The 72,089-nt window shown below is 43.0% G+C and overlaps 1 protein-coding gene across 1 annotated transcript; it reads right to left on the minus strand.

Moving 5' to 3' along the window:
• Positions 1-1,628: 1,628 nt before the first annotated feature.
• TRIM71 (tripartite motif containing 71) lies at positions 1,629-56,849 on the minus strand. The gene is made up of 4 exons (XM_062496588.1): positions 55,505-56,849; positions 14,931-15,098; positions 5,344-5,478; positions 1,629-3,177 (listed from the first exon to the last, which is right to left on the minus strand). Exons 1-4 carry the CDS (start codon positions 56,390-56,392, stop codon positions 1,726-1,728), a joined length of 2,643 nt encoding a protein of 880 aa, XP_062352572.1. The 5' UTR covers positions 56,393-56,849; the 3' UTR covers positions 1,629-1,725.
• Positions 56,850-72,089: the final 15,240 nt, after the last annotated feature.

A 72,089-nucleotide genomic window follows, 5' to 3' on the forward strand; every position in this document is an offset into this window, starting at 1 on the left:
TGGCATATGGGTTTTTCCATCAGAGAGAGCCAGAAGAGCCCTCTGTTCCCCACATTAAGCAATTCTTGTTTGCCAACACCACAGGGTGAAGCTACAGGTCTGTAGAGACCATACCTGCATGAACAGCTAAACTAGAATGCAAGAAATAGAAGAATAAAACCAAATCCTTCCAGGGACTCAAAGTCACATTTTGCTAAAAAGATCTCTATTCTCCCCCAAAAGTTTCTGCTTCTCAGAATAACTGCTTCTATATCCCTGAAAGGGCAAACTTCCCCCTGCCTCTAAGTTTTTAAGGATCATGTACATTAATTTGACACAGAATTCTTTGGTACTGCCCTGGGAAAAAAGCAGGAAAGTTTCACCTTGATGCAGTTTGCCTTTAGCTGGTACTGGTAACTCTACACTTGGATCTATAGCCAGAGATCCTGCAGCAGGGAACTACAGGCTCAACCCACCCACCCACCCTAAAAGCTACAGTAGATATTCCCAGAATCTTCAGTCCAGCTCTTTGGGGAAGCCAGAAGATGGAGGGAAAAAAAATCATCACTGATAGAGTTATTGCAATCCTCTTTGAACAAAAAAACCCCAAACAAAGCAAAACAACTGTTGACCTCTCCAAATCACACCCTGAATCTCCAAAGCTGTGCTTATTTCTTACTTTTGGAAAAAGGTACCTCTTCTAACAAATTCAATCGTTATTCCCTTAAAGTTTCTCTATGGGGAGGAGCAAAAAATGCTAAGTCATTTCACAAGAAAGTAAATCAAAAGGGTTTGATTTTCCCTGTTTCAATGCTCCTCCTAACCTCTTCTGTTACCTAGATTAGAGGCACTGATGAAAAAAAACAGTAACTTTTTCAAATTACTTAGCTTTCAGGTGAAAAGGGGTAGAAATTAAATTCTCAATGACAGAATACATTAAAGGAAGCCTTGCTTTTTATCTAAACTTTACAATGACAGCACTAAGCCACTAAAATGAACAATTTGGTTTAAACTTAAAGAATTTTTGTGCATTTTCATCAGCTTCACTTTGTGCTGTTAAATTATTGTGTTTCACTAAAAAAATACACAGAAATGCCAAAAAAGATGCAAACTTGCTCTTCCTGGCAAGTGGATCCCACTCACTTTCATAAAACGTTCAAAATTTTCTGGGAACAAGATGCTGTGCTCGCCAGTAAATCAAACACACTGAGGTATAAAAAGGAGAACAGGAAAAAGTTCTCTGCTGCAGCAGCAATTAAAAAAAAAACAAAACAAAAAAAAAAAAAACCAAAAAAAACCAACAAATGTCCCTCCCATGTCCCCACCCACAGAACTGCAGAATGGTCAAGAACACAAATTCTCTACAAACACCTACTACCATTTTCTCTATTTAAAAAGTTACATAGCGCCTTTCTTGGCTTAAGTCTAACAGAACTCACCACACAAACCACCTAATGTGCACAGCAACTCTTGTTTGTGCATGAAACCCCATCGTGGGGGAAAGAGGTAAAACGTTCTGAACTATGAGTATGTGGGGATGGGGAGAGGGTGAGAAACCGGGGAGGGAAGGGAGGACAATGAGGTAGATAGAATTCAATTTTACAGGCTCACTCCCTGCAGCAAAGGTAAGTACATTCATCTGTAAAAAAAATAAAGATGAGGTAGGTTTGACTTAACGTTGTATTTTTTTCATTTTTCTCTTAGAAGAATTTCCCTGAGACAGTTTCTTCCTAATTCAAACACAGACTAGAAGACGAGAATTCGATTGTTTCCAAAGTCGACCACAACAATCATGCCATCAGGGGTGACAGCTATACCTGAAGGACGGTCCATCTGACCAAAGCCGCTTCCCTGAGTGCCAAACTTGCATAAAAAGCTTCCGTTGGACTCGAATATCTGCACCCGGTGGTTCCTGGAGTCGGCTACGATGATGCGCCCTTCCTGATCCACCGCCACGCCCTGCGGGCGCAGGAACTGGCCGTTGCCGGTGCCCTCGGAGCCCAGGAAGCGCGCTGACTGGCAATCTGGATGGATGACCAGGAGGCGATGGTTGTTGAAGTCCGTCACTACCAAGTGGCCCTCGTGATTGAACGTCACACCTCTGGGGGAATCAAAGTGCTTCCAGAGCGCCCCTTCAAAGCCGTACTTGTTAAGGAACACGCCGTCGGGCCCAAACAGCTGAACGCGATGGTTCCTCGTGTCAGAGACCAGGATCTTGCCCTCTGCGTTGACAGCCACATCCCATGGGTAATTGAATTGCCCGTTCTTTGTTCCTTTCTCCCCAAACTTCAGAATGAACTGCCCCTCAAACGTGAAGATCTGGATGCGATGATTGTCCTTGTCGGCCACGACGATCCTACGTGAAATGTCACAGGCCACGCCGGCGGGGCGATCGAACTGGCCCGGACGGGAGCCCAGCGTGCCAAACTTGTGATGGAAGGTCCCGCACGGCTTGAAAACCTGGATGCGGTTGTTACTACGGTCAGCGACGATGATGAAGCCTTCTTTGTCGACGCTGACGCCCCAGGGACGGCAGAGCTTGCCGTCGCTGTCTCCCTCGCTGCCAAAGGACAGCCCCGGCAGCCCGATGCCGATGTAGCTGCGCCCTGACTTAACCACCACTTTGAAGGGGCTGTTCTCGATGTGTTGGTTGCACATCATCACAGACACCAGGTGCTCTCCCTCCAGCTGGGGACGGTAGCTGACCAGATAGGTCCCGTTCTGCTGATCGCTGACGTCTGCCCCGAAAAGGTTTCCGTCTGGGCCCATGACCACTGCAGAGATCATGTCACCCCCTGAAAGGCGAGGCTCCCCATCGTGGTCGTAGCCGATCACGGTGAAAGAGGCCACCTTGCCCTGCAGTGCACGCTTGAGACCTTCCCCCGTGGCTTTGGTCAAGGGAGCAAAAGCCCCACTGCTGACAAAGCCCATTGATTTAATGGCCATATACAATGCCTGGTCAGGGGGGGTGAACATGATCCTGTCATCTTCTTGTGGCTGCAGAAGGCCTCTGACGTTCTTCAGCTCCTGCACCTGAGCCAGCATGCGGTCCCGAGCCAGAAGAATATCCATGGTACGACCCTCCTCCAGGACCTGCTGAACAGCACTAATGGTGTTATCCAGCTTGTTTAGGTTCTGACGTAACTTTTCAACTTGCAAGTAGAGTGACTTGGCCTTGACTTGGCGAATCTTTTCCACCTGGTGGGAAATGGAGGAGAGAAAAGCACACTTACATCAGGAAAGACAGACCACAACACACATTTCCTTCAGTCTCCTTTTTACATAAAAGCCAGTTGGACACTTGTTACAGCCACCTGACACACAGCTGCAGAACAAACCTCTAAAAGTCTCAATGTAGACAAGAAGAAACAAGGATACCTAATTACTTATCCAAATTTAGGATTATTAGTCTCTCCTGTCCTCCAGGCAAAACTGTACATTCCTACTCTGCAGATCTGCTGCATGGAGTGACATTTGAAAGCATGAATCACTTGCTTACTAGTAATTATTTGCTTCCTCAAATGCTATTCTGTTTTCTAGTTGCACAGTACTTGACAGATCATCCAAAGGCATATCTCATTCAGCCCCCAGGGAGGACAGGAGTTATTACAGACTTTCAAGAAAAGCAGAGGCTGAGGTTTCACTAACCAGAACTGAGACCAATTTCAGAAGGTGGGTGGTTGTCCCACAGAGCTGAGGCTGGGAGTCAGCATCAGCTAATGCATGTGGGGCTCCTGTCATTCCCCTGCCTGCCAGAACTGTTTTCTTGTGACTGGATAATACCAGACATCTAGCCTCAGGGATTTTTAGGGTCCAATTATTTTAATATTTTCTTGTAAATACTGGCAGTCGTGCTGAGCCTGTGCTTTAAAACAGGATGCTTCATAAACATCACTTCAAATAACACAGGTCACTGTCAGTCCCTGCTTGATGGACTGAGGTTGGTGCAAAAATGTCTGTTTTGTAACTCATCATGTAAGTCTGTGTCTACCTTTACTTGTGAAAAATCACTTTGAACCATCTGGCAAAGATACCTGCTTTGTAAAACTAATATAACATGTCTTTGCTTTATTGTAGCAGAAGTACATTTCCTGATGTCTGAATACCTGCTTGTCCACAGAACAATACCTGGAATGCCCTTTAGTGAAGGATGACTCAAGGTCTGAAGACTCCTTGGTTAGACACTGACTAGATCACACATGTACAAACATGCTATCAGTTGAGGTATATAGGTTTTACCAAGCTGTAAAAAAAAATTGGAGATGCTTCTTCCAATAGTTGTCCAAGACAAATTACTGATCTTAGGTGTCAGCTTATTCCTTAGACTCAGTTCTGGTATACAAAATTGTTTATTAGCATGCTTGATACAAGAGCTTTATCGACTGAGTTTGTTTTGCTAAAATCATTTGGCAACACGACGTTTCCTTCTTAAAATAATGACTTCCAACTTGAAGAGAACCTGCTTTCAGAGCAGATATTCCAACAAAGTGCATTTGTACAGCACTGTAGGATAAAAAGATCTTAGGGGCAGCTCCTATTCCTCCTGTACTAGGAATACCTTAAAAGAGAAAGCTGCCAAGCTTCCTGCAGAAAGTTAACAGCAAAAAGTGAACTCATCTCCCTTAATCCAAAACCTCCAAAAAAATCCAAAAAAAACCAGCATTTGAAGTACACTAACTATATATAAAGTGCAATTTTAATCTTGCTATTGACACTTAAAAAGAAAACTTCTCTTGCAGGGGACCATGACCAATGAACCATTTTTCTGGAATAAGAAACTTGTCTGTTACTTCCTTTCCTCCTCTCAAAATACCACACATGCATTGTGGCTGAAATGAGTCCATTAGTTCAGAATTGTGCACATACCCTTGCTGGAGAGTACCCTTTTCTTATACTAGTTTTAACAAAATAATTAGAGGGAGGATGCTACCTTTATTGACAGTAAAGGTTTTAAGGATGGGGACAGTGAAAGTTGATCTCAAAATTTCTACTAGCCTTTCTAAGAACAAGAAAGGACAGGATAGGATATGCAGCTTTGCTCCTGTCCTCTATGAGGAGTGGGTTGGAAAACCAATTATACTATGCACCTAATTCTAGAGCAGCACATTAAAGATATTTTGAAGGCATTGTTTAGAGGGGATCTCCTCTCGGGGCAGCTGCTGAGCCAGCAGGGGGAGTGCCCAGCCTTTGTGTGGGGCTGGGCTGCTCTGAGGATCCTACAGCCCCTGCAAAAACCCCACCAGTGGTTAAGGAAACCTGCAGTTTTCCTTGGATATCAGAATCTGGCTGTGTAGTAGTTTGAGTATTTTTTCCATTTGAAAAGCACTTGTCAGCAGCACAAACCACAAATGTGAGGGTGCATACCTTCCAGAGCAGCTCACACTCCCGCTCCTCCAAGGCTTTCTTGTGTCTAGTGGTCACTACTTTGACTTCAGACTGTACCACCTTCGCTTTCATCTCGACTTGCTCTGCCACAGCCTGGGCCTGTTCAATACTCAGCTAGGGAGGGAAAAAAAAAAAAAAAAAGAGAAACACACTTAAGGCTCGACCAAACCAATTAAAAATGCATCAGAGGACTGTTGCTTACATTTCACTATGCCTTCAGGTAAAGGCATAAAGTGACAACTCTTAGTTTCACCCATTTCATACACTGCAGCCTAAAAACTGACAGGATTGTTTAAATACATCTATTACATGGAGTTTACACCTTCATTGTGCCTTGCACCAACACCACAGCACAAAATTCCCTGTGCAATTCCAGCAAGCAGCTAATACGGTGAACTACAGACTTGCACAGAAAATCATATTCATGTTTTCTGCCATGTAGAAAACCCAGTTTTTCTACTCCCTCAAAATGTTTCAGACTGTTGTTGTGTGATGGGTCTTCTTCTAGTAAGAATGACACTGTAAGGAACAGACTGTGCTGTCTGTGCATTTGAGCTTCACAGAAGTACCCCCTAAAAGAGTATGGAGATAATCAATTTTAAAAATAAAAACAAAGAACAAATGGTGATCAGTAAAAAGTATTCATATAGTTATTCACACCTTGAGTAGAGATCAAATTATTTCTAGCATGACCTTCAATGCTAGTATTTTAAAAAACATTCTGTAGTAGTATTCTGCAGAATGCACCCAGAAGGAGCATGTCTCTTCCCACCCCCCCCCCACCAGTTAAAAATGGTTACCTCAAAAAATTATTTCCTAAACTACTCACAAATTTCATGAAATATTACAGGAAGAAGTATAAAAACAAAGACCAGGCAAATCTGAAAGATCACAGTTCACAATGAACAAGTTCAATAGCAATGGCTAACAATTTTTTCAACACCTTTATCATACAGCAAATCAGCAGATGAACCTATGAACCTGTGACCCTCAAAGAGGTTAAAAATATAGTAACTTATCAGCTACAAAATTCTATAACAAAAGGATGGCCTGTGAAGGTATTCAGCCTAAAAAAAGAGGGGGATTCTTACAAATATACATACTTGAAGGGAAGGCACTGAGAGGGCAGAACCAGACTCCTTCTAGCAGAGCCGTGTGACAGGACCGAGGCAATGGGCACAAACTGAAACAGAGGTTCCCTCTGAACATTAGGAAACACTTTTTTTTCTTCAGAAATGCAGGTTCATTGGAATCGGCTAAAAATAATTTAAAGGCTTTACTTTACTGTATTCAGAACCTTCAGGAAGATGCCCTCATTTTAATTGTATGTATGAGGATGTACCAATCCAAGAATCACCTGTTGCAACAATCTATGAACTACCCACTGTGATCCAGCATAATCTAGAAAGTCAGACAGTACACTGTAATCTTTCAGCAAATAGCTGTTTGTATTTTTGAACTCTCAGTTCAGCAGCACCTAGTTTATGCCAACAACTGATACTAAACCATAAAAACTCGACTATAGCGTTACTTGGACATTTTCATTGCAGGTAAGCTCTTTAAAGACAACTAGTCTGAACTAGACTTATTCTTCCAGGTCTCATAGGAGATCCTTTTCTGAAAGAAAATGGAAGACTAACTTGTCCAGGTGATTGCTCTCTGAACACAAGTTGAAGACAACCCTAACAAAAAATCAGACAAGACAACATATTAAGTTTTACTCCAAAGAACTCTCCTGCAAACTGTCAGGGGAAATCAGGAATTGCTACTTGACAACCAGCCTGCAGCCCAGGGCTCACTAAGAGGAATGGGTCTTTCAGCTGCTCTTCCTCCTTCACGAACTCCCAGAGCCACCTTCACTACAATTTTAACAGGGAATGTCTTCAGACTCACAGACAGCCTGTATATATCCCACTCCCAATGGAGGCTGACCTGCCCTGCTCTCTCACAAAGCTTCTGGCAGACAAATTTGACAAAAAATTAAAATTTCATTACAACATTTAGCAAAGTAAAGTAGACATGAAGACACAGCTGGCCATGGATCAAGACTTCATAAAAGCCAGTAGGCCTCAGACCCAGCTAGGAGAGGCCACATGTAAGAATACTGTACCTCTGTCACCTCTTCTTTGCCATTCAAATACAGAAGCTGACCTACTGCAGAGGAAAAGAGTGCATTTCTTCCAAAACAGACCTGGATTCCCATCAAGTACAGCAACACCTTCCTTCTCTTGCAAAGAGAAAGAGGTATCACCTTGGGAAGTGTCAGGGAAACTATCCACTCATATTCCAATTTTAATGATGTCTGTGGAATCATAAAAACCCCTTGATTTACTTAATTTTGCTTTTGGTACTCAGTACCCATTTAGAACCATGATCTATATGTATGCATCTCTTATTATACCTTAGTGATAAGAGCAATCCCAACTTCCCTCATTAATCTCCACTAAAACCAGATTCCACCTTCCAAGAACTTCATCATAGCAGGAGAGGGAGTAACTCCCAGTGGATGCTATGATCTTTCAGTATAGGAACCAGTTATACTTAACTCATCTTATACTCATCTATCTCATCATCTGGATTTATTTTTACTTGCCCAAGTATGAACAGCTCCGATCAGTGGGGGATATCCAAAATGCTAAGATTCTAATATCATCCAGGATATTGGTGAAGTTTTTGGTAAAATTTAGGGGGTCCTGCACTCAGCCCAAATAAGCTAGAACAGTCTAGGAAGGCTGACCAGCATCAAACATGCAGAGGGGTATGATGGGGGGGAATAGCAACAGCAAACTATCTATATGTGAAGCAAAAGCCAAGAGCATTAAGTACAACTTTTAGGAGTCTTCTTCACATGGAAATCCTTTGTTCACTTTGATTACTGTAAGATGTCAGAGTTCTGCTGTGAAAACTCACTCCTGCTGTTCTGCAGGCATTTTCTGTGCAGAACTTTTCTTGGAGAGGTCAACTTTTAAGGAAGCAAGTTAAGCAGCAGTTCTTCTTGTTCTGGTCAAACGCTACACAATCTTTTTAACAACAAATGGTTGTAAAGAAAAATAGCTTTTTATAATGCTCTCTCTTCATGGTATGTCATAATTTTTCCAGTGCTAATGAATTAGATGGTCAGCCAGTTCACACAATAGGGAGACAGAAGAAGAGGTCTGTGTTTATCCAAGAATTGTGCTGGGTGAGAGGGATGTGCAATGGAGAATAATTTTTGTTTTCTGTTTTTGGCCAAATAAGTAAATAATCTATTTGCAGCTGTACCTCTCCACCTGTGGCTTCTCAGGGCTCTAAAAATTGCCAATACCACTCCCTATTTTATTAGGAATGTCACCAGTGCCTTGTGTTTGTTAAGTAAAAACAAGTAAAACACTACTACTTTGCAGTGTATCTTGTAAACTTTAGGGCTGAAACTGGTACTTCCAATTCCTCAAGAGCAAAACTGAAGTAGCAACAGTCCTTGCACAGGTGAGATGTTCCAGATGGGCCACCACACAAGGAAACTGCACACAGAGCTTCCATTGAGGCAGACAAACATGTTTGCACGAAGGAAAGCGATGCAGACATCCACCACTAGCCATTGCTACCAGCATATTTCAGTTTCAAGTAAAAGGTGAAGGGCAAAGCTGTATCATAACCTGGGTGTTCTTTGCAAGCTCCCTTCACATGGACACCCCTGTGACCTCCCCTTTATCTATATTTCACCACCTGAGGGGAAAAAACTAGTGATGATCTTGGTCCAGTGGCTATGGCAACTGACAGTACAACACGAACCTATGAAGAAACCAGCTGCAAAGGTCAGAAGTAGCAGGGTGGCATTACAGAACTCAGCCATACTTCTAGATATCCATGCTGATCACAGACATGCCCATATCAGGACTTGCCATTTTATAGAATGGCAGCATTCAGAAATTTTTTGTATTTCCTGCCTTCAGTTGAACAGTAGGAACAAGAGGCTCAATTTATAATAAAAATTGTATGACTTCATGTTTACCTATATATTCCTAGGGAATATTTAATATTCTAGACTCCCAAGTTTTCACTGGTGCCGCTTTTTTAAATGAAAAAATAAAAATATATGATCAGAAGCATAAAATGGTCCAGGAGAAAGAAAAACCTGTTACAAATTTTGTGTTCTGAAGACCTATGACAGAGGTGCTGATGCCCTCACTGTGTGGTTTCTGCTGTCTGATACTCAAATTAAGTCAGTACATCCACAGTTATGTCCACACAGCACACAGTTATTTGAAGAGGCTCACTCAGGACTCTGAAACAACAGGGCATGTTAATTCAGATGCTGAGCCATGATCACACCAATTTAGACCAGGATTTTATCCAATTGAACTAAACTGCAGCACAACACACCACAGTGGCAGCACCATGAGATACATAAAGACTGCTTATGGTAACTGTACAAGTCATCAATGCTGCCTTGCATTAACATTAAAGCCCCTACAATTTTTTTATTCCATCCCTCCAAAGATGGAAGGGAGGTATAATTCTTCGGACATTAATTCCAACATATACGTATCTCAATCTCAAGTTTTTCAATGAAGGTGCAGACCTCTGGAGAGAAAATTCTAATTCAAAAGGAAATTTTGGTTCTACTGAGGCATTTTTTAGTATTTGAGGGGTGAATGGACCTCAGATATTTGATGAAAAATATTAAATATACACTTTCCTACCTTAGTATGGAGGATTTGCAGTTTAACCATTAAGGAATTTAAGACCAGGTTGACCCTACTCAGAGGGGAAGAAACAGCTGAGATGCTGCTCTCTGATAAACTCCTTTCTGGATTTTAAGAGCACATTAAATACAAAAAAATCTTAAAGGAAACTTTCTATATGTCTCAAGTTAGCCCTCTTCCACGAAATGGAAGATGTTCCAGCCACAAGTTGTTTGTTTTCAGTTCCTTAAAGCACAAAAAGATACAGGAGGCTTGTTTCACTGAACTTTTCCAGTTACTTATCACTATGTCAAAACGGGATAAAACAACCAGGAGATAACAGTGGCTTTCTCCAGCATCAAGAAGTGGATACAAACTTCCTAATGTTCTCACACTAGAAAAATGAACTGGAAGATCCTACATAATTGCAATGAAAGGTACCAGGATTAATAAGCTTAGCAGTGAATTTGCAGTAATACTGGTGCAGCTATAGTACAAGTCACAGTAGCTGGATCAATTTAAAGGTTTCAGTCTAATGCGTGTAATACTCTAAAACATCCTCACTTGAAGTTCCTCACAAAGATAATTTTAAAAGAAACATTGATGGAGGGAGGGCTAGAGGCGAGTTTAACTCATGCCAGATACAACTAAATAATTATTTTGGTTTGTACTGCAAGAACATAGTTTTTGCCTGCAGTTTTAGGCAGAACAGCAGTTTGGACAGTGACACATGTCAAACCCATCTTCCCCAATAACCATCTGCTCATACGCTGCACTGAGGAACTTACTGAAATAGCACACAAAATAATGACTAAAAGTATGAAGAAAACTTAGCCTCTTGATATAAATCCCAGCTTTAGAAAAGCACAATAGACTCCATTTTGTTGACAAAGCTTCATTTCAGATTCTCAAACCTGCAAGCCTGACTTCAAAGCCATACACAAGACTGCCTGAGCTAACTCAATGTGACAACCCCAAAACGATCCCTTGCAGCACAGCAATGCCATCCTTCTCAGGTATCGACCTCCCAGCAGCACAGATCCATATGGCAACCCACAGGGAAGCTCCCACCCAAGGGCAGAGGCTCAGGGCAACAGATCAGCTTCCTCCTCTGGCCAGCTGAGTTTCTTACAGACACCCCTCACCCCCTGAAAGGTGTTAATCTATTTCATACCACAAATTTGGGAGGGAAGCTCCTAAACCTTTCATGATAAGAGACCAGCTCCCACTATGTTCAGCACATGACCAGTCTCACCAGGCAGTGAGGAGTTTGCATGGTCAAGCACCTCAGCAAAACCAATTATAGGCTCAGCTAAGAAAGAATTTGCTTTTCAATAAACCCACTTTTTTAAGACATCTGAGATGAACAAATTAAAATGTTCACCAGGAAACTGACCCTAAATGAGCATGAGCACTCAGCGCTTTACTGTTATGCAAGTGCATTAGATTACATGCATACAACCATACATATATACAGTTACACACGTATAGATGTATTTTAAGAAGGTGACATTTTGAAGAAGCCATCCATCTCTCACCATATAAGATTTACGTTCAGTTTGTGACCTAGTCCTTGGAAAAAATGCTGAAAGAAGACAGCTAAGTGTGCACTCTCATGAGGTAAAACAAGGCAGCGGGACACACTCCCCATATAGAAAGGCAGCAGTCCTGATTCCTTCCACACCATTTATCCAGGGTCAACTCTGGCTTTCATATCACCTTGTGAACCAATCTGAGTTTCTGAAAAGGCTAGAAAAGTATTCCAGCTAGGAGTATAGCTTTCTGCTGAAATAAGAAAGAGTCCTACCAGCAACCCAGTTGGATGCTGCTGTTTCATTCCCTGGCACCATCAACAGTCCTCGTAGCACTGCAGTGAACCAGCCAGGGAGCTGACCCAGCCAGAAAATAAACCCACAGAAAGGCTACCCTTTCAGCTGGATCAGTTCACCACCACACAGGCACAAGTTCTCATGTTAGAGACAGGCTTAGGAATGCAGGCCAGGACCATCATAGCACAAGGAAGCATGGAAGGCTTTCCATTGCTCCAGAAATTTCACTGAGGGAAAAAAAAAAAAAAAAAAAGCAAAAAAAAAAAGCAATGCTTCTTGCTCTCAGGCTTGCTCTTTCTTACAGAGGACTTAAACTTCCTTAAAAAGTGAGGTTTGCACTCTTCTGGAGTGACAGACTACATCAGGCTTCAGTGGATCAAGAGGTTGAAATGTATCCCAACTCACAGCATTTTTTTTTAAGTCTGAAAAACAATCTTTCCTCCAAAGCTACAGGAAGAGCTTAAATAAACATTTCTTCCTAAAAGCCTTCAACTTTGGTTAACCAGATACTCTCCAGCCAATTGACTCATGGCTTGATTTCCTCTCTCCTGCAACGCCCTTCAAATTCCACCTTTTCCCATTTACTCTCAACTACCCCTCTTCATCCATCCTCAACATCTCCTGTCAGGGGAGGTCTCACTTTCAGAGCCTATTAAGAAAGAGCTCATGGCACAGCAGTATGTATCAGTCCCACTAAGAAGTGTTACTATAATGTATTACTTTTCAAGCCTCACAGAGCTCCAGTCTTGAGTTCCTCATACTAGAGCTTGTACTGGCATTTAATTCTCTCTTGGCTATTTCCATACTTTCAAAAAATCACTCACACCAATTTATTTTAATTTAGAAACTACTTATTTCAGAGTTTATTTTGAATTCATGCTGACACATGCTGTCTCCTCCTTAGGAAAAACATGTAGCCTCACAGCCATATTGTCCCAAGAACAAGGAAAGCTCAGCTCCACGAAAACTTTGAGTTGAGCACCTCTGCTTCTAACAGCATCATATGCTCTTCTGGTTGCTGATGATGTTGCTTCAGGAGTAGCTGGCTTGGGCTGGACGATTTTCCCATTCCTGCACACGCACACACAGATTTCCACTCTATTAATTTTATCACTGCTCTGTTTGCTCTCTACTCTTCTTCTGTACAGTGGTCCAGATTAAAAACCCCACTAAACTAACAAAATAACTCAGTTCTTGAAAACATGGTTCATTTTACAGATCTTTACTCAAGCTGCCCAGCTAATACTTCCAAGACGGCCTCTTAACCTGGCTGGGCTGTGCCAGTCCAGGGCAAAGCTGCACAAGCTAACTCCAGTAGAGTTGCTTGTTCAAGTTACATGAGCATAGCCAGTACCACAAAACTTTTACCTGCACCATCAAGCAAAAATCAGCTCACCACAACGGCAGGAGCCTTCTGCATAAAAGCCAGAAAAAGATAAGGGATGAATGAGCAAAGTAAACTCCATGGGAAGAAAGGCACAAGAGCATTTATGCAATAGTAGCAGAGTGGTGCTCCATGATCTCCTGCTAGTTTCTACTCCAGCAAAAGTCTTAGATGATTTAGCTGTACCAGTTAGATGATTGAGAGCCCTGGAGGTCAAAAGCAGTAACTTAATTACTAACATGCAAAGCCTTTGTCTAGGACATCCTAGAGAAATTCAGAACACTGCACCACTGATGGTCTTTAAACCAGTATAATTCCTTCCTTCTTGTCATTTTCGGGATGTGTGAAACATTTCAGTATGGATACTGCTGAAGAGCTTTATAACTAAGTTTAAAAAAAAAAAATCTTGGAAGATGCTGTGATTTCCAAGATTCTGCCTGGAGCTGGAGTTTAAAATTAGCCATCCAGCTTCAAAAACTTGTTGTTTATTGTGCTGGTGTAACAAGTTAACATCAGAAGCTGAAGGAAAACGTCAAAAACTGATTACTATCTATACCAACATAAACAATTATCATTCCACTGGTGCAGAGACTTAATCAGAGACTAATTAGTTGACCTTGTCTCACAGAACAAGCTTAATTCCCTCATTTACTAGAAACACACTGCAAAGGGAAGACAATGAGCTTTGGGTTATTTTAATTGTTGTTTGTACCTTGCATGTGCCAGGAAAGCCCACAGAATTCAGAAAGTAAGTTAACTCCCTATGCATTCTACACTGCACTCCCTAAACTTTCTACAAAGGTTTACTAAAAAAATTTAAATCTTAGTAGTTAAGGCATATAATGTTGAGTTTTATAATACCCAACTCAAATTTAGAACATGATGCTAACAAAACTTCATAGCAGCAAGTGTGGTGTGAAGCTTCCCACTCTGGTCTCCCCACCAAAAGTCTCCCTATAGACAAAACTACTATTAATATAATATCAAACCTACCATTAGCTATAACTCAGCAAAAGTAACTACCTACATGTCACTGCAGTTTAATTCCCTATGAAAATTTATTCTCCAGTTTATGCTTCCTTCTTTCCAGCCCTTGCCAGGTATTTATATTTAACCTATAAAACACTGCTGAGGTAGAACACAGTAACAGGCAGAGTGTGCATCTGTGTGTGTGCAGAGCAATCCTCACATGAAGGCACCTCTAGATCCTCATGAAGGTTAAGGAATTTCACACTAATTCAGCAGCTGATTAGTACTTTGTATTTGGTGGCAATACTGAAGGCATAACAAGAGTCAAAGGTAGGCAGAGTGCTAGAAGCTATACAGGCAGGAAGACACCCAAAGAAAGTCTCAGTTGTAAAAACTAAACCAGGTTTGGCACTGCCACACAAGATCTGAACTTTCTTGAAATGCTTCACACTCGAGTGCATTTGTACAGAGCTTCATATATATTGTGATTTGCATGACAGGATTATGCTGAAAGAATGCAAAACTCATATAACAGCACTTTATTTTCAGCTCCACCACCACTTCTGTCAGAGATCTGAGAAAACAGAAGGGATGTGAAGACTGACAGCAGAAGCAGAGAGCTTTTTGCCTTGACACCTTGCCCTGTAACAGACAAGCTGGGGGGAGAGCGGGGGGGAAGAAGGAGAGGGAAATAAAATACTCAGTTTGGGAGTATCTTACTTGAATAGCCTGTCGTCCTTGCTGAGCATCTGCTAGGAGCTGAATGGTGAGAGTCCTGGAGTCCTGTAGGGCATCTTGGAGGTAGATAAAGCTGTGACCCACATGTCGTCCCATGGTACATTCCCGACATATGGGGACAGAACAGGTATCACAGTAGAAATGCAGTACCTGGAAAAAGGGAAAAAAAAAAACTGCACTACATGAAGAACTGAAAAGAGGCAGGATGTGTTAAAAAAAGAAAAAAAAAATCCAAAAGCTCAACTATAAAGGAGATGGTTAGAGGCAGTAGCAATAGCAACGACTTCACAATAGTTTCTCCACAGAGGAAGAGCTATCCTTCCCAGTAAACTCCAAATCATGCCCTAACAGTTAGATGGAAGTGTTATTGTTTTCTTTGCAATACAATACTAGGAAGAGTGTCCACATCAGCTCCTCTTAAGAGCGGAAACCATCTGCCAACACTTACAGATTGGAGATGGCATCTATGGCAAGTTTCAGGTGAAGGCTTTTCCTGCAAATACAAACACCAAATTCTCTTAAGAGGGCAATTCAATAATCAATTCACTGGAAAGCTGCAACAGAGCACACCCACGGCTCACAAGGGGAAAACCAGCCATGCATGCCAAGAACCATCCTCTCTTTTCAAAATATGCAAATTCCTTACATTCAGGTCAGTGGCAATATTAGCCAAAACTCCCCCCTGCCACTTCCATCAACAAAGCAAAAAAAATCTTTGCTATGATAGTGTTTTTTACGCTAGCAACACTTTGAGGTGCTCAAGTTGGAAAACAAGACTGGAACTTTATCATGACCATCAGAGCATTTGAGTGCTACAGTGACATGTGGAAAACCACTAAATCCCTGTTCTGTTCACAAAGCACTTCCAAATCCTATATTGAAATCACGACCAAGATGTTAGCCTAGAAAGCTGGATCCATTCATCAGCCTAGCCACTCCCATTCCATCCAGTAGAGGGAAGTAACACACAGAAATAGCAACTTCCATGGAAGCCTGCTTTCTTAGAGGGAAGCAGAAATCAGTACTCTCAAGTTTTTGTTTCCAAACATATAAATGAAGGAGCACAACACTCCAGCACAAGAAAGCTCTATATTCAAGTCTTGCTCTTAACTACACACAATATTTTTTCTTAGAGTGTAATAATAGAAAATCTTTATTACCATGCAACAGTACAATGGCACAAGGTTTCATACTACAAACAACTTTTTCATCACCAGATATTTGAAGCCTACCTCACAGAAAGGAGCAAGAGCAGAACAAAGATTGGACAAGTGTCCGATATGCCTGTCTTCTCCCAGCTGTCATCCAGCCACTCCCGACTCCAGCTAACAGCTCGTGATATGGTGCATAACATCCCCCTTTCCCTTCTCCCTCAAAAGCAAGGGGAAGGACAGGACAGGTGATTCCTTTGGATTGCCTGGGCTGCATAAAGTGACATTTTAAGCTCCTATAAGCACAACAGCTGAAGTGGTATATGGATTAATTTCTCAAAGGGGTATGTGTGTATTCATATGCACATGTCAGATTTCACTAAAACTTGCCCCTTTTTTTCCTGAAATCAAGTTTTGCTACAGGGAAACTGGAGCAGACTTATGCTTGCTTCTGTTCAAACACTAAATCCTCAAGCAGTGTCTCAGATTCCCATTTTTCCAATTAAAAAATGCCTCAGGTATGAAATGAATTGTTCGATCACTTAATCTTTCTCAACTAGAGGGATACTTGTCCTTACACTGTGGTTTTCTAAATATGCATATAATGTTCACTTGCACACAAAGTTCTGTAATTTTTCTGTTGAAATTACAGGGAATGTTTATTACACATTGCTAAATAATGCCACTTAAACAACTGAGAAGTTGAGAGAGAATGAAAACCAAGACACAGTATCAAGTTAAGGCATATGAATCTGATATACTTTAAAAACATACATCAGGGATTTGGGGCCTCAGTCAAGCAGAGCAGCTGAAAAGAAAATGGTGACCATATGAACAGAAGACCAGAAGCAAGTTAAATCTATTACTAGTCCTCCATAATAAGTCAATGCCAGAAGCAAAAGCTCCGTTCACTCCTGCTGCAAGGCAACAGCATCCACTGGGTAAAAGAGTCACCCAGCTGTTAAAGCCAAAGAAGAAAAAACCAAGCTTAAACTGTTCAGTTGCCTCTTACCACCCAGCAAAATGTGGTGGGAAACATCACTCCTGAATTTAGAATGAACAGTGACAAGAGCCATATTCTCAGTTAGGAAATGGGCAGATTACACAGGACATGGCCAGGGAAGGTCTTAAGTTCTGTAGAGCCATTGATAAGGCTTGATTTCTTAGTCAAACAAATAAAACAAAAAAGGTAAAAACAGCCTAGATTTAAAACAGAGAGCAAGAGAGTTAGTAAGCTTGGGCAAAAAGAAGGGGGTACGCTGGTCTGATCCCCATCACTACACTTTACCTTAAGTACACAGAGGGGAAAAATCACAAATGAACAAACCCTACGTGCTCTCTGTGGGGAGGGGAGCCAGCCACCAGAAGAGCACTGAAGGAGCCAGCTTCAAGGTAAACTAGCAACTCCCCAGAAATTCCTTTCTAGGCACAAAGACTACAAGAGAACCCCAAACTTGGTAGGGTTACGAGGGCAGTTCTCCTCCTGTGGTCAGAGTCACAGGCACTAGTCAGGAGCATCCAAGCAGGCTGTACATCAGCTCTACCCAGCAAAGGGGGCATGCTCCCAGAGAATAATGCTGGGAAGCCCCTGGCTGTGCAGGGCACAACACTGAAGGGGGGTTGTGCTTGTGCCACCTGGGCTGATGGAGCTGGGGCACAGCATCCAACTTGCCTGTGCTTGTAGGCATGGCCAGGAGTTTATTGTTAAACTCAAGCCTGCTCACATCCCAGTCCCTAGGTCATGGCTACAAAGGTCACATACGGCTAGATTAAGTTTCTGTGCCTGGTTCTAAATAGAGGGGGGTGGGGGGAGCCAGAGCTCCTCTTTCCCCTCATCCTCCAAACAAGAAACTCCCTGGGAAAAAAAAAAAAAAGATAATCATAGCGAGGATAGGTGTAGGACAATGCACAGCTGTGCTCTCAATTCAAAACTGATGCACACACAGTGAGCACACCCAAAGCACTGGCAGAGCCCCCCTTCTTCCAGTTTCAGCAATGTGAAACAGCCACCCCACATTTCAGTTCACTGTTACTGCAGCATTGCAATGCTCCTTCCCTGCTCCTTACAGGAGGAGCAAATAACAAGACTGGTCTTGGAAGTGTGGATGGACAAGGAGTAGTAGGAGAGAAGGGAAAAGTAAGACTAAGTCTTTCTTAGTTGACATCAGCTTACACTTAGTTGGAAAACAAATTCCACAGGACTGCAAAACAAACAAACAAAAAAAACCCACCAAAAAAATCAAACAGAAAAATCCCCACACCAACCCAAAACAAAACCAAACCAAACACAACAAAAAAGAAACCAACAAAAAAAACCCCAAAACCAACCCAACAACCCCAAAACAAAAAACTCCCCACCTAAAAACCCCCCTCAAAACAGTACCTATAAGAAAGTCCTAAAAATTCCACCCCCCATCTGAAGGGGCAGAGATGATGCAGCCAAAAGACCCATCAAGCTGTAATTTAACTATTATCCTGTTAATTTCACTATTTACCCAAACATAAGAAAATCTGGTTTATAAGCAAACACCTTCAAACATTGCTGGTTTTTCTAAATCACATGAATGCTCTGATGGGCAGCAAGGAAAGAAGCATGAAAGCAGAGACAAATTTGTCCTTCCAAAGAAATGTATAATCTATATAAATTGCATTTAATTAATTGCTTCTCTTTGTAGTAATTATTAAGTAATTAACTAAAAATACCATTTTTAAGATAAAAACTAATGCCCTACAATACCCTATCCAGTAAAGGGAAAAAATTTAATAAACTAGTCTAGGAGCTTTTATTTCTTTTTAGGAACTGTTTTACTACATTAGTTAGTATTTTAGAATTTCCACCAGAATTAAGTGAAGAAAGAAATCAGAAGGAAGAGGGGACTAGTTTTAGAGATAGTTAAAAGTGATTTATTTTAAAATAAATCAGCTACGGGTTGATTATTTCCCAAACAGGAAATATTTCCTGAATTGGTGGCATACAATTTTAGACACAAAACAATAAAGGGAGCCTACTTCAATTTAAACAGAATCAGTGAACCATGTTACAGGGCTATTCATCTTTTACAGCCACAGCAGCCCAAGAAATACAACAGCAAGGCCATAAATGTGATTGCTTCAGGAAAGGCTGTACAGTGCACCGTAAAAACATTTTACAACAGCAGGAATTCCTGGGTGTCGCTCTCCCCATTTTTTGGTCCATCTGCTTTCAAAGGGGGCAGGGGGATGGGCGGAGATGTTGTTAAACGTCCCCCGGGACTGCACAGCAATCAATCATCATCTGATGAATGGCCACTAAAGTTAAACCCTGACCCCACTCCACAATTCCCACACCAGCCCTTCTCTCCTTACTGCTGACCAGCTTCTAGCGTGCCCCCCCCACCCCCAACCTTCCAGCCCTAACCAAAAATTACCCAAATACCAAGCCCAGACAAAAGCAATGGAATGTAGTAGGCATCATGACAGAGGAGAATTCAGCAGAAACAGCATCTGAGGAGGCTTATCCTTACACTGTGTTTAAATAAATATCCTTTCAGCAATACTCACGCTGCCCTTTTCCTCCCAGCTTGCAAATAACACTTTTCTCTCGTTTTCAGAGCACATGTGCATGCAAATGGACAATAAAGCACGGGGAATCTATCATGTTAAAAATCTGTTTTCTGTCATGACATTTCAGTATCTTGCAAGGAGTTTTTGGTAAGCCTACAGAGTTAGTTTTTACAAGGCAGCAACACATTTTTAAAATGCAAGTCTGAAAAAAAAGAGACCCTATCATCTTAACCAACAATAAAAGAAATCTACAGACAAAACAGTAGCCTCTTGGTTTCTACTTTAAGAAAAGTTTCAGTGTGGTATTTGTAACTTAGGTTGATTTTATTATTAGAACAAAAAAAAAAAATTCTTACCGTAGTCAGTTTAAAGTTTTCCATTACTAAAGGTGTTTTATTATCAAGTTCCCTTGACAGTAACTCAAACACCAGTGGCTTTGTTAGGTAGTGTGTAAGGCTTAGATGACCAAGCTTAGTATAAAGCAATTTTCCAAGGAATTTTAGTCCTACTTCCTCAGCACTGTGAGGTTTTTGTTTGTTTGTTTTGCTTCCCTCCCTTCTGAAAAAGCTGGTTCCATCCGTGCATCAATTATTATTAAAAAAACAAAAACAAACAAACAAACCCCAAAACAAAACAACAAAACAAAAAAAAACACAAACAAACAAAAAAAAACAGCATACAAATGAGCTAGAACTCCCGAGTTGTGTTCAGTTTGGTACAGATGGTTGTTGCAGGTTTAAGCAAAAATAGGTAATAGTTTTACTCTGTAGGAAACTGGTCCTTCGTTTCCACGACAATTTGTGACAATTAACTTGATTCACACCATGATGAAATGAAAGTAGTATTTGAGGAATCTGAAATTCTAGTGCTAAGTGTAAAGACTGAAGACATGGGCAAGTCACATGATACACATCAGAACTACAGAAAATTTCCCAGTATACCTTAAACATTTGGCATTCAGAGACACCAGTTAATGAACAAATTGTTCCTAGAACTTGTGTTTTAACTTGATGCTCTGGTATAGAAAAGACTGGCTTAACACCAATCTCCCTCTCTGCATAGAGTAATAGCAATGGGAAATTGCACACCAACTCCAGCAGACAAGAGAGTTAGTTACTTGAACTTGGCTCAATATTCTAATAACAATTCCTACAAAAGCATGGGCACTTTGAAGAGTTAGAGCCCTGTCCTACACAGGACAGGATGCACATGCAGCATGCACAGGTAACTGCACCAAGTGGCAAGAGTGAAGTTAGTTTACTATTACCTTCCTTTGCCACTTCTGGATCAACAGAAGTGAGTTTTGGTCCACTTAGAAATTCATCAAGTGCAAGAGGGCCATTCAGCCCTTCTCTTAAATTCACCTTGATTTCCTTAGCCCACCTGGAATAATAAAAGCCCAGCTAACAGATGACTTAGCTCATGCAAGTCTGTTTATAGGAAATAGAACTGTAATTCCACACTCTTTTTTCCAGCACTAGTGTTAATACACTTCCTTCCCCAGATGCTCCAGTGGGTTCTGTTCCTTGTTTCTCAGCCACACAGGTATCTCTCTTGGCCCAGCACATGAAGGGGAAGGAGGCTCACAAAACCTCAAATGCAAAACCACACACAGCTCAAGGCTGCCATTTCACTCCACAGTTAAAACTGACAGCTACTCTGTGAGGAAGATCTAAATCTCCCCTGCCTTCCTCCTATCTCTCTCCATGTACTGATCCAGACTCGGTGAAAATATTTGGGTATCTTTACAAAAGGCATAAAATTCCATTTTTGAATAAACTGATTTTATCAGCTCAGCCCGGGATCAGAAAATCAGTAGGACCAGCACAAGGAAGGGGGAAGAACACATAATTAAGGGCATAGAGACATTTGATGACAACTATCGGGTACTTCGCCAGCCTCACAGCTGGAAATCAGTGTAAATCTTCTCACTGATAGCATTCTAACTGGAAGTTCTAACTGGAAAACAATCTAACTGGAGTTGAGTTGAACAGGCTGGTAAATCAAACAGACTACTATACTCTTAAAATTCCTAATGTTTGCCTTCTTCAATCCTCCTGTGATGTCATGAAGCCAGTAAAAACATCTACATATTTTAGAGTGGTGACAGCACTGAGTCAGTCTACCCATACAGGTTAAAAGTAAAGTTTTTGAAAGACTGCATAGCAACATTAATCACTTTTAGAACGCCCAGCAGGTATTAACAGTCAGCTGGGAGTGGAGAAGAGACCATTTCAATTGCCTTTGCCAACACAAACAGCGTTTGCAAATTTGAATGGATTTGGGGTAGAAGTGACAATCAAGTTCCACTTCACATTGAAGGCCACATGATCACTGGAATGGTGACAACAGGCTGCCAACCGGGCCAGGAGACAGGAAGTCACACCTTTGACAAGGCTCTTTTAAGCATCTGCTGGCTCCAAGTCTACTATGAAATTGCATCCTCTGTGTTTTCAGTTAAAAACCTTGTAAATGAATCTTCATGTGATGAGTGCAGCTTCTGGTTCTAGGCACTCACCTGGCACGGCAGCTGTCCAAGCATTCCTCTTGGCAGCACCTCTGCCAGATGCACTACGTCCCCACTGATCCACTCTGATTATGGAGCGAGCACCACTCCAGTCACCGGACTTTGCCCATCTCATCAGCTAACTTGCTAAAAAAGCTCTTGGGTGCAAGGTAATTCAGCTGATCTAACTCACTACCTCAGAGATTCCTGTTATTGATGGATTGGAAAGTCCAACTTAATTCATTGGTCCAATTCTTCCTACTAAATAGAGATAAGCAAGGCTCAATACTATTTTAATGTTATTACTGAGGTGATGCAGGTATAATTATCCCATAGCGGACTACTGTTTAATTATTACATAATAGCAAGTCAACATTCAGCAATTTTCTTTTAAATAAGTTGTTTAGAGTTAAAAAAAAGGCAACCCTATATTTTGTTTTTTAAAAGTAACAACATTTGTTTCAATACTGACACAGGTAAAGGAGTCAGCCTAGGGAAAGATGCAATGGTATCAGTAGCTAGTAGATTACTCAGCCCAAGATAAGTCACAGCTCTTTCACGGATTTCAATAGGGGAGACCAGCCTGTGCTTCAACATGCAACTCATTAGCTGTTTAAATGCAGCTTCTGTGCCAAATCTGCATGACATGAGTAGCAGCAGGGTGGTCTTGGCACAGGGGACAGTGGGTGGATCTAAATATTCAACAGTTCAAGCATGCAAGCTAACAGCCTGCTGTGGTAGCTGGCTGAGTGGGTCAGGACACAGTTCTGCTTTCAGGCCCATCAGTGAGTCCCTGCAAGTCCTCCACTGAGACGACATAAATTCTTCAGCTCCCTGAAAACCAGATTGTCTTAAAAGTTCTGATCCAAAGCTTGGCCATGATTTCAGTGATGCTGTAAACAGCAAGAGGCTGACAACAACTTTGCTATTGCACAAGGAGTTTTGTATTTTAGAGAGAACCAAATGTTAACATCTCTGCAAACTCCTTATGTAACATGTTCTCCCCTTTCCCATACAGCTCGGCATAAGAGCTTTTGAAAATTTTCCTTCTATGCTCAAAAAGGGTTGGACTAAGAGTCAGCGTACACACAAGGCTCCTGTGCCATCTCTGTGACTATCATCAGTACAGGCCTCACCTCTAAAAATCCATATTCCTCAAATCTGTGCTGTTCCCACACCACTCCAGAGAACATTTTCTATGTTCAGGTCCTTGGCAACTGTTGATCTTCACATGGAAATATGACAGCAAGGATCCCATTACTCATCTTGCAAACATGTCTTTTAATATACTGGAGACAAACTGTATTATTTATTTGTTTGTTTGTTTGATGGGGGAAGGGTGTGGGAAGAGAAACAAAAAACCCTAACGTTCCCAGATTTCACTCGAGGGTAGCTAGCTAGTCGTCATGCTGAGGACAAATCTACTGATAAACATGTTAAACAGATGGGTTATGTGCAGTTTGACAGAGAGTCTTCCCTGATTCCCAACACAAACAGGTCTTGAGTAGGATTGATTTTCTTATACAGCTAGTCTCTAGTCAATCCACCACTACCTAACAAAATTCACTTTGATGCAACTGATTCCCATTAATATTGTTAGAGGGAGGGTCAGAAAGCCTATCAGGCTAGACATCTCAACTTCATAATGTTCAACTGCTAGGGAAAAACTGAGTATGAGAAGAAAGAAAACATTTACCCAGATAAACTTCTGCAATAGGTTCTACTTCAGGGGTTTTTCTGGGTTTAAAAAAATAATTATTATAATTATTTCATGTGAGGTGTTTTTTTTTTTTTTTTTTTTTTTTGGAAGGGGGGGGTGTGCTGTTCTCCTTTTGTTGTTGTTGCCCTTTTTTTAAAGCAGTACTAGAAATCTTGCTTCAGAAAAGTATTTCTTCAGAACATGTGTTCGGACTTACCTCTTCACACCATGTAATGCTTCAATCATTTAGTACTCATTTGCTACATGGAAAAAAAAAGATTGAAAGCATGGATTTGAAAACTCTCACAGTTGAAGCACCACACGAATAACCTCTAAGTCAAACTGCAGAAGCTGGAGAATACTGAAAAACTAAGTACTAGAAAACTAAGCAAGCATGAATTCTGAGCCCACTTTGCAGCTTCATTGTCTCCTTGTTCCCCCTTGCTTGTGTCACAATCACAGGGGAAAAGCACAAGAACCCAGAGTCAAAACAATTAGTAAAGAACAGTGCTCAAAAATCTGTACATTTTAGATAAAGCCGTTTTTGACATGAATATAAAATCAGCAGTAGGCAGCTCAACATGTTTAATCTCTAATCTTCAAGTGCATACATTAAGGGGGCTGTCTCTGTACCCCCTCAATTATTCATGTAAAATAATTTTAATAACATTACATCATCTCTACATAATTTTAAAAATGCTTTTCCTTATACTTTTTTTTAAAGGAGTATTTGTGGTAGGAAGAAAAAAAAATGCATCAACTTGTAGACTAACAGATCTCAAAACCCCTTTTCAACAAAGAGGAGTGTTAGCACACAGTCTAACAAAATGAAGCATTTCTGAAGTGTAACACCACCACTACTAGACTCTGGTAACTCCAGTTTGAGTTAAGCACGATCAGTCCACATAACCTGTACAAGACACTGTCCCTCCTCCCCTGCTTTCCAGTATCAGCTCTTCAGAGAGTGACACATGAGTGAATATCCCCACAGAGATAGCACGGCTGCTTACAATGAGAACTAGACTTTTACATATGCAAAACATTAAATACCCCTATCAGGTTTAAATTTAGTTTAAACTTCCATAGGATTGCTAGGGCTCTGTTTTTATGTGGAGTAAAAGCAAATAACAATAAAAGCAATTTACCCATTAGGGCATAAGCCAGACCACCTGGGATACTAGAGGAAGGAATTCCTCCTCTCCACGTTTTTTCTCAGTGGTAAACTATCCAGTTGTGCCAAGTGTTCAAAGCAGAATGGGGAAGGGGTAGAAACTTTTCTCCTCTCCTCCTCACCCCACCCCAGCATTAGACTCTGGGCACTGCTGCAGCCCCATATCTAATGGGAACAGCACAGTTCTGCTGTTCCTCCCACTTCTGCCTTGAATCTCTGTCTTCAGAGAAAAGCTGTAACAGGAACAGCCATGGTACTGAACCCCCACAGCAGGAACTGTTAAATTTTTTCTTCTTTAATTGTGAAACAATCCATTCCTATTAAACAAGTCCAGTTACTACCACTGCCATATGCACATCAAACTCAGGTCAAAGTGAATATGACCAACTATAGCCTTTTATTAGGAAATACAGGCAAGACGGTTGTCTGGGAAAATTGACATATAAACCCATTCCAAGTGTTTTATACTGCAATGTTTTTAGTTACTGTTTATGTGGAACAGCTTTTGTTCCACATAAGAAGGCACAAAGGCAGAACCGAATTGGCCCACTTTGTTCTTTGCCTTAACTCCTTTGCCTTACTCTGTCGCAAACACTATTTTTACAACAACTATATACTCACATATAAAGCCCTTAGAGAATAGGGACTTTAAGGGAACTTCTTTCTTTAGCAAAACAGCCAATATGAACATTTGGAAGGCAACTTCAAAAAAAAAAAAAAAACACTCGAGTTCTACCCCTATATCATCATCCTTTTAAAGACTAACACACCAAAAATATGCAAGTGTAAAATTTTTACTAGCTTTAGTGCCCATGTTTCAGAGCAGGAAAAAAATGTACAACATGTTGAGGTTTCATTTGGGATTCCTCATAAATGAGGAATCTTAATTAAGCAAAAGCAAATTTGGATAGCATTAAAAGAAAAGACAAAATTGGTCTGCTTCAAATCCAGGCAGCAGTTTCTGGAAGTGTATTATTACAGGCTTCCTTAACTAACACCAAATTGTACCATCCATGTCAAAAATAATCATTATCTGCTTCCAGCATAGGGCTTACCACATACACCAGAGTATCTTATTCAGAGAAAATGCTGTCCTTGAGGACCAAAGCAACCCTGCTCGTAGCAAAATGTCAGGCTGCATTTGTCAGATTAATAAGCTTGTTACAACTCCTCTTAATTTAAGGCGGATTATACAAATCACATTTTATGAAAGACTCCTCATGCAAGTGTTATCCTAGGGGTGCAAGTACACTATTACTTCCAACTGAACTCCAGTATTTAATGTTTGTTTTGGAAGACCTGGCTGTCTTAACAGCCACAGGGCATTTCAATAATCATACAACAAACACTACTGCAGGTTACTCTTTAATCCCTCATGAGTGAATGAGTAAATTCTTGTCCATCTATCATATAATTACACAGCTCTGTAGTTACAGCCAAAAAAGGCACTGTAAATCATAAAGGAAAGACATCTAAGAATAAGACTAGCTGCTCCAGGAAGTTAAAAGTGTTTGCACAGAATAATTTTTTTCTCCATCACCATAAATGAACAAGAACACAAAATTTTTGTTAACAAGCCATTAACATAAATTGAGAGAATCTTTACTTATATATGAACATTTAAATTGTTCACCAGGACTTGACTTAAGTGTGTCTTTATTTATTCCCCTTTTACCTCTCTAACAATAGAGCAAAAGCAAAACCTCTCAGCTTCAGAACTCTTGAATGAATTACCTACCCACCACATACTTATTTCCAAGTGGCTAAAATACAGGTACAAACACGTTAAAAGTCCCTCTTTCCCCAACTGGTGTTTGTTGATTGTGAGAGGGTTTTTGTTTTTGGGGTTTTTTTTTAATCCCTGAAAATGTACTTTCAGCATTTCTGTCATAGATTTAAGAGCTGCAGTGTCCTATTCTAATAGCCTTTTTCCTCATGGAGAGGACTTCAGACTGCTTTTCTTCTGAATTTAGGAATGCTGGAAAGTGATAAGCTTTCCAAGATGAATACTCAAATAGGTGGGAACTGACAGCATGGTTACTACTCCTTCAAACTGCAGGACAGATGTGAGGTGCTTACAGATAATAACACTAATAACTACACTTTGTCACTGTGCCATAGATGCCATTATTGAATAGTGGCTTCAGTTTTGGAAGAACGAGGACAATCTTCTATCACAGTCAAGGTTTAAGTTATGATTGATAGGCACTATTTTTAATCCATTCTGTGGTGCTCCCTTGGGGCAAGAAAACAGTGTGGCATTCCTACAAACACCAGAACGATTCTGCCATAGAGCATTACAGCTTTAGTCTAACCAAACTTTAGTGGTTTAATGCCACCTTATCATGGTCCGACCCTATATTTCGAGGACCTTTTTTAAGAATTTAAAAGCATTCTGAATTTTTAAAGTGTTTAAGTACTTTGTCCCTCAGTGAAAGCACCAGCTTTTTCAATAACAGCATCCACCATTTCACATTCCGCTAGCTTTAGATTGCTTCTACATTGTGCAGGCAAGTTAGCCTTATCCTAAACTTTAACTGTAGCCTTGTTTAAGCTTTAAATCAGGATAAATGTAAGTATAGAAAGCTTACTCAATCATCAGTGAAGGAAAGAAAAGCTATCCAGGCTGAACTAGAGGGGAAGATGTGAATAGGATTCATTTTACCAAAGGAAGAAAGAAGAGGGAAAGGTTAAACATTTGCCAGATTCTTGAAAAGAAAAATACACATTAGTCATAGTACAAAACAACAAAAAATTCCCATCTACAATTTCTCGTGATATAAAATTTTAAGAAGAGGGATGACATTCTTACAGTTAAAAGTACACCATTAACACCTAAATCAGTAATAAGCTATTTCTGACAAGGGTCAGCAGGACTCTGGTGCAGTTCAGGTACACGAACTAGCCAAAAGGCTGTGTTAACACAAGGTATGGTCTCATATACTACACACACATTCTGAAGGAGGAAGTGGGTAGGCAAGGCAGAAGAAATTTTATTATCTCTGCACAATCAGCAAGTTGTAATTTTATGAACGCTCTTGTGTACACAAGTCTTACGTGTTATGCCATGATCATTAATTTTTTATGTATTGCCAAACTAGTCCTACATGTCACCTGTTTACTAAGAAGCAAGTATGAGGAGGTCATAGATTAGGTTTATTCTCTCTAAAGATGAAAAAAGCCTTTCTGCAATCCAAGCACAAAACATGCTTAACCACATTTCCAAACACAGGACAATTAAAGTAGAGTCAACCCTGCTTGGTCAAAAGGGTTTTAATTAAGCTACCTGCCTTTCTCCAGAAGATTCTTTAACGCAATATTTTCTCCCAAAGACAAGTTATGTTGAATTAAAAGAATAGGAAGCAGGTCAGATTTTTGGACAGTGCTGTCATGCAGTTCTCTCAGCAACTGCACACAGCATTATGCACCACTCTGGTTTCCTAAATTAGTAGTTGTTAATTTATTTTAAGACACAAACAAGCACTGGGACAGTGCAATTGGTGTGCGTGATTAAGAATGCAAGGGAGAACTTAAACTCCCGAAGCTGACACTATTGCATTTCAGGAGGAGACACATTTCTGCCCTTGTGCTGGACCAGAAGGTTAACTCGGTGCACCACCTTTGCTATCAAAGCAAGGGAGCAGCTTCAAGAACCACACACAGGCAAGGACCTCTGGTAGCTTACTGCCAAGACAGACCCACTGCATCAGGAACATCACTTCCTGTAGCACTGCTTTCAAGTAATAACCAGACCCACTGATTCACTTAAGATTTAATGAGATTACAGCTTGAGGTGATTTGACTGGAAACCATAAAAGTTTTAGGAGCCCATCTGCTCTGCGAAGCTAAGCTCTCACAGGCAGGCCCGGGTATGGGCTGACCTTTGAGAGCTGCAGTGTAGTTAAGGCAGGAATGGAGCCCTCCCTGGTGATGGGCACACAGACCAGGCAAAACAAGAGATTTGCACTTTCAGGCAGAGGAGCTTCCATATGCATCAGTACTCAACAGGGAGCTTCCCAAGCAATCAGCAGTCTTTTCATTAGGAAAAGAAGAGCCACCTTAGGGTGCTTTTCCTCACCATTATCACACCATTAACAGCAAATGCAAACTGTACTGGCAATGGTGGAAAAATTACCGGTATTGCAAAAGCCTAATGCATTATTCACCTTGTGTATTGGCCAAAAATCCATGACAAAATCCTCTCGAGGAGTGCTGGGAATGTTTTTTTTTTTTTTGAGGGGAAAAAAACCTGGAACTTCCCAATCACAATAGAGGGATATGTCACCACTGGTTTCCATCTCACTACACTTCTTTCCATCTCACTACACTTCCTTCAATTCCCTAACACAGGCAAGCACATGCATTTACAACAACCAACTGGTTATTTTTTTCTGTATTTCCCAATACCACAACAAACATTGACTTTTATTACAGTGGGGGAGAAAAAGTACTTATTTTTGAGAGACTGAGGGCAGAACGGAGGGTAAAGAGCTACTGTTTTTCCACTGTTACTTTTTAGAGACATATAAAAAGAGCATTTCAGTAAGACTGCTGGCTAACATGCTTTAGATGTGAATATTGGGACAAATATTCACATTTTGTTATTCTAAACCTGACCTTGGTTAGTTGTGGAAAGCATCAGTGTCATCAGACAGCTGTATTTTGTAGCACAAGAAGTAGGTGCTGTTATTTTTCCTTCCCCTTGTAGGCTGAGATGTTTTGTTGTTTTGTTCTCACTTCAGTAACAGGCCTCAATATGCAGGTTACATCTGGAAACAGACAAAAGCCAACTGCCCAGCAGTATTGGAAAATTAAAACATTGGGTCAGACTCAAACGGACTAGGAAGCCAAAGGTCAAAGCAGCATTAAATCATTAGTTTCCCAGCTGCCACCAAGGCATGGTGTTGACCTTTGATTTTGTAAGAAGTGGTCCAAGCAATTTTCTGGTGGCAATATGGGCAATCTGGCACAGTGGAATATTATCCTTGAAAAGGGTGGGTGGGAAGGAGGAGTTTAAGGTCTTGCACAGGAAAAGATTAAACTAACTTTAATCTCTCTAAACCAAATTTGCACTGTGAATCTACATGCAAATGATGAATATTAAATTATCAAACTTTAAGCTCTAGCATTCGAATCATTCAAGTATCTTTTAATCATATAGCAGTGAGAGCAAGCACAATGTAAGAACATAATGAATTCACTGCAGAAAATACTAGAATGGTGCATTTCTTTCCTGGAAAGAGTTCAGTTTTTAGAAATTACATTTTAAAGCCATTTACTTAGGATTTTTTTTTTTGTAATACATCTGAGATGGAGCTCATACTTCTTCAGATGAAGGACTCAGAACAACACTTTTACACTACCTGTACTCCCGCTACTTTTTTACTGAGGTAGGAAAGACAAAGTAAAAAACTCGCCTCCACACTTCCTTTCTCTAGCTCCCCTGACCTTAAACTTCATCTAGCACTGTCCTCTGTTTCCAACTGCTCCACTGAACGTTGGCACTGTACGTGCAGAGCTCTGGTCTGGCTGCTTACAAGTTCCTAGAAAGGGTTTGGTTTTATTGCTGCTTGGCAAAGGGCAGCAGCACAGGTATCAAAGGGGCTTCCGACCAACCAAGGGACATTTGAAGAGCATGTCTGAGCCTCCACCAGCAGCTGAGCACACGCACACACAGGGAAAACCAGTTTGCATGCAATCAGCTGTTAAGGTATTTCTAGGTGGATTTAAGACATTTCTAGGCATATTTAAGCAACTTGAAGCAATTTCCTTAGTCTAAAGGGGTCACGGAAGTTGTGCTTTATTGCCAGGGCAGTACAATTATAAGCTGTTGTTTTCCTTTGTGACAACAGCACAAGTTTTCCAAATACAACATAGAAACATGCTATGTCAGTGTCCCAGGATTACTCACTGACAGCTCTTCATGTAAGAAACTAAACTATAGCAGAAAATTTAGGCATGGACTGGGCTGTATATTCACAACGTCTGATGAGGAAGGGGGAGGAAGAATTTTTTCAGAGAATTGTAATTCAGCACTAACAACTTCAGTAAAATACTTGTTTGTGCTGTGAGCCACATGGCAAGCTATAAGCCAGTTGGTCAGGGTTCTTTTATATGCAATCAATCACTATTTTTGCCAGCAAGGTAAAAAGAACACCACTTTTAACACCTAACCTTAGTGAATAAGAATGAGGAGAACCATCTCTCTTCCCACATCACTTCTTTTTAGGAAAGGTCTGTGATCACAAAGACAATACAAACATAGCACATTCTGAATATACAGACTGCTACACACAGGCCACTGAGCTAAACCACTCTGTTAAGACTTCTCTCTTCAAAGAGTGTAACAATCTAATGCTCAGACAACTGAAAGAACACTTAAATATGTTTTAACAACAGATATTATTTGAATTTGTGTGACTGCTGAAAGACCACACTGGTAATTGCTTAGAGAAAGCAACCTCAAACTTAATCTACTTGCCAAATCAACACATACAGGTAGCACCAATCTTAATCCTTCCCTGCACTCAATTCAGGTAGCACTGAAGGAGTACAACTAACCAGAAGTCTTCTATTAGAAGACATACATTTCTCATCAAGACCATTCTGAGGAAAATACAACTAATTTCTTTTCTTGGTTAGTGTTCTGATTTTCTCACATTAACTCAAGTTCACTGCTGAGACACCATCTCCCTCACTTCATGCAGTCTGAAAGTGCCCACTGTTTCCTAGACAGAGGATAGGTTCTACCACTGTACATTTTCCTTTCAAAAGAGAAAATCAATGTTTGCATCAGGTCTGCAAGCTACTTCAGTTAACTCACATGGTTGTTGCTGTACTGTCTTCCATGGTTCCAAGAGGAGTATAAGACCATAGAATCACAGAATGGTATGGGTTGGAAGGGACCTTAAAGACCATCCAGCTCCAGCCCCCCCTGCCATGAGCAGGGACACAGCTTTCACTAGGACCATGCTGCTCAGGACACCACCCAACCAGACCTTGGACACTGCCAGGAATAGGACACCCACAACTTCTCTGGGCAACCTGTCTGTCCCTGTGCATCACCAAACTCTGAGTAAAGATGTACAAAGCTTAAAAGATGCCTAGCTAGAAATAGCTATTCCTCACATCTCTAGTTTTAAAAAATAATTCTCCTACAAACAGGCAAGTTACCAAATTACACTGGTTTCAGACTGTGTAATAAGGCTGTTTCTGGAACTGAGATATTCCACTGACAACTTCTGCCACAAAAACTTATGAAATCCATCTACTTGGATACCTCATTTCCTCAAAAGAGAGTTCTGTTTCTTGCTTGAACGAGAAATGAGACTCGGCAATGCCCTAGAGTTCTTCAGGGGCTCAAGTGTACTCCCTGGACCAGAATGAGCAGACAAATGCTGGACGAGCACTGCAGGTAGTCAGTCATGTGCTCTTCAGCAGAAGATGGAATGGAAGTGCTGGGAGTGGAATAAGAAGTGAATCACACAGGTGTGACTGACTGATTGGCCCTAATCCTGCCTCAGCCCTATTCTGACTGCCGTGTGAAACTGAAAAACATCTTCTCCGCTTATACTGGAAAAAAACATTTCTCATGAGATCTCAGTTCTCATCTGTGTAAATGGAATTGGAGGCAGGACTTAGAATTTACAGAGGAAAGGCATCTTGTACCTTGAAACCATTCACAGGAAACTCCTAGAGAATCACCACTGTAAATTTTTTTACAGCCATGTAGTCTCAATGCTGAAAGCAACTGTATATATGCCCACACAGCTGAAGCTTTAGAAACAAGTTAATAGACTTTTTTCCCTGATTGAACAGGCTAATAACTGCCAAGACAGTCCATCAAGATAACACCTGAAAAGAGAAGTGTGTTATGCAACCCTCCCATTCCACACCCCAACTGAAGGGGCCCATTTGGTATCAACCAATGGCACTGAGGGACCCTGTAGCCTTCTACAAGGAAGCTTGGGGCAAAGGAAGACAGACCTTTGGAGCTGGACCAGGGGCAAATAAGAGGCCCCCTTCTGTGGCTGCACATTCCTCCTCATTTTCCCTACTGTGTCCCTTATCACTAGAGCCAGATGCTAGGGGAGTGCAACAGCCAGCAGCAGCCCCCAGGGACAATAGCTTAGATGCTGGGGTGTGGTAGCCACGAGCAGCTAAAAACAACTACTTAATGCAAGGTCTTGGGCATGGCTGAAAGCGCCCCCAAGCCCACAGGATCTTCTGAGAGGAAAAGCAGGAAATATGTACAGCTCACATGCATAGTGCCAGAGCTATCGGCCTGAACCCGACTCCATTGCAGGTGATTTGTTTTGCTTTGTCTATTACCAAGCAGACAGCACTTCCACCTTCACAGAGGTGCTGTTCTTGTGAAAGGCATTGCCTAACAACCACACAACAAAAATTATGCCAGCAAAGACAAACATGGAGCCTTCTCTGCAAGGAAGTATCCTGCATTATCCCAGAATTCTTGCCCCCAGTTTCTTTGTGACAGCAAAATGCTGCTTTCTGATGAGGCCTTTTTGTTTGGTCTTAACACACAGCTGTGGGATGTAAGAAGACATTACAAGCCATTGTCGTTTTCTTACTGGGAGGACAGGACAGTCCCACAACACTACCTCAGGGTGAGAAACAAAATGGAATTTGGAGATTCCTCCAAAACCAGCAGTTCACAAAAGCTGATAATTCCCACAGCTTCAGGAACAAAAGGCTATGGTGTTTCATGCGCAGGTGCCATGGGCTTAGTGGATGGGCTAAGTCAGATCTCTCACACCACAGGGCTATGAATTTATCACCAGATAGAACCTCCAATCTGTTTGCTTTTGATTGGACAACTATACCCAGTTTAGCTTTCCAGCTCGTGGTCTACTTCTAGCTTTGCCATTTCTGCTATTTAGCAATCTGTGCATTGTCAGTCACATGGCTCAGTGCCCTTTGGAGCCATTCCGAGCCTCAACTGGGGTAAAAAGATGAATCCACAGAGTAGCACAAAGTACTCCTGGGAACAGGTACAGCCATCTAGCATTCCTCTGATCTGAGCAAGGCCATTGCACCTAGAACAGCTTATCAGCCAGCATCACTGTTCAGAGATACAAGGCAGGTTAAATGATTTATTTCCAGGAGATAAAATCTTAAGCAAGGGCTAAGAGTGGAAGACTACCTCTGACATGCAGCCTTGCAGAAAGAGGTTCTGTGAGAGCAGGAAACAGACCCCTGCTTTTCTCCCATTGCCTTTCTATATCTTTACTCTCTCCCTTGGAACTGTTGTTAACACCTTAGAAGGGGAAGCTCAACCCGCAGCAGCCTTCTCAAAACCAGACCACACTTGGGCACAAGTGGGCTGGAACAATTAGGTCATGCAGAAGCAAAACCTGAAGTCTAGCGAGGTCTAGACTTCTCCTGTGAAGTCTAGTTCAGCTGCCAGCAACAGGTAATAAGGGAATACAGGGACCCATGGGTGATCTGAGCAGAAGTCCTCCTTTCGGTTACTGATATAATTCGGGACTGGCTAGTAGCAGACCCTTGTACTTTAAAGTCAACAGCTCCCTTAAAGGTGTAAGGAAGATGTAGTCAATAAAGACAAACACGGAGCTTTCTCTGCTAGCAGGTACCCCATGTGATCCCACATAAACACCTTCCCCTCTGCTGGCATTTAAAAAAAAAAAAAAAAAAGAAACCAAAACTAGAGGAAAATTAAGAGTCACATGCAGTATTCTTGATGCTGCCTTATCCATGATGGAAATACTGCAGATAAGATTAAGAAAGCACTCTAACGTTGTAGATCAGTAGCCTGTAAAAGCCCCAGCTAGGTAAAACTTTAAATGTGACCTTTCTAAGCAGAGCTGATCTTGCAGGAAGTTGCATGCTTAAAAAAAGTAATTCCAGTGAAACAGAGGCACTCAAGATGCTTGAGATCTGGAGCTAATACATACCAGGAAGGGATTTCTTTTCTTGGGAGAAGGGAGGAGTCAAGCAGGAAAAAAGGAATAAAGCTTACTAAGAATGTTAACAGCAGACATTATATCTAATTTCTTTGCATTCCTTCCCCCCTCCTTTTCCTCCCGTTCTTTAAAAAACAGGAGCAAACTTGTGAGTTAAGGATTCTGATCAATGCAACATGTTAGGAAAAGAGAGCAGGAGGTCAAGAGGAAATGATTAATCCTGTGCAGAAGACTGGCAGGATGGGTCCTGGAATGGCTTACCAGAACAATGCCCCCACTAATAAGCAGGTCAAAAGACCCTTACAGTGAACAGAAGCCCCAGTTACACTGTACATTAATATTCTTCCCTTTACCCGAAGTTATATTTGTTCATTAAAGGCACATTCAAAAAAACCCCAAGTATTGAATTAGAAGACAGGTGAAAAGTTGTGGTGCCAGACACAAGCAGGAAATCTGAAAGATAAAGGATTCCAACTTAACAAGTCAAAGTGTAAAGAGCTCCACTGTAAGACAGTATTTGCAGAAGGCTTTGGTAAACTGAGGAACAAGGCAAGAACCCTCTATTACAGATTTCACACTGACTTTTGTGATCAACTCATGCAGCAGACCAATGTCTCTTGTGATAAAGACTGCTCTTCTGTTGTGGCACAGTTTAATGTGCTGAAGAGAAAAAAAGAAAAAGAAAAGAAAAAAAAAGAGCAAATTCACTGCAAGCAATTCTTTGGACCTGAAGGTGGCATGTGGTTCAAGGTTTACTGCAAGCTGTTTAGTGCTGTGGTTTCATGATATCAAACAGAAGCTATTCAGTCCCAAGAGGATCCAAGTTTCAGGTAATTATCTCAACCCCACACCACTTCTCTCCTCTAGTTTAGGCAGAATTACAAATCCCCCAGGCTGCATTGTGGATGCTGTCAGGAGCAGTCAGGTCTGTTTCCGAAATGATTCCAAACTTACATGAAGCAATTATGTATTCCATGATGCAGTGCCCAGTACAACCTCAGACGTTCATTCACAAATACACAGCCAAGGTTTCACAAAGGCTTCAAGGCTGAACCCAAGAAAACTCACCTCTTCCAGAGCCACCACCCATTCAAGCACCCTCCCAGTTTGGACAAGCGAGCATCAACACCTTGTGGTACCAGAGACCTGATGTGAAGACTACCCCAAAAATTCATCCAACACAGTCTACAAAGGATGAAGCTGCTCATCAGTTCGCTAACGCAGCCTGTTACACTGGTGATGGGAAAGTGCCAGGAGTACTACTACAGGTGTAAAAGCTGGTGCTGATGTACAAGCCACTGGTGGGAAGGCAGAGCTGGGCAGAGAGGAGAGGGGTCGTCCTGCCCCTCCTCCCCTGCACAGCCCCAGCAGCAGCAGTGCCCTTCTCTCACTGGGGCCACCGCAGAACCAGCCCTGGGGGAGCCAAGTGCTGGGCAGGGAACGCCCTCCGACAACAGCAGCAGCATCCCTGCTTGCCTTTGCATCAGCAAACAGCCTCCATTTTGAGGAGCTGGAGACACTGCGCCCAGGCTGGAGGAGGCCAAACTTCAGCTTCCAATGACAAGGAATAAAGATCGGGAGGTTGGTACTGGCGCTGAAACTGTACAATGTTGTTAATGTCCTCAGTGTTCCCCCCATTTGGACACGACTCCTGTGTAAAGTGGAGGCTTATCCTCCTACCCCACACCAGAGGAATTGCACACAGAGCTAAACATGGGCCAAATGCAGGGTTTTTGCAGTGAGACCAATCCTCACAGCGTAATATGACAAACTCAAAATTCCTCAGCTTTTAGCAAGCTGAAAATTAAAGCAAGGGCTGATCATTAATACATTGATCTCCATCCCTATCCCACAGCCCTGCATTCTTCTGCAGGGGAAAAGGCACAGGCTGTAAAATGGGACATGGGTTTCAAATCAGACAGGTCTTTGGGCATTAGCAGGTCGTTTCAGACAGGCAACTCCACATCTCTCAAGAAAAGTCTGAATAGAAAGACATGGATTACTCGCAAGAGTGTTTGGAATCAGAGAGCTCTGCAGCTCTCTTGGTTGAAGACAAATCTAACTAGTGCATGTCAGCTTGTACCAGCACTGTTAAACCCACCAGTATAGGCACAGCCTGTTCCAGTTTGTGACCTCTCTCAGGTCTGCTGAGAACCAACAGCTGTCAGGCCACTAATTTTTATTAAATCAGTGTATTAAATTGAAATCTACACCTTCAAGCCTGGAAGAAATCGAGTCAGAACTATTAAATTCACTTTTTGCAACTCTGTTTTCCTATTTAATCCAGCTTTTCACAAGCAAACTCATTTTAAAAGTACTCCTTTCATTCTAGGAGTAAGTTATCCATTCTACACCAAATCCTGCAGCATGCATTAGGAGAGACTGTCTTGAAGATGACACTTGTCCTTACAATGCATCTAAGAACCAAACTTGAGAGTCTTTGTTCCAGAACACAAGCTGAAACCACCTCAGAGCTGGGTAAGGTTATTCATCTCTGCACAGAACCGAGTCAGTCTGCAGAAACATAGAAAAATTAAAGTGGAAATTAAAGCTCCAGAGAGCTGACCTGCTCCTTGTGTGCAAATTCACAGGACAACCCCGTGTGGCTGGCTCAACGTGCCAGATAGAAGGATGTTAAAAAGCAAAATAATTGTTATCTGAACCTCAGTGCACATGCTGAGTTTAACAAACATCCATTCTGCTCTGCCTCCCCACACAAAAGCCAGGAAAGCGGATTCCAAAGTTCAAGCGCTCTAACTACAGAGGAAATGCTGAAATGAAACACAGTTTCACTCCAGCAACATTTCCACAAAATTTAAAGGACTAAGTTCTTGGACACACAAGTCGCACCAGCAACATGCCAACTATTACTTATTTTCATGGCTAAAAACATCACAGCTAGCAATAAAATAGAGCTCATACACAGAACTATTCACTGCAGTATAAGCCTATTGAAAGTAAAATGGCTAATAAGTTCCTTAACCAATAAAAGTAGTAGCAACCATTATTTAATCAAGGGATGACAGGAACTCTTAAAAGAGCAATCTTTTCTGATATTTTTTTTCTCCTCTGTTCCCTGCAGTTCATTATAAAAATGTATTTTTCAACGTGGGGGGATGGCAAAGGCACTGCTAACCAAAAGTTAGCACCTCCAACCAGACCAGGTTGTGATGTAAAAACACCAGCGTGTTCTCATGCATTAATACAGTCTCCTCCTATTTTGTGTGTAACAAGATATTGTCACAAGGGCAAATCCATTTTAGCTATGGCTGAATTTTATGAACAGGATCAAGTTGCACAGCTTCCCCCCCACCCAGCTGATGAACCTTTGGAAAACAGAACCACCACCCCACATTTTTGTAACTGCATTCTTGACCGGCAGAGATTGTCATTGTTCCAGCCCTAATCCTGCACTCAAAGTATCAGATGATTCCCCCCAAAATAGGAACTACTCGGTCCTGCATCTGCCCCACATAATTACTCTTTCCCTGACAGTCACCATCTTTTTTACCACAAAACATCAAGCACTGCTAAGGTCCAAAATCAGTTTTTAATGCTGCCCCTTTTAACAGAAGTACAAAAGCCCAGTCTGCCATCAGTGTAAGTATTTATGGACTTGCAAACCTCCAAATTCTACCTGGAGTCAAATTATCTTATTAGAAGCTTTTCCCAATGGCTGTCTCAAAGAGTTTATTTCTTAAAATTGGAAGCTGGATGAGGGGAAACAGGCTTGTGAACAGTACCATATTTAACTCGTTAGACTTTTTTCAAATGTTTTGGATTTTGACCATTTCTGGGAGGGAGTGGATTGAAAACATTTACCAGCAAGAGCCATGATTGATTTAAAAACAGTTTAGAGAAACAGGCAGAAGCAAGTGCAGGGCTTCCTTTCAAATTTGAAAAGAAACATATCTTCTTGTTGGCCCTCCGGTCACATTCAGTGCTGTTTTTTCTTAGGACCATCTAAACAAGACAGATGTAGCCAGTATCCAGGCAGCAGCTGAAGCCTGAGCACTAGAAAGGCTCTCTGGGGTGGGGGATGGAGGGGAAAGAGGCAGAAGAGAAGGAGGAAGCCATTTGGCTATAAAAAGGATCTTTCTTTCCTGTTGAAATGCAATGGTAAAGAGTGTCAAAATGGCTTAAGGGTGGGGAGGTCAAACATGTTTTGAGATGTTAAAAACTCTTAAGCTTTGTCAAAAAGGCTGAAAAAAATCTTTAAGGTAGTTTTTTTGTTCTTCCATGCAAAATACTTAACAATCATAATAGCCATGAGAAGATTTCCATTTTCTGCTCACTTTTTATCACAATTTAACCAAAAATTTTCAGTTAACATTTTATCCTAATGAATATGCCAACTACAGAAACACTTCTGAAAACTACAGTTTTCCAGTGATTTTTAGATACATCATATTTGCCCATCCTTCCTCCCTCCAGCAAGCCTCCATTTTAAAAATCCGTCACTCTGCTTATACAGCGTGACTGACTCTGCACTAACAAGGATGCTCAAAAACAGGCACTAAATAGTATTTTCATTAATGCCACAGCACCAACAAAATACACTTTTAATCTGTATGCCATCAAAACTAAACACAACAGAGGATTTTCTGCTAAACAAAAATATGTTAGTAACATCTGTTTAGTAACTATCAATTTACTTGTCATTTAAATCCAACAGTGAATTTTCAGCAGGTCTAAACCTTGATTCATGAAGCCAGACAAGAAGACTTACAAAGCTTGTGTAGCAACTTTCACCCTTTTCTGTTACTTCACTAAAATCTGCAAGAAGGGAGCCTACAACCTGCACAGTGAAGCCTTATTTCCTATAGCTACAGAAAGTCTTTAAAGCTCTGCAGCTTATAATCTAGTTTGTACTGCAGTAATGCAAGAGTTTGTCTCCTTTTTCTAAAAAAGTAATTTATTTATATTAAATAAGAGCCACTGGAGTACTGACTGGCACCCCAGCCCCTCCTCCTCTCCTACTGATGAGGAAGCCAGGCTCTTCCCTACTGTCCTTCTCAGGCCTGTCACTCTGGCTCTTCTAGAAAAGTCTCTCCCACCTCCAAAACACCATCTCAGAAGGTGTATTTGAAAGTTCATTTACAGGAAATTGGATTTACACCTGCCTCTTTTTTGAGATGTGCATAAAACAGGGATAAAACAGCACTAAGCCTCCTCTCCACCACGACCTCCTGCCCCCACATCTGAAGGGGCTGGGGCAGGGGGTGTAGGAAGGAGACTACCTTTGAGAAAGGGTTTGGAGATGCAACTTCTGAACAGATGCTGGATACCCAGATCCTCTATTACCAGTATGGAGCTTAAGGTACACATAAAGAAATTAACTCCAGTTGCTAATACAGGAGTCAGGATGTTGTTAGCATCCTGACAATCCCACTCAACCACTGAAGTCCTCTCAAGTTCTGTAAGCACCTTGTCTCTCTGTCTCTCAAGTTTCTACATTCCACTAAAAGTCACTGCTTGAGGTGGGGATTGCACTAGCCGGTATTACACCCCTTTGGGCTATGGGTGTCACTACTTTGCACCAGAATTTTCTATGGGAAAAGTCCTCTGAGAAGTGGCAGTCAGGCTTCTCACTCACATGGGCGTGTTTAAGTAGCTCTTCCCAGCACTCATTGTTAGACTAAACACCAGTATTGGGGGTGTTAATCAAGACTCAGTTTGTGGCAGGCTAACTGGCTGAAGAAGTCATCCACTTCTGTAAATACTCTTGAGAATTCAGCTCACTGCACAACCAGACAAACATATGGCCAGCAAGACACTGGATGTTTACAGAAAAAAAAACAAAACAAAAAAACCAAAAAACAACAACAACAAAAAAAACCCAACACAAACAAAGCTGCTTACAGCAAGAAAAGGCTTTTGGATGGAAGCATAGCTTCCCTTCTAACTGGGAAGTGTTCTGGAATTAAGGGCTAACTGTTATAACCCCCCCACAATATAGGGAATCCTGAAACACCAATATTTTAAACTACTCCTCAAGCCAGCTTCACTAAAACTGATATTAGAAACATGGTCAGAACCTAACACCTAACAGCTTTTTTTTTTCCCCCAACTGCAGTATTCAGCATTTGATTAACATAACTTCGACCAAAATCAAATAAAGAGCAGTAGAAAACACTTTGTCAATTCTCTTTTAATGGCATAAAGGCTGAAACCACTTTGTGCCAGACATTACTTGCAGATGCCAGCACTGTTGCCAAAGTGTGTGGTCAGCTAATCTAGCAAGGGCAGAAGTCCCTCTTAACTTATATTTTTAACTTATATTTTTAAGGGATGTATACTACAATGGGTTAGAGTTGAAAGTCACTTGATCAAGTAATACTTCTTTCTTTTGTTCCAGGGTGGAATCCACAATTATTAGGATCCCCACATAAAATCTCAAGTCTACAATATGATATATTAAAGCTTTCACTACACCACCACCTAATTATCCAGAAACACTGCGCCAGAAAGCATCACAAGAAGCAACGAAGTTGTTCACAAAGGTCAGGATGGTGAATAGCCAAGAGGTGGCAGTATTCCTATCTGGTAAACAGGAAAAAGACTAATTGCTAATAGCAATTCTATTTGGGTAGGAAGTCCAGAGGCATCCAAGTGATGGACTGCAAGAGGCACGGTTTTTGAACTGCTTCTCTTGCCCTTTCAGCTGCAGCCCAGTTAAAACTGAATATCCTCTGCAGGCACTACAACCAGCTCCTGGGCAAAGCAATTGCCTTAAGAAGCAGTAGTAGTATACTACTACAAACATTCTAATTAGAGTAAAAGAATGCATCTAGACAAGAGTGACAGTATTTTAGTGCTTTAGCAGACTTCTATGAATGAAAACATTTTAAGAGATTGGCTAAGCAATCATGGAGGTCTTTTTTATTGATAAAGAGTTTTCAGATTTATATTATAGATCTGAATCTTAGACTTAACACACACACAAAAAAAAGAAGAGTAACTGTATAAATCAGTACTTAAATTTCACTTGGCATTTAAACTAGCCTAAGGAAATCCCAAGACTGCCTCACCTCTGAATTTTTAACATGGTTATTGAACACTGGAAGATGAAGTTTCAGTTCACATGTTCAGTGCAAAGGTCACAAGCTCTGCAAGACCATGATCAGAAACATTCCAGGGCAGTGTTGCTTAATTCATGGCAACAGCTTTATTTAACAAAAGCACTCGAGGAATGGTTTCCCTCTGTAACTCCATATGGGATCAAACATGAAACAAGTCAGCTTACTCCAAGTGGCTTCTTTGACCACATGAGATCTGGGTGTTTTGAGAATTTGTTTTGGCTGGTTTTGTTTTTTTGTTTGTTTGTTTGTTTAAGCTTTGATTTACAAAGATCTTTCATTCTGAAAGCATTTCTACCTTTCCAGCTGTAGCAGAAAAAGAGCAATGGCACACATATTTGGCAGGAATGGCTCCCCTGCCTGGAGAAAAACAGACACATGAAATGGGGAAAAACAACCCACACACCATGATAGTCTGACTCTTGCTGATTTAGGAAAGTATCTTCCAACAACAGCCATTTGCTCCTGGTGAATAACTAGCAACAGTTTTCCTGGGCTGGACTGGTTTCTGAAGAGGTCTTTCCTTTCTTAGATAGTAAGTGTAGCATTTCACAGCATGGTGCTCTAAAAGATTGTGCTTCTTTATTAGAACACATGCATCCAAAACAAGTTACAAGTTAGATTTGGAGCTGTGTCAGTCACCTTGAATCATTTCCCCTTGGTACTTCCCTCCTTCAGCAAGGGACTACTTGGCTGTTTGTTAAAGTATCCCTGCCAGGGGAGCCAAATGGAAAACTGCCCATCTACTAAGACAGGTGTCAACTCTTTCTTTACATGCACCCTAAGGAACATTCATACCAGGAAGCTTTGGAGCAAAATCATACACTACTACACATAACAAGAAAATTGTTCACAAAGGGAAGAATTAACTGCAAAAAGCTGACAATTAGGAGAGAGTAATAATGAGGGCAGTTATCATTATCCCAAGTAGTTTGTCTGATTATGATCCCCAGATAAGCCATATATAAATATACCTGAATTCTGCAGTGAGGTTAACACTGTGCTCTCATATGCTGAGGAATAACTGGATGAAACAAAGATTTCCAAGACAGCATACCATGTCAGTGAGTCTCTCACCTGCTGACAGCACATTTGGATAGCATACAGTAATCTCAGGTGGGAGGTATCACTATTCTATATTTTTTATTTTGGTCTTTGATAATGCAACACTTCCTCTTTCCAATCTATCCCCTAGCTGGCGAAAAGTGTTTCCTTTAATGTTTACTCCTGGGATGGTGTTAAAATGCTTTTAAAATTCAAACAAACACACTGATGAAAATACTGTGTTCTCCTGTAGAAAAGATCATATTGAGTTTCATGTATTTTATGGCATTTTCAGTTGAGACCATGATTTTTTTTTCCTGTTACCTATATTAGAAAACTAATATTAAAATAATGTAGGACAGGACACCATCAAGGCTTCCCCACAGTAACTTAAAAATTCAAGCAGAAGGACACACTGTAGGCCAGTTATTCTAAAATACATGCTAAACAGCTTTCCCCTTTTTTTTTTCTGAAACATCTGTATTGAACATTGGTGAAGACAACACAGCAGTTCTGACAGTGTACTGGTTCAATACATTATTCCTAAATTGATTAACTGTCAAGATTTATTCTTTCATTTAGGAGAAAATAAGTTGGTCTTACTATGCTAGCCAAACCCTCATAAATACTGTATAAAAATGATGTTTACATGCATATACTGACAATATATAATGAAGATGGATGGCAACAGAAAACATGCATTATTGAACAACTGAGAGGAATGAACATTTGTTACATGTTTACACAGTGACCTGCACTACCAAAAAACACATTTTAAAAGTGAGATGCTTAGTCACAAGAATGCTTTATAATGAAATGCATAACTATGGCTTTCACAGAATATTTATTTGACGCATCCATGCTGTTCAACTTCCTTCTCAAAGTTTAAGGCAGAGCTGGGGAAGGAAATGAGATGAACAGGTTGGGACAAGAGAAAGCCTTTGGTCCACACCATTGAGGAGTTTCATCAGCTGAAACTCCTTAGCAGCCCATTTCCCACTGACCGGCATAGGCTGGCATTAAGAGCAGGTGTCAGAAGTGATATTGCATGCAGAATAAAAATGCTATGAATTGTATTTACAAGGATGTTAATTGAAAGGCATGACTTCACTCTAAGAAACTAACTCCTCCTCACAAAGTTTCTGAGCTAGACAAGCAAATTTGAAACCAATTAAAATAAAACTAAGTAGTTTAACACCTTAAATAACTGCTACAACTATAAAAATTACAGTACTTTCTGAAGAAAAATATAAGTTAATTGCTTGCATCTAAGGACTGAGATATGAAAATGAAACTATTAACTTAAAAATGCCTCAAGATGGGTTATTTTGTTGCTTACTTTGTGAAAGCAAACTCATGTTAACATCTGCACTTGTAAAATATGATTCTCCTACTTGTTCTCACAATGTATAAAGTTTTTTGGCATCGTTGCCAAGAGACTAAGATAGGAGCACTAGTAAAGACTATCAGTAATCACGTACTACTTGAACTCCCTTCACTGGCTCAGAGGCAGAGGAAAAGAAACGAAAGGACTGACAAGGAAGTATTCCAGTGAAAGAAGAGCCTCTGGATCTAAGCCAAGCCCAAGTATGCCACTACAAGCTCAAGTGGCCAGCCCCAGAATCCAACTACTCCATTCTTTGCAAAGACATGCTGACCTTACCTATATCCAAGTCGATGTCAAAGTCCTACCAGGGGAAATGAAATGCAGACATTATCTTAATTATAATTGCAGTACTTCAGAACTTCCAGCAAAAATCTCTCTTGTAGTTCTCTAGAAGACCTAGCTTCCTAAATCGTAAAGGATTTTCAAGTCTTACTACAATGTACCAACATACACTAAGCAATATGTAATTGCATCAGGGCGTACAACTGCTCCCTGGAAATATTATTTGAAAAAAAAGCCACTTGGAATGAGGGGCCCACATGTACCCCATCAGGTTCAGCAGAACATTGCCTCAGAGGCTTTCCACTTGTTTTGGTAAGAGACAAAGAAATTGGACAAGCTTGACGCAGCTGCTCCTGAGAACAGTTCAGATTCAGAAGCACATAATGAACTACTTTTGACAAGGTGCAAAGGTGGGATAATTCCACCTTCATCAGAAAAGCAATAACATGAAAATAAAGTCGTATTTACTTTGACAAATCACAACTGTCTAAAACTTAAGAAGTTTATCAAATTTGTATGCATTGGGAAGTGCACACAAATGGAAAAAGTACATCTCAGGAGAGGCTGGAGGTTTGGAGTGGACAAGCCTCCAGCAATTTCCAGCTATGCAGTAGAAGTCAGCTCAAGACACTTCAGCTTTGCTTCCACTCAGCCCAGCCTGCTTAGACTGCCCACTATGAAACATCCCACCAACTACACAGGGTAATTCAAGTGAAGGAGCCATGCTTTAGCAACAGAAAGCTCAGGGGCTATACGTTCCTTATCTAGCAACAGGCTCAGAGCCCTTGAAAAAAATTAGTAATGCTAAAAGAACACAGGAGCTACCATGGAATATTGTCAATTAAAATACATGTCTGTAACACAGAAAGAAGATAGCACCTTCACACTAAGAGAGACCTTTTGGAACTCTGTCAACAGCCACCATTTATAACTAATCCAATTCTTAATTCTAATCTTATCAATGCTTTCATGATATTGGGGGAGGCAGGGATTATTACATCCACCTCCTCACTGACAATTGTATTAAGTACAAGAGGGGAAGAAGAAAGAAGAAGAGTATTAAATCTTACCCCCATTACCATTTTAGTACATCCAAGAGCAGCACTAGAAAGACTGGGACCTCTGTGTTCTAGGAATTATTTTGTACTTCATACTTTCCAATTCCCTACTGTTTTGTTATTGTAGCTCGCTTGGTTGTTACTTCTTTCAGAGCAGAATTCACTCCAGACCCACTGCCTGATCTTTCCACTACCAATTTATTTATTATGATAATTTTGGTTTTGTTTTTCTTTTTTTTTTCTTCCATAAATTGTCCCTGTCTTCCCATCCAATATTTGCCCATCCATTTAAAAGCCTTTAACAGAAGCTGACATTAAATACATTCTATTGGGAAACAGCTGCAACACTGTAGGTACTTCTACAGTAACTAGCCAGGGGAAATTATTTTCTATTATTTCAGTCTAGTACCCAGTCAATTAAACTAAATTCCCTCATATCATTATCTGCATAGCAGTGTCCGTGACTTGCAAGCACATCAGTGTGAGAAACAACAACTTTAATTTTCCCCTACAAATAACCACTTCTGAGGGGAGGCTGTTCAGTTCTCACAACTTTAACTAGTTTGCTGAACAGTCAGTCATCAGTTAAAGAAAATCTGGTTTCCAATTTGCTCATCTAGCCACAAAAGCTGTGTTTGGGACACTCAGCCGGCTCATTCAGCAACCAATTTCTTAAGAGAGAAGCCATGCCTTTCTCAAGTAACATCCTTGTATGGATCGAGTATTCTTGAAATTTGAGTGACTTTGTCTAGCAGGCTACAGACCCCCTTCACGCTCCAACTTCAATGTCTTAGATCTCCAGTGCCTTTGGGCACACCGTATATAGCGGTGGGGGCGGGGTGTGCTGCGGGGGGCTGGAATTTAACCCTTTACCGGCACTGCTTTTAAAGGGGAAAAAAATATGGCTTGAAGGCATGCTGCTCCTTCTTTCTCTGCTCTAAGAAAGTTCTTCCTCAAAGCAACAGACCCGCTCTGCCTCACATGACTTATTAGAACACAGAACTATACAGTTGACTTCCAAAGCGCAGCAAGACACAGCAGCAGCAAGACCCCAGGAGCTACCTGATGGCTCTCCCTTACATCCTCCACTGCCTCACACGGCATTATTCAAGGCTGCAGAAGATCAGCAACAGTAACCTCGCCAGGCAACTCAGTCACTAGTGCTTCACACTACCATCCCTGACACAAGACAGCAGCATTTCTCTAGTCCCCGATGCAGCACTAGGTTGGGTTACATAAGCTTATAAGGACCATTCATAATGCAGACAGCTTTCAAGCTTTGCTTGCACTTAACATTTAAGGCTAAGGATTTTTATTTTGTACACTAAACTGTCTGACAGTGTGAGTAGCTGAGTTAAAAGAACCACCGAAGTGAAGGGGGAGGCAAAAGAGAAGGATTTGAAGTTCAATAGCTGACATTTTACCCCAAATAATAGTTTGCCTTTTGTTAACCATGAGCAGCTGAGTAACAAGAGGCTGTGTAACATTAGTTTTTCAGCATATATCAGCCACTCTGGAGAGCAAGTACCTAGACATCCAAACAGAATCCACAAAACCCAAGACACCATGGGACATGGGGAAGTTACAGCAACAAGCTCCAGCACTATCATCGAGAATCACAGTGAAGTTTGATTGCTGAATTTCAGGTCCCTGCTAGCCTTTTAATCCAGTCAAACACAGCATTTGCTAGTTCTGTACATTCATAATACCTCGCCTAGCAAAAGGAAGTATTTACACTAGATGGTAGTTTATAACATGGGCTACCCACAAAATATATGGCATGGGCATGTAATACAAGCAATCAACTGAAAAAGATAAGGTTTAGCAAACTTCACAGAACACCATTAAATATTTTGGTTGTGCATGGAGACTAACCAACATTAGAGGTAAAACGATACAACACAAGTTCAGCTATTACCTTTAGCTCACTAAAGCACCCTTCTCCCCCACAACACAGACTCAAGAGTAAGCATTTGCTATTCTCACATCCCTAGAAAGCACTGGTATGAGAGCAGTCGTGGTGACTGCTTGTGTGATCTTAGGAGAGAACACTGTAGTAACAAACAGGAATAAAACATGGCTGCTGAGGTGACCTTTGGTTGGGTTAATTTGTCTACTTCAGAAATTACTTTAGACAATCCACATGTTTCTTTAGTTGAGGTCATTTTCTCAGTAGCATTCAAGGTGTACCTCACAATCCCCAGAACTTTAGGTACCCAACTCTCTGAAAAGTGACTCGTACCTATTGCCAGTCGAGCTTGCTTCAAGTCTCCTCCCTACTGCTGGGAGGTAATCCATTTTCTCCAAGTCAGCACCAGTGCAGAGTCACACAGCACAAAGCATACAGAACCATACAACAATAAGCATTTGAAGTTTCCAGTTCAAGTCTTAGTCACTTCAAAAATATTTCAACCACATATGAAGGAAACTGCTAACCAGTCATCATCCTATCCAACAAGTTCACCACCTGGGGTTTTAGCAATGCATATTACACTCAAGTGAAATAACAGGAACAGTGCTCTTATTTCTTAGAGCTGAACACATAACTATGAATTAATTCTTGTGTCAGTATTGGACACATATCTGAGATGCCTGAACAACACAGAACAAATTCATGAGCCTCATTCGTGGGTTTTATTCCTTTTCATACTATGCTATACAGCTAGAACATTCAAAGCTGGCCAAAATTTTTAGCTGCTAAAAAAAGATTAGAAGCTACGGACTCTATAAGTGAAAAGAATTTATTTTGTTGAGGGTTGATAGCAGAGGAAGAAACAAGTAGCTGAGAGTCAAAAGAACTTGATAGAAGAAGCACACTACTGTCTTAGCCATATATAATTTCTCTCCTTTAAGATGGTAGAGCAAAGAAGAAAGATAAAATAATGTCAGAGGTGACATTACACAGTAAAGAAGCTTTTGTACTCAAGGTAGAAGTTGGCAGACAGTATTGCTCCAATTCCTTAGCATGTTTTTATTTCATTTCTGTGACTTGATTTGGATGCACAAGCTTAATTTGTTTGGAGGAGCAAACTCATCCCACCCACAGAGCCCTCCTTCAAGCTCAGCCAGGGAAAGGAGAAATCAACCCATGGAAGGAGCTGCAGCTGAGTCCATGAGAACAGCTGAAACAAAGTCAATATGCCCAATATATTTTAGCATCAGGGACATCCATTCATTACATTAACCAATACTTGGATTGCCAAGCAATAGCCAGTACCATTCCCATCCAGTATTTCTACACTTCAATTAAAGACTTGGAATGATAAGTTAAAAGCATTAGTAAAAATCATGCACTACATAATTATGACCCAAGATTATATTTGTAACTGCTCCACTGAAAGTGGATTACATCTGAAGAGAATAAACCCCTTCTGTGAAATCTTATCTATGGTAACATTAGTCTTGCATTCAGTGCATTGTTCGTGCAGCTTAAGATATGCACTCAATACATCATGATTCTTTGTCTGATGGAAAGACACCAACAACTTTGCAGGAAGGAAGGGAGTATGGGAGGAAAACTAGGAAGAGACTGGGTCAAGACAGTAATGAAAGAGCAATGCTACCTCCTTGACTTTAAAACAGAGGAACTAAGTAACCTTCCTTTAAGGAAGCATGGTCTAGCAAGCATGTTTACATGCTCTGAAGATTTAGCTGTAAAGAGAAACTGCTACACATGATGCAAGATTTCATCACCAAATTGAAGCAAAAATTCAGCTACACTTCTCCCAGTTACAAGAGACACTTCAAGGCATCAGTTCTAACAAAACTGTAATTTTAAAAAAATTGTCGGTATAGAGCAATCTAGTTTCATGCCTATTTATTGTATGCACATCTCCAGTTGCATGCTCTCAAGAGAGGTCACTATCAGCCTCAGAGGTCTATACTGCAGCCCACAAGCAAGAATATCCTTACACAGGATAGAATATCCTTACACAAAGCAATATTCTTGGGTTTTCAAAGACATGCTCCAAATAAAAACAGTCCATGAAGGCTGCCTGAACATCCAAGGCATTTCTGCTTCTTCCATTTTTTACTTACTGAAAATTGTCTGAAGTAACGTTTAATTAAGCCTGTAGTGTAACAATATCATATTACCACCAAGAGAAAAACCTGACAACTTTGCTGTATTTACCCTAAAATGGTGAGTGGATTTCAACACCAGCCACTGCAAATCAGGAGGGGTTGGATTCTGTCCAGTATGGTATTAAACCTGTTTAAAACCCCAAAGTTTTAATTCTCTTACTAAAGAGAGGGAGTTAAATAAAATTATTTCTGCATGCAGAGAAGAGCCAGGAGCTAAAGATGTGATGGGGAAGAGGCGTCTAAAGGAAGGTAAGGCAGAGTAATCCCAGAGGTTTAACACCTGATAGCTGAATAGTACATGCAAGTTAAAAAATTTGGAAAAAAAAATATTCCAACCCCCTTATCATCTTAAGGATGTTAACTCCACATTCCATAAATCACATATGAACAAAATAACTCACCCCCCCTGCTTTCTTCATCAGGAAAAAATTTAAAAGGAATACAAACTGTCAGTAACCAAATCTGAAGCACTGGGCAGATGGGCACCTATATATACATTTGATATCAGAAAAGAAACAGTAAGTATGATAAACAAAGGCTGCATGAGTATAAAGAACTATATGCAGTTTCTTACATACACTGGAAGTATTAAGGTCTCTAGCTCATTTTTCTCTAAAGCTGAAGATCTAGCAGTCACAACACCAGCAACACAAAGTATCACATTTTAAAAAGCATTGCCTCCAGATACACTCCTAAAATTCTTAATTTCTTTGTTAGGTGGCAAAAACCATAATCATCATGAAGAGAAACAGCAAGAGCCTGTACCACACACTGCAGTTTTACATAAATAACCTTTGAGCAAGAGATGCAGAACTAGAGCTGGGAACTCAGGCACACTCCCTCTGCATCAGCCAACTGCTTTGGCAAGATGTGTGGGTGGATGGCATTGGGAGTACCACGGAGCAAAGCCCAGCATTTGGCAGTATGGAAAGCCATTACACAAAAAAGCAACCACATTTAACCTACCATTCCTGTCTAACCACTCTATTCCTCCTTTCCCCTCATACCATCCAGCTTGCAATTAAAATAAACTTATACCAGTGCTCGCAAAAGGGAAAAAAAGTTTTCTGCCATGTTAAGTGAATTAAACTGGCTCACAGAAGCATCTCCTGAGTGTGCACAGCCAAGCCTGGGGAGAACAGAGGAGCAAGTGAGATCCCCTATTCTCTGAGTAGGCATGAAATGTTAAGACAGCTTGGTCCCTGTTGTGAAACCACAGCTTTAGCCTACACATTGAGAGCAGCTTAGACATAAATTCAATCAGCAAATTCAACCAAGGTACCAGGTAAGTAGCTTTCAGTTCAGCTGACAGCTATGCAGTTGAATATTTTCTCCTATACATACACATGTACAAGCCTCCAAAAACTGCATCTTTCACAAGCTGTAAAACAAAAAGGCACGCATTTTATTTGTAATCCAAAAACATAAGAATTCCAGGAATATATGCAAACCCAGAATTCAATATTGCAATCTGATTTTAGTGAGTGTTGTCTACATGCTCCAGTAGTCATCAACCATTGCAACTCATGTCAAAAAACTTAATAGTTTGTAAATTATTCTGATCAGTTAAGAACATGATCAAAGACAGACCCACTGCAAGGAAAAGGAAGGAACAGTGTGTCTAACAGCAAGGAAGAAAGACCTTTAAAATCCTTTCTTGCAATTGAGGGAACTGTGGTGCTGCAGTGTTTTGTCTCATATGTCTTAATAGCCCATGAACCACTTCTAGAATGGAATCTGTAAAGCAATACGAGAACTAAAGGGGTCACACACCATTAAGCTGACTGAATTTGGCAACTCCACACTTTCCCTAGAAAGTGTTAGAAGTCTGCTATTGAAGTGTTTCCACCATCCACCACTGTTATCACGAAGTGGTATATTAAAGCACACAAGGAGCTGAGCTCTGGCATAAATGAAACCCCAGTTATTTAACTTGCAAGTTGTGGCATTTTCACTTGAATCCAGATAGTTTATCAATGCAAGTCAAGTGTCCTACAGCTGTTCCAACATTTTCTAAGATCATGGTTTAGTTTACAGCCTATTAATACTTCCAAGAAAAGAAAAACAGAGTTGGTTTTTCAGTTAGAGATGAAACAATCAAGAACACATTGACATACCAGGTAGGATGTTTGATTAAATTGTGGATAAGACCAAGTAAAATAATTCTCAAGTCCTAGTGGAGTTGTTTTTTATAACAATAACACCTAGTTGCTACTGTAGCATTGATAGCTCCATCCATACAAAAAACACTGCCAGACAAAAAATTATCAGTGTTGCAACATGGTTACTTTTGTAGAATGCTTTCAAACATCCGAAATTAAGCTGTTCCCCTGCTGCCATGATAGCATTTTACATCAGTGAGGTTCCCAGTAATAAACCACCAGACTGGATTTCAACAGCAGATCTATAACAAAGAATTCGCCTTTGCTCCCCCCCAACAGTTTCATTCACTTCCTTTCATGCAGCACTGTAGCATCTGCATGCAGTGTATCTGACAGCAGTGTTCAGGGTTCCACCCTCTTTAATGTTTGCCACTGCTCTATCAGTCAATATTCTCCGTTTCAGAGACTGTTACGTACTGTTAGCACACAACAGGGGTCAACAGCTCAACTGAGACCAGAACCATCTCAGCTAAAAAGAGACTACACCAGACATCCCACTTAAGAGCTGAAATCTGCATTTCTCTGCATTAAGAGGATGAGCAACTACACTGCTCCTGTCTGGCAAATGCGTACGTGTAGTCTTGTTTTTGAGACTTGGAACACCCAGTAAGTAGCCACCCACGGTGCTATTTCCCTTCTCACTCGAGGAAATCTCAAAACGGAGGTGGAATGAGGGAAAATTATGGGGAACAGACAGTGATTCCCAGAAGGAGGGGTGGAAAGACTGGAGAGGAACAGGATGAAAGGTAACAAATGAGTAGCAATATTAGGACAGGAGTATCATGTTCTAGGCAAGGAAGCATAAAATAAGGGAGCCAGCAACTTTTGTGCAGAAAACCTTCAAGGATGAGGTCAAACTCCTTGTAAGAAAGTAAGGAAGATATATCCTGAGGAAGGACAACTCTGCATTTAGGAGAACTACTCTTCCAGCAGCTTGCAGATGAGATCTGCCTATGCCCAAATCTTACCTGCATTGATTAATCTGAGGAAATATCCTGCTCACCATCTTTTCTCACATACTGAGCAGAAACAGAATTTTTAACTACTAATATTAAGGTTTCAGGCTACCACTCCTGCCTTGCATTTTAGGCTTGTTTCTACACTATTAGCCCAACAAAGTGCTTAAGTGATGCACTAAGTACTCTCCTGGAAGGCTGCCTTTCTATTACCGTTCCTTTTATGAGGCTGTAAATAGAATTCTTAAACAAGCAATAACCCTCACAATTTCGCAGCCACCCTTTCTCGAAAAAAAAAAAAAAAAGTTGTACCCCTCACCCATATTTTTAGCCAAAGTGATAAAGATTTACACAATAAACTGTTTCCAACAGTTCAGTTTCTCCCCCGACTACTCCCCTTGAATGAATAATAAATACTTGCAAATACTGATCAGGCACACCCGCATTAAGGAGCCACCAAAATGAACTAATCAAGAACAGTAGTAGATCATTAATTTGCAGAATAAAAGCCTTTCTCAACAGGAGCAGAAGGCTTGAAAATACTTGTTTTAAAGCAATTTCTAGGTCTACAGGACACAGGAACACCCAAACCCAATCCTTTAAGAAGTGTACCCTTTTCGGAGTGCACTGTTGAAAGTAAAATTAGTTATGTAAAATAAATTAAGCTTTTTCAGTAGTTACCTATAGAAAAGCTGTACAGTTTAAGCAAGGCTAGAATACCTTTGTTTCTTTTGCAATATAAGCTTTTAAGTCCACAACATACCTTGGAGCTCCTATCCCAGCTACTCTTCTACTAAGTGAAGAATAAGAAGAATACATTGCATTAGAAGCCAGATATTGTATGCTATGGCCAAAAGCCCTCAACTAGTTCATTTTACACACTTCAAAATACTTGCATCCTACTGAGAGCACAAAAACTAGGGGCTTTCTAGCCTGTACCACAAGACCAAAGTTGTACTCCAAAATGAACGCAGAAAGATAACTTTTTCTAGTCTTAAGAACATCATGTCTCACTTCAGTCTAGCATTCAGTATAATACAAGTGCTTTAGGAACATCCTGCTCTTAGGGAGATACTGAGATATCACAAAAAGCTGTAAGCAGCCCAGTTGCCATAACGTTTCTGGGTTGCTTTTTTCGTTAAAAACTCGATTGGTCCTCAATCACACTTCATGCCCCCCAAAAGTCATTTTTCACAGAATTCATACGGTCTGTCCTCTGCCACTAGCAACTTTAAGAAACACGAAATGCCAGACCTTTCTAGAATTATTTCATAGCTATAGCAACATTAGAGGAGATAGAAAAAGTGTCCCTGAAAACTGAAGACAAAGGCACCACCACATTTCCCTAGGCTAAATGCCTTCATCTATCAGTTAAGCAAGCATCCCACAGTAAACTCTTGTACTACCCCTGTCCTCAGGCAGGTTTTCCCCTGAAGCCCCTGGTTGTGCTGTCCAAATTCATCCTGGGACGAAACTACCTCCAACACTGGTTACTGGAAAATTCCAGCAAAATCCCCCCCCGTATTGACCCCCAGAGCAAAAGGGGAAAGTCAGCAGATCGCCATTTTCCAGCTTCAAACGAAAAATCAAGTTTCAAGCCATCACAGCAAGAAACTACCCAAATGAAACTTAAAACACTTTTCAGTACATTTTGAAGAAGTCATTGTGTCTTTTGAGATCCATGAAACAGTAGTTAGGATCACCAGAATTAAAACTTGCTAAGCCAAAGAGTTTTAAATTAACACCACATAAAGCAAGTTCCTGTTTTTGCATCAGTAGGTGTTTGCCACCACAGAAGCAGACAATACCAAGAACAGTAGATGCAGCTGGCATATACAAGCATTAATAGCTCTGCTAACTTTTTCACCACCTTTTATTTATTTATAATTAAGTAATCAAAAAGGCGTCATTTTCTCGACACAGTTATCTTTCTTCCCCATTTATTCGTTTTTCCTTCTCCAGTGGGTTGCACGCCGAACATGGCTGTGCAAAGCAGACTCCACAAACCAGTTTAACTGAGCCACTGGGGCTCGGGGGGGGGGGGGGGGGGGGCACCTAACTTTTTTTTCTCTTGCATCCCCACGGCCCCGCCACCCCTCGGTGCGCGCCTGACGAGCTCCCTTCTGAGAGGCACAGCACCCACAGAAGCCCAATGCCCCCGCTGCAAAACGTTCATGGGCAGATGGGGGCTCGGCCGGCCGCCTCCGGGGGCAGCACGTCCCGCACTTCGCGGAGGGCCCCCCCCCGGCTCACCTCCTCTTCCTTCTCCCCATCCCGGGACGCCGCCGCCTCGCCGCACGCCCTCCCCCAGCGTGTCCGCGGCTCCCGCGCCCCGCACCGGCCGCTGGCCGCGTCCCCTGTCCCCAGCCCCGCGGGAACGCCGCGCCCGGTCCCCGCCGCCCCCCGGCAGCGAGCGATGGGGGCGGGGGCCCTCTGGCGCCGGACAGGGGCGGCAGCGCGGCCGCCCCTTCCCTCCCTCCCTCCCGCTCACCTCGTCGTCGTGGTGCTGGCAGTAGCTGGCCCGGTCGGGGAAGACGGAGAGGATGTTGTAGGGCGAGGCGGGGTAGGGCGGACTGAGGGCGAGCGGCGCGGCCGGGCCGGCGGCTGCGGGGCCGGCGGCGAAGCGCTCGATGAAGTGGTCCTTGGTGAGGCGGACGCGCTGGTGCGCCCGCACGCAGTTGTCGCACAGGTGCTCCTGGCAGTCGAGGCAGCGGGAGCTGGCGGCGTTGCCCTCGTCGCAGGAGCTGCAGCGGGGCTCGCCCTGCCGGCTGTGGGGCCGCCGCAGCAGGAGGGCCGCCGAGCCGCCGCCGCCGCCCGAGGAGGAGGACGACGACGACGTCGAGGAGGGCGCGGCCGAGGCGGCGGCGGCGGCGGGCGAGGAGCCGGCGGCGCGGGGCGGCCCCGGCGGCGGGCGGCCGTGGTGCCGGTTGTTGCCGCCGCCGCCTCCCCCGCCCGATCCCGCGGCGGGACCGGCCCCGGTGGCGCGGCCGTTCTTCTGCTCGTCGGCGGCGGCCGCCACGACGACGACGTCCAGCAGGTTGCTGAGGAGGAAGTTGGAGGAGGGCAGCGCGTCCATGCCCGAGGGCTCCGAGATCACCACCTTCTGGTCGCAGATGGGGCAGCGCAGCTTGAGCGCGTCCCCCGCGCCGGGGTGCCGCTGCGCCTCCAGGCACTGGCGGCAGAAGGCGTGCAGGCAGGGCAGGACGTGGAGCCGCCTCGGCGGGCCCCCGCAGGAGGAGCCGCCGCCGCCCCCGGAGGAGCTGGAGGTCTGCGAGGAGGACGAGGAGGTGGAGGAGTTGGAGGACAGAGGAGCCGGCGAGCCGCACATCTCCTTGCACAGCGGGCAGATCTGGAAGTCGGACTCGGGAAACGAAGCCATTTGCGATGGGTCTGACTCCCCGAGATGGGGGCCAAAAACGTGTCTCTCCTCACTCTCAAAAAAACAACCAACCAAAAAAAAAAAAAAAGTAAAAAAACAAAAAAACAACAAAACGTGGGCGGAAGAGCAGAGGCGCGGGGAGAAGGTAGTTCTGCTAGCAGCTTACGAGCAAGCTGGCATCGATCAGTCGTTTTGCCAAGTGGGATCGATGGGCCGGTTTTGCAAATACGGTGTCATCGATCCGGAGGTCTGCAGGGAGCTGGGTCCTTTCCTCGTACCTCGCTGCTGCCGGGCTGGCTGCTGCGGGGAGGGGGGAGTATTTTTGGTATCAAGGTGTAGCTGTCCCGTTCTCCCTCAGTAAATGGATCCTCTCTTCCCTCTCATGTACTTAACCCCCGATCCCCCGTTGCATTAGACAAATTGTATCGATTCCCCGATCGGTCAATACCTCACACAGTCTTCTCATCTCCCCCTCGGGTCAGCAGTTTGACAACGTGGTTTGGTTACTTGTCCTCTTCCTCAACGGAAAGTGCATGGGCGCCGACCGCCCGGTCCCCGCCGCATCCAGCGGGGACCGAAGTCTGTCCGCCGGGGCTCGGCTCCGGTCCCCACGGCCGCAGAACAGGGTCGGGGAGGCAGTGCAAGTCCCTCTCGGTCGGGCGGGTGGGGGGCAGCAGGGGCTTAACTCAAGTTTCGCTCTTTCTTCTTGGGGCGTTGGGTTTTTTCCTCTTTTCCTTTAAACCTGTGCTTGTCGGGGGGAAGGGGAAATTTCGTTTCAGTTCCCCCCTCCACTTTTGCAATCCAGAGCAGCTCTAGGAGAGAGAGAGGCACTGAAACACAGTGGCCAGGCAGACTTCTCCGGCTCCAGTCTTCCCCCGCCGACGCCTGCTCCACCACCGCATGACTGGGGGGCGGGGGGGGGGGGGGGGGGGTGGGATGGAGGGCGGTGTTGGTGCCCACCCCACCGGCAGAGACTCACGCTGGCGGGACGCGGAGGAGGAGATGGGAAGGATAAAAGGGCTCCGAGGACGACCAAAAAGGGCAGTCCCCTCTCTCGCCTCTCCGAGTCCCGGCTCCCACCGGACGCCTTCCTTGACTCGGGGCTCCCCGCGGAGGGCAGCGCCGAGCCCGCAGCAGCCCCGGCACACGCGGTACCCGGCGGCTCGGGCGGCTGCTGCCGGCCGGTCAGTGCCACGGGCTCGGCGCGGCTCGCAGAGGCTGCGGCGGCCGGGCAGACGAGCAGCGGCAGGTCCCCGCCGGCCGCCCTGAATTATTCATGGGGGGTGTATTATATTCGCCCGCACAAATTGGAGCCGCTGTGCAATGCTATCCGAGAGCGCTACGCTCGCCCCCTCCTCCTCCTCCTCTCCGGTTCTCTCTCGCTCTGAGCCCCTGCAGCGCCTAGGATCACATTTCCTTTGTCATCTCGCCTCTTCGCGTGGTGTTTTATTGAGAAAACAAAAATAATATAAAACCCGAAGAAGGGGCGAGAGGAGGGGGGAAGTAGGGCGACGGGGAAACGCAACGAAAACCGAAACGCCCGCCTCCCCCGCGATCTGCCGAGCCGGAGCCCACCGGCCCCGGGGAGTGAATTAGCAGGAATTACTCACTGATGCGGCAGCACCGTCCCAGGCGGCGTGGGATCCGGGGAGAGCCATCGCGCCGGGCGCCTTCCCCGCCTGGCGGGGTGCGGAGGGCGGCCCCGGGGGGACGCGGGGCTGGCGGCGGCGCTGGCTCCGGCCCCGCTGCGGCCGCCGGCACTGGGGCGGCGCGGCGTGCGGGAGCCTTTTAAGCTCCGACGGCGCGGGCTGACTTCCGCCCGGCTGCGGGGGGCGGCCGGGGGGCGGCGGCGGCGGGCAGGAAACATTCGCCCTCCTCCGGCCCGACCTGCCCCCATCCACTCGCATCCAGCCCCCTTCGGCCCGCCCCCCCCCCCCCCCTTTTTTTTTTTTTAATACCGCCGCTTTCAGCACCGGGGATCCCCTCCTTCCCATCGTGGGTCTGACTCGCTGCGGCTCGGGCGGTCGCCAGACCCTCGCGCCCTTTTTGGGTTTGGGATGCGAGCGGGGCCGTTCTTTGAAAGCACCGAGGCGTTAATGCGGCTTTAAACATTAAGTCTCTGGAGTAATTGTTTTCCGTAGCCCAGCCTAGGGGTGACGGGCTCCTCTCCGCGCTCTCGCGGTTGCCGCCGGGTCTGCCGTGCCCGGGCGGGCGAGCCCCGGGACGGGGGGGGAGGGGGGGTTGCTGCTGGGCAGGGGCAGGCGCTTCCTCTCCTTCAAAGTGGCGTGATGAAGTTAGCAAAAAATTAGCCGGGATTCCATTTGCGCTGCTGCGAGACCGCACTTAAATAAATATCTGCAACAATTTTTTTGGTTCTAATGAAATGCCCCTCCACCAGCAACGGGTGGGTGGAAAGTTTTGGGTCTGCAGCACGACCGAGTGGCCACCCTCTTGGTTAGCGGGGCTTGGGGTAGCAAGAGAGGACACATGGCATTGAACCCTTAAGAAGGGAACTGGAAATCTGAGAAATTTTAAAACGTGGAATTCGCTTAGGGATTGGAAAGCAAAAAAAAAAACAGGAAAAGGAATAAAAATGGGAAAAATATACAGATTAGTGAATGTAAACATCTGTAAATAAGCAAAATAAACTCAAAACTAATTTCTGTTCAGTAATGATAATAAATTCTCAGAACCACCACAGAACAGTAAAACTGGTTATTAAAATATATTCAATTATGTTTCTCCTTTGTTTAGCCCTTAGATGTGCAAACCACTCATGCTATTTAGGCCTTAGACAACAACAACAATAACACTAACTTAAGCTGTCTACTTAAAAATGCCTTTTGCCTTCTGCTGACAGGTACTAAACACAGCTCCAGCCCTGTCTGTGGGGATCTCAAAAAAGCCCTTTAGAGAACTGAGAAACTCAGGAGTGCTAACACCCTTATGCAACACCAAGCAATGGGAATCGTTGGTGAAGTCCATGGGGCAACACACGAGCATTAAGTTGTAAATAAGCATGAATATTTATTATGCCCCTCAGTAATATATTCTGCTGAGAACTTGCCTTATGTATCACTAAAGTATTAGGCTCTGGGGCTGTGGTCTTTATATTACAAATCCGTATGTTCGCATTTGAGCATGCAGGTGAAATCCACCAAAGCTTTTACTATCTAGAGGTTAAAAAATCACTGAGCCTTGCCTCAGCTCTGTTTATTTGTCCTGTGGCCACAGAGAGTTATGATGCTGCAGAGCTTGTCCTTTCCCTGATGAAGTCAGTTGTGAGAAGTGGAAACTCCCCGAACAACAAGCGCACGGTTGATCTGTTTGGGTTTCCTAGATAACGCTTTGCACCAGTTCCCTCAATAGAAACTGTCATCTTTTGTGTTCAGAAATATTTTAATTGGGCAGAAATGCCCAGATGCATGTCTCCAAGCATATCTGACACTCCTGCCTCCCTCAGTGACAGCTGTTTTCTTTCCAACAAACCAGCTGAAGGGGGGCAATTCTGCGCCTCGATGCTTCAAATGGTCCTTAACAGGGCTCACGATGCTACCCATGCACTGTGGAAGGTTCTTTTTGCTGACAGGATCCACTGTATTTTTGCCAAAGCTCCCAAAGCTTATTTACATCTTACACCCTCCCTGAGCTTGTAAAAGGCTATAAGCAATTCACTGTCCCTGAACAGAGGGTCCTTATTCTCCAGCTGTCACCCTCATGTTGGAGCACCTCTGTCTTGCTGAATCAAAGTCCTCCTTTTCTCCTCTCTCCTCTTCCACCAGTGAAGGAATGCAACATATTGAGGCTTCCTCCAATTATGGATGGCTTTCTGTCTTCACTGTAAAAAATGTTGAAATAAAGCTAAAGGGAGCACACCGGTATTATAATCCTTCTGAAACATTGGCTGCTGGAGCACTTGTGCTCTCAACTACAAAGCAGATAGCACCGTGCATTTTTCTGCTTAATGCATTGACTTGATGGTTTCCGATTCAATTAAGTTGCTCTGCTATAAAAACACCCTCAGCTCTCCTCAGAGTGAGGCCTCTATATATTTCATTTCTTTTCTAAGCCGACAAACACGTGAGTGAATGACAGCGTGGGGGTGATAGGTGAAGTGCGGGAGGCTTCTCATTCCTTGTTGGACAGCAGGATGAGAACTTACTTTTATGATTTTTCCCTGGGAAGCTAGTGCTTCGCATTTTCCCTTTTTGTTTCTTAAAAACAAAAGAACAATAGCTATCCTGGTTAGCAGGGCTATTGTCCCTCTGTGCCAAATAAATGAAATCTCCCTGCTTACGTGAATGTCTGAGACATTTCTCTGCATTCTGCTGGCTTTCCTTTGTGTCACTCTGCTGAGGTTTCTCGCATTTTATTCCACTTTTTCCAGTCTTTTTCAACCCATTTCTCTCATCTTTCTTTTGTCCTCCATTCATACACTATTGCTGGTCTGAATTTGAAACAATGTGGTTTGTACTGAAGGCAAGCCCATTTTTAAACTGTGTTGAAATCATAACTGTGTCATGATCACGTCAGAACTGTGTTAAAACATTAACCATTGAAACATTCTAACAATGCTAAAACCTGGGCATGAACGGCCAGATTTTCAGAGACACTTAACAAGAATCAAAATAGCACTGAAGATCCAGACTAGCTTCAACCTAGTTGAAAAATCTCTATTTGGCAACATTTGTCTGTCCTTGACGAACTGCCCAGCCACTGCAGCTAAAGGATGCATTAAAAATGCCTTTTTCCCCTTTTTTCCCTTTTTTCTCTTAAATTTTAGTGGGAAATAGGATATCAGGGCAGAAGTCTGCACCTGAGTCATTCTCTGGCATCTGCTTAGAATACTGGGATGTTCTTTCCGCTTGGAAGCTCCGTTTTCTTGAAGGAAAGCATCTGCTTTCTGCCAGCAGCACTACAGGACAAACAGAATGGTGTTCCTGCCAAAAGCAGTACAGCTGGAAAGCCCAGGGGTCTGGAGGTTAAAAGCTTTGTTAAATAGAACCAGGTAGAGTAATGGTGAGTTTGGGGATATTTTACTGTAGTTTTAGAGGCAAACATTCCCAGGAAGAGCTCTCCCCTATGCCACCTGTGTGAAGTGGTCCAGCAGCTTGATGTGGTTTGCCCTGCTGTGCTGAGTGCCAAGGCAGTGCTGTGAGCTCAGAGCTCAGCGGGTCTTGTGAGCAGGAGTTGCTGAGGAGCTGGTGCAAGTCCCTGAATGTGCACAGGTCTGAACAGAGAGGTCTGAACAGCTCCTGTTATCGTTGTTGCTGTTTTGCACCTAAGGACACAGAAAACATTTTCAACTCCAATATTGCTATACCAGAGCCATTAAAAGCCCAATACAGTGCTTGGTCACTTCAAATTCTGCACAGACTTTCCTAGGGATTACCAAGATCTAAAACTCTCCCTGTCCTGGTGCCTCCTTCCTTGTTCATCTGTTAACAAAGAGACAAGAGACACAGCATTACAACCTGCTTAGATCTTTGCCTCTCCTGTTCAAGAGTTAATCTAGCAAATCAGTGTAGAAAAGCATCACTTCCAACAGGTCTACTAACAAGGAAAGTCTTCTAGCAAGATCTTGATGCTGGTGTAGCCTTCGAAGATTTCACATTTGTCAAATAGTGCCAGACAAATGAAAGAGGAAGGTTTTATTGTTAGTTTTTAGCTCACTGTTAGTGACTTATTCATTACACTCAGAGGAATATCCATCTTTTTTTTTTTTTTTGTTTTCACCACAACTGTGCTCCATGGACAACTGTGCCACTTAAGTTCTGCCACTTTAGCACTGATTTGTGCTGTTTTTTTTCTCCTTCCCTCATTTTTCCTCTTGCAAGCACAAACTTCTAAATTTGCCTCAGATTCCAAATTTGCCATGCCTGCTCCTGCACACTGACTCTTGCTGAACCATATATCTGTCATTGGATCCATTAGTAAGTACAGTAGTAAGCTCAACTTTCTGCATGTGTTGTTGAGCTTCCTGTAGAGTATACTAGATCTTGAGCAGGGTGGAGGGTCGGGGAGCAAAGAATCAGTAAGTGTTGTCCCCTTGGTATAAATCATTGGAAACTGGCTTGCTCAGCATATAAATTCAAGCTCTTGACACCCCCTCCTCCACCCATCCATCTCCCCTACAGCAGGGTCACCTTGAGTTTAAAGATGTGCTTGTTAGGGTGTGATGGGATCCAGAGAGGAGCAGAGAGAACCTCTTCTGTGCACATGTGTAAGTGAAATCTTGTTGGTGTGCATCTTTGCAGTCTACAAGGCCTGGTTTTGGGAAGCAGGGATCTTGCATTCAAGCAGCTGACATTACTTTTAACCCCAAAGACACTACCAGGTTTAGGCATCAATCCTCTTTTCCCAGAAAGAAACAAACACCTACTGTCATGCTTTACAGCACTAAGCTCTGCAGGCAACTGATGCAAAGATGTCATTTTCCAAGGTACTATAGAAAGTTTGGGTTTCTTCACTTCTATTATTATAATGTCATCAAGTGCACCTTTACACTTAGGCTTGCTCTAGCTTACCTACTGGACAGCATGCATTTGAGACAAAACTAAATGACCTTCTTTTATTTTTCCCCTGTGCATTCTGATAAATTCCTTCTTCTTTTCAGAAAATCATCCACTTCTAACCATGTAGGGGGATTTAGCATCACAAGGACTTTAAGCACCTTTACCTCTCAATGACTGTATCTCTAAAGCCAGTTTCCTCTTCCAGACTTCTCAAATCTCTCTATATTCACCATCTGTTCAATCAGATTTCTTGTTAGGCTAAGTACCTGTGTTGGCTTTAATCTTTGATGATGACAGCTCAACTATTGCCCCCCAAGGATGGGCTCAAGGCCAGAAGATGCAAATGTCTGGTTCTTCTCACCCTGATTCTGTTCTAAACAGCTTTCAAATGCAATTCCTACCATTAAGAATGGTCTAAATCCATGTCTCAACCACAAGAAGTTACTTCGCTGACTGGGAGTGAAAACTGATGCTGGAGTAGTCTTGAAGGTTCTCAAACTTACCTTTAACACAAAAATCAGATCACTTGTCCCTTTCAGAAAAAGCTTGGCAAAATAGACATATCTTGCAAACATGCCCTGCGAGTCAAGAAATGCAAGCTTTGAGCAGCTGCAGGTAGAAAGCAGGTGCCAACATTATGGGCTAATAACTGCAAGAGTTTTGTTATTAGCCTCCTGTTTCCTGACACTGCTTCTGCTGCGATACCTCACTCCACATTTATCCTCTCCACATAGTTAACTTGGCTGTAACTCAAAAGTTCTCCTTACCTTCGCTCTTGCTCACATCTTCAAGATCCTTTTACTCGGCTGGGGGAGTGCCTCTAGCAGCGAGAGGTGGTGTATGCTGACGCTTAAGGGAGAGTGGCTCGTCAGCTGCTAATGCTTCCCCACAGCTGTGTAAACTCTGGGCACAGGCAGCTGTTCCCCTCCAGATCTGGCGGTGGGAGCTGGGAAGCTTGGCACCCTCAGCTATTCATTACCAGCCCCCAAACCAGGACGTCTGAGTGTCCCCTAACACGCTGCAGCACTGACCTTGTGCTGGGAAGGGTGAAGTACTTGTGCAGTGTGTTCAGGGGGACAATAATGTCTCCCATCTCTTTGGATGGTTGTGAAGACCTCCTACATCTTTCTGCTTCTTAAGACTGACTGCATCCAAGCGCTGCCTCTCCCTTTCTGCCTCCTCATCATTATTCCCTGGGGAGTGTGGCCAGATTGCTTCTCCCTCAGGGCCGTGCAGTGTAATTCCCTGAGCACTGGCAAACCCTGACCCTCAGCCAGTGGCAGGATCCCTCAAATGATTTCATGTAACATACAGCACTAATCCTGACCCACATTCAGGTGCTGCGGGAGAGATCCTGCACCTGCTCTGATGAAGACAGGTCAGCTCCAAAGGTATAAACTGAATGCTGAGAGGGAAAAGCTGTGCTATTTCTGCATTGTCCTTAGCAGTAAACCTGCTTGGAGCTAATTTGTTTAGGGTTTAATATGTTGAAACCAATGCTGGTCAGGGACAGTACATACAAAGGTAATGTGATCCTTTATGAGAATGAATGAACAAGCAAGCAGCCAGGCAGTGTGCTAACCAAACTTTCTGGTTCATGTGAACATTTATTGTGGTTATAATTGTGTTTCCTGCAGGGAAAGCTGTAAGGTGGACTCAGAGGAAGCTTCTGCTACCTTGCAGCATGCTATTCCTCCAGGCTCAGTTTACAGGTTGAGGCTTTTGTGTACTCACAGACATGCAAGAGGTCGGAGTCTCCTGTCTTGGCTTCTCTGCAAAGACTCTGGGAGCAAGGAGTGATCTGTGAAGAGGTCTTTCCCCTCCTCACTGCTCTGCCAGGGAGCCTAGAAGGGAGAAGTTCTTGGCCTGGCCAGCTCTCTCTGGCAGTGGGAGAAGGCAGCTAGCTGCCTCCTCTCCTACATGAGACCCCAATGGCATCCCTACAGTCCTTCGTAAAAGTGGACCTACAAAAACAGCCGATGAGTCACGTCACAGCCCAAAGTCCCCCATCACATGCCACTGGGAAGAAAGGCAGCTAAAACCCTTTAGGTGTGAGTCTCCTCCCAGAAAAGGAGCCCAAGGAGCCCCGTGCTTCTTGGAGGCTATTAAATGTCCCTTTGCACGTGCCTCCTTGCTGTGCACGGAAGGGCCCTTCCCAGTATACCTCCAGCTCAGCAACTATAAATAGGCTGGGGGATAAGACAAAGGGAAAATTTCTTAAAATGGACGATACCAGGGGTGCTGTTTGCACGAGTGGGAACTTTATAAGCATTCAGAGAAATTTAAAAGCTGTTGATTTGGCTGACACTCTAAGTCTTAGAGAGGGGAATGCTGTCACTCTGAGGATCTTTTCCCATTTTTTTGCTGCACTAAAGCAGGGAGGGTGTTCTCTCTTCTTCCAAATTAAACCCATGTATATTTACAGTGATGGATGTCTGCTGGGAAGAGAAGTTTGTGCATCTTCTGTTCCCTGCTAGCTGCAGAATGGTGGAGTTGTGCTGAGCCTGACAGCCCCTTTTGTGAACCACTGCCTGGCAGTACAGATGCTCCTTTATTTAAATAAAAGCAGCCAGGGGGCTTGTGTGGTCTCTGCATGCAAGTCCTACCCTTCCAGGGTGTTTCATAACTACAGGCCTTTGGATGCTACTGCAAGCTGGAGAAGTAAAAATAAGGAAGGAGGGAGCGAGCCTCAGGAAGCCAAATCAAATGGTGGTAGCAGCATCTCAGGAAGCTCACCCAAGGTGGTGGGGTGCAGGGCAGGTGAAGAAGATCAGAAGAGTAGGAAATCAGGGAAACAGATGTGGCGATGCCAGGCTTTGGGGAGGGAGCTCCTGAGATGCAGGGCCAGCATTCCCATGCATTCCCATCTGGTGGTGAAGGAAATTATGTAAAGTGGAGGGGACAGGGGCCCCCTTTCTTATTTTTTTTTCTTCTAATTCTTTTCTCCCTTCACTTCCCATGATGCAATTAAACAGCCATTGCTGACATCATCATGTATGCACTCTGAATGCAGGCATTGTGTCTCGGCTGCAGTGCTGTACTATATATAGATTAGTTGCCAATCTCTGCTATGTATCAGCAGGGAAGACACCCAAGGAATTAAGAGAGCAGTTGCACTGTAGGTCTCCTGGCTTTTGTCCCGTGTCCTCAAGACACAGTGGACCTAGAAATAAACAAAGATAAGTGATTTGGAGACCAAGCCAGGAAACTTTTGACTGATTTGCAGCAGTGGTAGCAAACAATCTTCTAGATTGTGACGCATGAAGCAGAAAGACAATCTGACCCACGCATGTTGCTAGCTTATTTTATGTAAAAATAAGTGATTAGTCAGTAATCTCTCACCAGACCCTATGCCAGGCAATATTAGATAGCCTGCTTCCTTGGCCTTGGGTAGATGAAGAAAAAGCATCCACCTGGGAATTGTTTTGGCCTCGTGGGCACTTGAGGGGAAAGAGTCAGTGACCTCCCTTCTGTGAGTGGCAAATGCACTCTGCAATCCCCTGTGCAGGGACCAAGCAGAGCAGCCAGTGCCTTCCTGAGAGAGGACCACTGCTCTATCTGCTGCCACTACATCCCAGGGAATCTCTTCCACAGTGAGCCTGTTCAAGTGACCTTGCCAACACTAGGTTAGAGAAATTTAGTCTTGCACATTTCCAGCAGTAGCATTTTCTTTCGCAGCCAGACAGCTCAGTCAGCTCCTTCTCTCTCCCACCCAGCCCTTTGGCAGGAGGTGACAGGAGGTGGCTGAGCCAATCTAACAGCTCAACACATCAGAAAGGGGCAAGTCCTGCTCTTGCCTCCAGCTCCTGCTCTTTGCTGCTCATCTGTGGACACCCCAGGCAGCTGACAGCAGGGTCTGATGAGTGCTGGAGCAGAGGAGGTGATGGGATGGGGAGCTGGAGCACGAGGGGGTCGGGGGGTCCTTGGAAGCAAGTAAACTTTCCCTGTTCAGTAGTGAGCTGTTAGATTGACTCAGACAACAAACAATTTGAGGGTGTAAATTGACCCTGAAAGGAAAGCTTTGATGTTAGAGGCTTTTTTGCTCTCTTGTTGACTTCACTCCAGGCCAAATTCCAAGTAAACTGTGGCCATAGCAGCTTTCTCAATCATTTCATGGTGTCCCATACCAGGGTGATGAGACTGAGTGTTACCACAGCCCCAGGCACTCCCCTTCCTGCCCTTACTCTGCCCATGGGCCAGTCACAGCATCTGTGTTCCTAAGACATTCAAGGCTTCACTGAGTAAATAGTACTTTTTGTCACACTTCTGGTAGGAATTTAAAAATAAGTCAGGTAATTTTTTTTTTTTTAGCCCCTGTGAGAGTGACTGTTGCAGCGGTAGCAGGCACAGAAAACACTACCAGGGTGGTTTTGAAAATCTTCAGAGGTGGAGGTTCCTCAGCCCCTCTGTGACCCTGCTCCCGTGTCTGACCACCCATTACAACAAAGGCTTTTCCTTTCACCCAGGTGGGATTGTCCTTACTGCAATTCCTGACTGTGTCCTCTTGTCCTCCCAGTCTTCTCAGACTCAATTAGCACAGTTCTCTTAGCTTTTCTTTACACATCACACCCCAGTCTTTCAGCTATCTTAGTGTTCCTTTGCTGCACTTCCTTCATTATATTCATAACTCCCTTGCACTGGGAAGCCCAAATGGGACACAGTAGCACAGGTGCAATTTCACTGCTGCTGAAAGCAAGGAAAGAATAAATTTCCTCCACCTGCTGGTTATCCACTTGCTGATCCAACCCAGCCTGGAATTAACCTTCACTCTGCTGTCTCCTGTTCAGGCCATCGCTCACAGGGACCCTCAGGTCCTTTTCTGCAGAGCTGCTGCCCAGGTCCCCAGTAGGTCTCCACTGATGCAGGGAGTTATTCTAGATGAGGTACAGGACTTTCCATCTGCCCATGCTAAACTTTGTGAGGTCCCCATTTCTCCATCTTGTCCAGATCCTGAACAGCAGTCCTATTGTCCAAGATATTGACCTCTTCCTGTTTTGTCACTGTCTCTCAGCTTGTTGAGGAGGTATTATCCCTCAGTGTGCAGGTTGTGGGTGACATTGGTGTAAACCAATCATGGCCTCAGTATTGACCCCAAAATTCACTCATGGGCTGCCTGATGGATTCTGAACCTGTGACCAGTCCCTCCAGAACCTAAGCATCCAGACAATTTTTCACCTGTTTTCTAGTCCATCCACACAGCCCATATTACCTGAGTTTGACTACAGGGATGCTATGGGAAATCATGGTGGAAGCCTTGCTAAAGCCAAGGAAAGAGACATCCACTGCCCTCCTCACTGCTGCAGAGTAGGGCACATATTTGATCAGCAGGGCAGGCAGACTGGTCAGGCACACCTCACCCTTGGAGAACCCAGGCTGGCTATTCTGGCTATTTGTAGTCATTCTTCTGTCCTTCACGAGGTGGACAAAAAGTCCTTCAGGACTTGCTTCATAATTTTATTTTCCCAAGCACTGACTTGAGTCTGACCATCTGGTCCTTCCACAGAGTCTCCTCTCTGCTTTTTTTTTTTTCTTTTTCTTTTTAAAGGCAGATCTCACATCAAGCATTGATTGGTAGATCAAACAAACACAGACATGGCTGAAGCTGACAGATGTACAAAGCAGCCTTCACGTATGATAAAAGCAGCAAGTGAAGATCTCTCTGCAGAGTGAGAGCTGCTGCAGAAGCCACCACACTCAGCACCTCAGTGACCATTGTGAAGCCTGGAAACTGCATCCCAAGTGCTCCTTGTGGGGGACTACACAGAACAGTCACAGTTAATAACTGAAATTAAAATTGCAGAGCTTTTGCAGTTTGACCAAAAAATAATCCATGGTGTAACACTCTATTTTTAAACAAAAAAAATTCACTATATTGGGTTCCTCAGGTTGAAGAACTACAGTTAGTCCCTTGAAGTGTTTCAGTTTCTGCTAGTTCTTGTTAATCCTTTCAGTTGCATGCATATTGCAGAGTTGAATGAGAAACACAAATTTGGATATAGAATCTGGTCTAGTTCAAGCTTTTCTGATGTGGCTGTTTCAACAGTGAAAACAAAGGCAGTATTAGAGCAGGTGGGGAATACTGTGTAATTTTTGGAGGTATGAAGGAATTCTTTGTATTTCCTGGATGAACACAGTATTTCTACTTGGTAATGCTGGATCACTTTTCACCCTTTTTTTTTCTTTTAATCCTAGACATGAAAAAACTCTATTTTAAAAACTGATTTTATGTCTTTCCTTGATATAGCTATATACAGCACCCTAAAAGCTTTCACCTAACCTGCTAATTATATCTTGTTTTCAAGAGAAAAATGTTTTAAACTTCCCATGATATGAAACAGCTCCCAAAGATTTTTTAAATATTGACCAAAGGCATGACTTGGGGATGATTGACTCCATGACTGTCAAAACAAAACTTCCAGAACACCACTGGAAAACTGGGCATCTCCAGGTTCCTGACAGCAGGAGATGAGGGTTAAGACAGCATCTACACTGCCTTGATTGCTCTTGGGCACCCCACCATGCTGGCAGGTAGCTGCTCTGAACTGAAAGCATAAATTTGTCTTTTAGGATGAAGTTTTGAACTTTTATTCTCTGACTGTGCAGATGCCAAAATTATGTGAAAAACTGCTAAAACTGTAATTCCCCACCAGCAAAACAGCAAAATTTTCCTTTTGTGAAAAGCCTGAAGTGCTGACTCTCTCAGACCTGAGGGTGTCTCCAAAAGCCAGTGAAGAGCTATCTGATCCTGCTAGAAGTAATCTGCAAAGTTATGAAGCCCTCTCTGCTTTTCAAGTTTCTGATGCAAGCACCTTGCATAACACCACAGGCTTCCAGGTACAAGGAGTGTGGCCAGCCCAGGAAGCTGAGTACATATCTTAGCCACCTTGAGGCCAAAATAACCTGACCTCTGGATGATCTTCAGAACATGATGAATAATGCATTACATCTCCCAGAAGGCTGATTTCTGCCCATACAGTAACTGACAGTTTTCCTGACATCCACCAACCGTGTCAGCTTGTGTATTTTTGAAAAAGGTTCTGGCGTTATTGAAGGGGAAAACCTGTAAGGCAAAGGAAAGATCACTTCGAAAAGAAGTCAAAAACTATTGCAACCATCAAATGGGTGTGACTTCTGGGACACACAATGGCTGCAATGTTAGGATTCCCCTGAGCACAATAAAATCTATTGAAGAAGAAATAGCAGGGATGGAGAAAGACAGCAGAAACTGAGGGCTAGGAGAGAACTTCCAAGGAGTTAATTAGTGCTGCATAAGTGTTTGTGGGTAAGTAGACACAGTAAGGACATACATTTGTGAGGTCACTTAGAAATTCCCAAAGAAGCTCTCTTTGTTGACAAATGCCAGTGCTGACACACATACTACCCGCTATGAGAGATAATTTACATGTCATTCATTATGGAAAAGGCATTACAGGATAAAGTCCAAGTCCTTTGGTTCAAAGAAGACCCCAGGACTGCTTCAGACTAGCTGCCTGCCATTACAGCTGTTTCCTGATGGGCTGGGGCTGTTTCCAGGAGCCATTGGATCCCCATCAGCTGGGTAAAATCATCTCCTGGTGAGGGAATTACTTACAGTGTGCAAGAACCCTACCATGCAAGGAAAGGCTTGTCTCCCTCTGCTCTCCCTTATCCTGGAGTTGCCATTAAAAAAGTTCAGCAACAGCAACATCATGTCATGAGTCACAAAAGTAACTTTTAATTCCCAGAGATAATTTTTAAAGTTATTTAAGGCTTAGAAGTTCACACTTGCTTGGGGTTGGGTAAAGCTCCTATTCGTGCTTTGGTGCTTTTAAAAATGTGCCATGCCAATTAGCTGCAAATGTGTTTTCAGGTTCAGAAGGGCGCTACTGGAAATTCCCCTCCTTTTTCAGCTAGACCAAGTTCTGCAAAATGTCTGAGCTCTCACCCTTATGGATGGCAGGAATGGACTGCACTTCTTTCCGGTGTGGTTTTTGGGCAGTGCTGCCCTTTGATGCTCTGTCCTGCTCCTCTTGCCATCCTTCTCCCAGTGCTCCTCTGGGCTGGGTGCCTGTTTGCTCTAGCTGGATTCTCACTGCAAAGCTGGGGTTGTCTTAAACACTTTCAATAGTGCTATTCTTAAATGAAAATACATACTTAGACTCAGCAACTGTTTTTGCTTTTGGGGAACAGCTAATTTTTGGGGAATCACATTTTCTGCTAGCATAACTTCAATGGAGTCAATGCAACATCTTTTCCAATAAAGCCTGTGTGCAGGGGATCACATCCATTATCAGGATTGGAATTGCTTGCAAATAAGAGCACAGATTTCTTTTGAACTATAATAAAAAGAATGCTTCTTGATGATTTATTGTATATTCATTATGCTTAGGCTGACACCACTTGTGTTCCTTATGTGCTTTTCTCAAGTACATTCTTAAGCATTTGTATAATTCCAGGCACCTGGAGATCTTGGCTTGCTTCACTGGGTGCTGCTTCTGTTCAGCAGGGTTATGATGCACTATGTGTTACAGACTAAACAGGTAAAACTGCTGGTTTTGACTGAAGTGTGTTTTGTCTCTTATTTCTCTTGGAGTTTTATCTTCTTTAGTGGTTCTCTGGTCTAAGCATAGCTCCAAGGTCTTCTCTGTGCTTTTGGAAGATAACATCCGCTTTGTTGGGACTTGCTGATTAAACCATGTGGGAATGAAGGGCCATTTGACTCCCAGCTGCCTTAGGCCTGCTGTGATCCTTTAACAGCCTGGGCGACACAGCAGGAGCTGACACTTCCAGGCTCTCTGCTGTTGTGCAGGAAAGCTGGATGCTTAACTGGAAGAAAGCAGGGATACCTCAGATGGGAATTGACTGTCTCAGCACCAAGGGCAGTGTGTAGGAAAGTAGCTCCACAAATACAGCTCTGAGCATAGACAACCACTACAGGAGAGGGTGTGTAGCTCCTCCTGCTTCTCTGACCAGCAGGTCGGAGCTCACCCTTCCAACCTTCCCTTCCCAGGCTCCCATTGCTCCCCTGCAGGCTGCACCCACCTGGCTGAGTTCAGGCAGGGGCAAAGCTCACTCCTGGGGAGGGCAGAGGTGGACACAAAACCTTGCTCAGCCTTTTTCCAGCCAGCATCTTCTATCACAAGGAAAGATGACAAATTATTTGTTAAATTATTTAAGATATAACTGACTGGTTATGAATTATT

Source organism: Cinclus cinclus, chromosome 1 (assembly GCF_963662255.1).
Source record: "Cinclus cinclus chromosome 1, bCinCin1.1, whole genome shotgun sequence".
In the NCBI taxonomy this organism is placed as follows: Eukaryota; Metazoa; Chordata; class Aves; order Passeriformes; family Cinclidae; genus Cinclus; species Cinclus cinclus.

Bases quoted from the DNA above. Each gene is read 5' to 3' on its own strand.
- TRIM71 (XM_062496588.1), bottom strand. From the start codon at position 56,392: ATGGCTTCGTTTCCCGAGTCCGACTTCCAGATCTGCCCGCTGTGCAAG. The intron at 5,479-14,930 runs GTAAGATACTCC...TTCCCTCCCTAG, and splicing joins AAGGACGACAGGCTATTCAA to CTGAGTATTGAACAGGCCCA. The intron at 3,178-5,343 runs GTATGCACCCTC...ATTTCCCACCAG, and splicing joins AGTGTGAGCTGCTCTGGAAG to GTGGAAAAGATTCGCCAAGT.